Source organism: Desmodus rotundus, chromosome 13 (assembly GCF_022682495.2).
Source record: "Desmodus rotundus isolate HL8 chromosome 13, HLdesRot8A.1, whole genome shotgun sequence".
NCBI lineage: Eukaryota > Metazoa > Chordata > Mammalia > Chiroptera > Phyllostomidae > Desmodus > Desmodus rotundus.
Genome location: NC_071399.1, coordinates 88,353,602 through 88,425,293, shown reverse-complemented (window position 1 = coordinate 88,425,293; position 71,692 = coordinate 88,353,602). Strand labels below are relative to the sequence as shown.

Genomic DNA, 71,692 nt, shown 5'->3' with positions numbered 1-71,692 from the left:
GACAGCCCCCAGGAAAAGTGCAGATTGGGTAAGTGCAGGGTACTGGTGTTTCAGCACCCTGGAGATTCACAGCTGTGACTCAGCTGCAACCAGCTGGTTCAGCCCCACTCCCGTTCTTTACATCAGCGAAGACACAAACCAACCAACCTGCCTCACCCAGGAGAGTTAGCTGGGGTCGGTGCTCCGAAAACCAAAAGGCACCAGACAAGAATGAAAAGTTTATGGTTCTCAAAAGCTAAAACCGAAAGCCAGAATTTATATTTGTCCGTGCAGCCCTTTAGAACTCAAATGTCTCGCAGTATTGCTATTTGCAATGGTCTCCCCAGAGAAGGGCACTTCATTATGAGGTTAAGTGTGGATCTATGCCTCATCTAATATTTTCCAGCCAAACTTCAATTTAATGCCAAGCCTTTTTTAAGCTCCTTACAGGAGTAAGGTGCAACGTGAAATTTCTAAGGAAGTCCCTCAGGAAGTCACAATGTAGCAGAGGAGAAGCCGCAGGTCCCCAGCAGCCCAGGAAAGGAGGGGAGGCACTGGGGCAGCTGCGTGGGGCAGTGTGTGAGCGTGCGGGCAGGAGGGGTTCATTCTGACATGTGCGGGGCAGGGGATGTGCAGGGTGCATCGTTTTCTCCGGAGAGAACAGGGAACTGGGTCTTCGCAGGCTTTATTTCTTCCATGGCTTTCTTCCAGTTGCCCTTTGGACTGAGGATCAGGGAGGACAGGCGAGGAGGGCCCACCAAGAGGAGACCCTTTGCCTGTGTACTCGAGAGAGACTGTAAAGTAGGAGAGAAATTGTAACGCAGGCAAGGAGAACAAAACTGGGTGGGGGGCAGCGGTGTAAAGATGTTGAGAGGGAAAGGAGCTGGGGGAGAGAGGAGGCAGGGATCCCCTGAGGTTGGGCCGCTCTGAGAAGGCCTCTCTCCGGAAGTCAGGGCACCATGTAAGACAAGTGGGTGGAGCTCTGTTCGAAACCTGCTTGTTTAGAAATCGTGTAAAGTAACACATTGACCAAAATGGAGACTGGAGTGAATTATCATCCTTTTTTCTTTTTTTCCACACATTGGTAATTTTATTTTGCTAGAGGAACAATTCAGCAATATTTTTATATTTGTACTTGTTAAGCATTTTGGCTCATTTTCTGAATATTGGAGATTTTTAATGGCTTTGGGTTTCATTGTCTTTATCATTTTTTTTTCCATTTTATTTTTAGGCGTAATGACTCTTTTCATAGCCAGTAAGTGCAAAAAGCCTCCATGTGACCAAGTGAAGAGCAGCACAGTAGTCTGGGAACCCGGGGTGCTGGGCACACGGTGGGTTATTGCCGCGTCCTACAGAGGGGACTGCGAAGGGTGTCACTACGTGAAGATTCTGTCGCTGGGGGAGTTAAGTCTTCTAATTAATCCTTGCTTTTAAGATATGAAATGAGCAGTGCCCTGGAGCCTGGGGCGTTTGAGGAGAGCGGTGGCACTTGAGGATAAGCAGGCTGAGATGGAAGAAGATTTTGGTGCAAAGCCTGGTTTTGTTTTCCATGTTCTGAAGAGACGAAGGTTAGCAAGACAGGGAATGGGGGTTTTAGAGACCTGGGCTCTGTTTCCAGCGTTTTCACTGGTTCGATTTCCTTGCCCGCATGGATGGCGGAGTCCTTAGTATAAAAATAGGAGTCCCTCCGTGCTGCCGGTTCTAACCTCCCCACGAGACATCAGCAAATTCAAATTTTAAATTGATCGTGCCTTCCAGGTGTGCGTTCAAGTTTTCTGGGGTCTGAAGCTTACATGATTTGGGGGGCTTTCTTTAGAAAAAGGATAGAAAACACTGAAAGCACTAGGTACGAAGAACGAGGAAAGAAGTCACAACAAACTACAGACTGACCAATAGCACGAATATCTGACAAATTGGACACATCAAGTCTACGGCAACACATTGAATAATTCCCTCTGAAAGAAATCTAGAACCTGGCCAGGTGTGTCCGTGGGAGCAGGCGAATTTAGATGCCTCCTGTGTTGTCATCTTGGACTTGAACCCCTGAATTCTTCTTGTTTAGAATAGTTTTGGTTCTCTTAGTTTTCTTCATGCAAACAGTCTTATAATCTGAAAATAATTATCATTTTATCTTCTGCATTCCAATTACTATATCTCCAGTGTTTTTCTACTACTGGATCACATTGGCTAGTACCCCAGAACAAGGTCAAGTACATAGTTGAGGTAGTAGATCTAGTTATCTTGTTTCTGTCCTTTGTAAGAATGAATCTAGTATTTCCTCATTAAGCTGGCTCTTGGGCTGGGAGATAGTGAGTGAATTACTTTATCAACTCAAAGAAGTATGCATCTCTTTCTTTAATTAAGATTTTATATCAGGACAAAGCATTGATGAATCACACAGAGTGCGTGTGTATCAGGTTGAGTAAGCATTTGATTAAGATGTGTTTTAAAGTGACTATCTATTCACCAGTTTGGGCATGTCAACTCTTCCAAGTGTATAAAAGTTATGGTGCGTGTACTTCATGTAACGAGAGAACCAAAAGAATCCCTGGAGGTATTTCTTGCTGTGCCCCACCTGCCTCTCTCACCATTCCTATGGTGAGAAGTGCTCACGGTGCTCAGAGGATTATCACCACAGGAGAGGAAAGGGGGAAGAAATGGCAGGATAATGGGGTATTGGTTCCCTGTGTCCGCTGTAACAAATAACCACGCATTTAGTGGCCTGATAAAGGCACATACTTATTATCTTTACAGTTCTGTAATTCAGAAGTCTGAAAGGGATGTCCCCGGGCTAAACTGGAGATGCTGGCAGGGCTGCATTCCTTTCTGGGATCTCTAGGGGGAAAGCTGTTCTCTTGCCTCTCCAGCTTCTAGGTACTTCCCCACTTTTGACTTACGGCCCCTTCATCTTCAAAGCCAGCAAGGTAGCATATCTGTGACCCTCTTCTGTCATCAGATCTCTGTTTCTGCCTTTTTTGTTCCCTTGTCAGGACCTTTGTGACTACATCGGGCCCACCCCAATAAGTTAAGTTGATTTGCAACCTTTCCTTCACCTATGACCTCAATTCCATGATATACATGACATAATGTATTCAGAAGGTTGAGGATTAGGGCATTACTGGGGGCCAGTGTTCTGCCTACCACAGGTGTAGCATATTTAGGGAGAGTCTGTGGGGTCTGCATGGAGGGGATCGAACCTGAGGGCACCGTGCGAGGAGAAGTGGAGGCGGTCAGCACCAGGCGACGGTGAATCCCGGTGCGTTGTGGACACCGGGGAGCCAGCGGACGTGAGGCCTGCGCTGGTCCTGAGACCTGGATCCTCTCTGGACTTCCATACGCGGCCGCTCCTTTTCTAGTGGCTCAGGACACTGGTCAGGGCTTCTAAGCAGAGGACAGGGCCCTTAACAGCTAGGGTGGACAGAGGCGGTGGTGCTGAAGAAAAATTCCCAACATTGGTATCAGTGACCATCATTCTCGTGGCCCAGGTATCAGTGTTCAGTTAAATCCTAACTTTCCGGTAATTCGTCTAAGATCCAGGCAGGACACAACAGCACGTCCAACTGCTGCACAATGACTGAGGCTTGGAACTGCTGGTACAAGCTCCGAGGGTGATTTGAAGGCCAAATCAGGCTTGGAAAGGGATTTAGAGATCTCTGCGTATGGTCTGAGAGGGTTTGAGTTGGACGAAATTCAAACAGAAAACTTGAGGGCCTGGCAGGGGATCAGCAACCCCAGATGGAAGACCACGGAGGCCGGACGCTCTGGTTGGTTGGTGATCTGGCCGTGTGTAGTTAGGCCGCGTGAAGGGGCGAGCTGGCTTCTGTTGGCCCCCCAAGGCAGCCGTCTTTGTGGGGTCCTTGCAAATAGTGTACCACGGGGAAGTTGAGTTTGGAGGCCAAGTGCTGTCATGGCAAACTCTAAGGATGGTGTGCAGTCTTGGCTACACCTGAACTCGATTGCATTTCATATTACTTGAGGTGAATGGACGACTCGTGGGCGTGATCTTTCTCGCTACTGGAGATATTTATTGTAATTGTTTTTGTGCAAAAGAGTGTCTATAATAGTGCTTGGAACCTACACTATTTTTCTTCTAAATATCTCTGTCACTTCTGAGACAGCCTGGTGACAATGTGCTTCACATGATTTATCACAAGTTTTCTAGGCTTTTTTTTCTTTCTTCTCTTGCCTTTTGTTTCCCAGCTTTGGCGGTGGTGGAGGGGGCCCCTGCGCTGTACATGGAAAAAAACAATAATAGTAGTTGTCAAACCTGATTATCTTGGATCGTTCAATTTGCCTGTTCAATCTTCAAGAGTCAACACAATGCTGGAGGCTTTATTCATCGTTCATGTAAACTTTGGGGTAAATGTAATACCTTACTAAACAGAGAAGCAAGAAAACCCTCACTAACATTCCCTTTGGCTTGTCAGGCACAAAAGGGAACACATCATAGCTTCTTTGGGTAGTTTTAAGATTCTTATTTCTCAAAATGGCAAAAGGCCGTGGTTTTCATCAGGGTGTCAGAACCCTTGCTGTGTGGGTGTGGCTTCCGCTGCTGCGTCTGTCTGTCCCTTCTTTGCCCGGTGCCTCTGATGGGCAGGTCCGAGTGCCGAGGCCCTATGCTGGATACACAGCCTTTCTTAATTTTTTTTTTAAAAAAGGGCAAATAAAATACTACCAGCTAGTTACATGCGTGTTGTGCTTTAGCATTTACAAAGCACCATTATATATAATATCTCATAGAGGCCGTTCGAGTGGAGGAAATTCCTCGGTGTGCCTGGGGAGCATTCATACGCATCAATATGTGTGTGATGTGTGTGCCCACACCCCTGCAGCATTGGCGTGAAGACTTGTCACGTACGAAACACTGGTACAAATGCAGCCTCTCCAGGAGAGGAAACCCCTTAATGCTCCTGCGCCATCGGGCATAAATATATACTAAAGTGGGCTCAGTAGCTCCAGGGTTGCTTCCTCTGTTAAATTAGATCCTGTTAGGGGTGTCCAACCTGCGGTCCACAGGCCGTCTGCAGCCCAGGATGGCTGTGAATGCGGCCCAACACAAAACTGTAAATTTACTTAAAATGTTATGAGATTTTTTTTGTGTGATTACGTGTCGCAATGTATTTAATGGGTGGCCCAAGACAACTCTTCTTTTTCCAGTGTGGCCCAGAGATGCCAAAAGGTTGGACACCCCTGCTACTTAAAACTTGGACTTGGCGCTTCACTGAGGCCCGCTGACTTGGGCTGGGAAGGAGGCATTATTCTATTACAAGTAACTCATAAGCTCTTTTGAAGTTTTCTCTTGATGTGTTCATGATTTTGTTTGTTTGTTGTTTTTTAAAGTCATCAAGGTAGAATAAGTGAGCTGTAGAAGAAATGAGCTCAGGAGAGAAGTTACAGAGGCAAAAGAAGCGCCCCTGGAGCTCAGGGGAGAGGAGCCAGGAAGCTGTGCCTGGGGTGGGGCGGCAGGGGTCGGGGGAAGGCACGGCAGGCCCCACAGAGAGGGCCACTGTTTGTGATTTCTTGCAGCTGGGAAAATGGAACTTGAAGTGCTAGCTCTTTAGCAAGTTGTCATTGCCCTGCCTGGATTTCCTGCCCAAATTTCTCATCCTTTAAAATTTTTGTAAAGCTTCAGGGCAATGGCCATTGACCTCGATACCAGTGAGCGCTGGCTGAGTCAGACGCCTGGGGAGGAATGTGCTGGCCGCCATAGCACCTCTGATTCCCCCAGGCCCTGCTTCCGAATTCAGTTATATTTGGGGAATTCAGCTCTTTTGCGTTTCAGTTGTGTCTTCTGGCATTTTTCAAATGTCGTCATGGTGTGAGAGAGATTCAAGATGCCATCAGATGCCAGGAGGGACTGCTCACAGTGTCCCTCTCAGTTCTGCTTGTGGGTGCTGACCCTGCCTTAGACTCCCTCTTTCCGACTCCTCCTCCACATTCAGGGGCCAATCCAGCCTGACTGCTGTTGGGTTAGTGATGACAGTGATTACTCAATGAAGCGAGAATGATTTTAAATATATACCTTTCAGAGTCTTATATCACCTGTTCTACTCTTAAAAGAACTGGCTAATTTTAAGGAAATCGATGCCCAATCTCAAGAAACACCCTAACTATATACCTGTGGATAGTCTGAAAACAAGACATCCGCTGGTATTGATTTTGTTGTCTTCCTTTGAGTAAAAGAGTGAGGAGCTTTAGCCCAGCTCCTCGTAGAGAGCACACTGCGCATCAGTGGGAGCTCTGCCAGGAAGACAGGGCTTACGATGGCTAGTAACTGGCACTGGTCCCTGCTTTCGTTCTCTCCTTTCCCCAATCCAGTCTCCACGTAGCTGTGAAAGAGAAGCCAGTCTGTGCTGCTCAGTCTCTTAAAATCTTCTTCTGGCTCCCCAGGTCCCTGAAATCCCACCCCTTTAGCGTATTAGGATTTGTTTTGCCTGAAAACAATAGAATTCCCGGCTAAAGAAAAAATGTAAAGGTTCAGGTTTTGGTCTTCTGTCATAATCAGAAATCTGGAGGGAGGTGTTTAGCATCTCAGAGGCGTCAGCGCTCTGGCTTTGCTTCAGTTCTCTTGGCTCTTCCTCATAGTTATAACATGGCTGCCATGGCTCCGAGTTTCACATCCTCTCACCTATCCCAGGGCAGGAAGGGAAAAGGAGCTCTTCTTTTTCTCTTTAGCAGGAGGAAAATCTTTCCCGGAACCCCCAGCAGACTTCCCTCAGGTCACTCTGGCCAGACCAAATCACATGCCTTAGCACAAGTTGGCTGGGAAAGTTAGTCTGTTGTAGAAGAGCTGCTTATGATCTGCAAGGGGAGCAGGCGGGCAGGTAGGCGTGTGCCCCAAGAGCCTCGTATACTTCCCTCGAGCAAAAACCGTCCATGAGTGCAAATGGAAAAAAATTATTTCTTGTAACCATAAGGCCCACTCCAAACATTTCTTTTGAATTGTTATTGTTTGATTCATTGGTCAGAAGACAACTGACCAAAACAACATATAGTACAACTTCTGATAAATTATGAAATAAAGCAAAGTTGGTTTTTATTGGCAATATATTCCTTATTGCTATTAAAGCACATACAGCGGAAAATACTATTTTTTTGCTGGAACGGGGTAGGGTTTAGCTCCAGCTGTGTTCTGATTATTTGTTTGTAAATTTAGGTGTTGATTAACCTTGCTCCCAAAATAAGTTGATGGAAGTGAAAGGTTTTATAGCTGCAAGTTCGATCAGTTCTTTGGACCCGTCTGAGTTGTGTGGTCAACTCCACATGCTGATCTACACTAAAAATTAATGGGGGGCGGCACGGTGAGAGCCACGCCATTCTCTCGTAAAAGTGGGAGGAGGGCAGAAGGGAAAGGGGGTCTCCATCCCACCTCATCACGAGCATGCTCAGCAGACCACTTGTAGGAAGAAGGTGAGGAAAGCTGAGAGCTGCAAAGCTCATTCCCTCCCTGCTTGTGTGCTTCTTAGAAAGTCTTCGGAGACCCCCTCCCCCACAGTGATACCTGTATCCCAATTCAAAGACCATGGAAGGACGCCCGAAAACCTTCCGTTTGCTATAATGTTACAAATGGCATTAACACTTCACATGCCCCTTATTGCATGCTTTGTTTTTTCAAAATTGTGACTATGGCCGACGAAGAAAAAAAAGCTCCAAGTACTTAATGTTCTGAGTCCTGAAAGCTGCTGGCTCCCGGGCAGGCCAGCTCCCACTGGGCTTGCTGAGAACATGTAATACAGGAGGCTGAAGGAAGGGAGAGAGAGGCCCCCTTTGCGGGGCAGTATGGAATGGGGTTGCGGAAGGCGGGGAGGCTGGGGCAGGCGCGTGGGAGAGGATGACCTGTCCCCGGGGCTGATGTCTGCTCTTCCATGTGTTTGCTCACCAGGTCTGGTCTGTGTAAAAGGTGGAAACATTCCTGGCGGGAGCCACTGGTGCCTCCTTAAGGTCCCCACTCTAGGACATCTAGAAATGTTGTCTGCCCTGGCGCTCAGGCCCAGGAGGCTGAAGTAAAGGGGCCTGTAGGTTTGCCAGGCTGCCGAGTGGGGCAAAGGGCCCATCTGATGGTGTGAAGTCACCAACGAGGGACATCCAGGCCATGGGGTCATGGAATGGTGGGGGGAGCTGCCTGGGGATGTGTTCTGTGCCAGCAGGGCTTGGGGACTGTGAGTTAGATGGGTGATGATGACCAGTAAGTAGTGGAGAGTGACCTCATTGCTGCCACCTTGTAACTGCTAAGGTTATAAGTGTCCCTTGGTCCTCTTACCTTCCTCCCTGACCCACCACCCAAAGAGCAAGCCCAGGAAAGGGGAGAGGAGTATCGGCCACAGCCCACTCGGTGCTGTGCTGCTCTGGTGTGACTCTGTGACAACACTGTGGTGGCTTGGAATATACCTGGTGGGACGTTTTACACCCCATGGATCAGCAGAAGTTACAAATCAGTGCTTCCCCCTCCTTTCTAAGTCGAGATGGGTGTTCGGGTGTCTGACCCCGCCAGCACACCCTGACACCAAGTCCCCGGGGCTGGGAGCCCAGCGTGTGGGGTGGGGAACAGTGTGAGTCCAATAGGAAACTGAGCTCAAAGAATGGACACCGCTCAGGCTGAGTACCCAAAATGAGACCCGGTTAATGACAGACGGTGGCTGGAAAGCTGTGAAACGGCATGAAGACGTCCTCGGGGAGCCCACCCCCCACAGAGGAGTAGAGTTTGGCAAAGCATAATGGCATATTAGAAAAAGGATCCATTCCTATCTAAATTTCATGAACGGAATCTCCTCGATCGAACCGCACACCTCCACACGGCCAACAGATATTGAAAAGGGCCCGTTTCGATCAAGAGCCGCTGAACACACTGCAGGGTCGGGGTCCTGAAGCGCTGTTCCCCCATGACCCCGATGGCCTCGAGCCCTTTCCTCCCCTTGGATTTAGCTGCTGTGGCCTCTCGACCACAGAGCAGAGCTGACGGGGTTGGAGGCCCTTGTCTGGTCTCCAGCAGGAGCCCTCCGCCCTGCCTGGCCTGGAGAGGGGGCTCAGCTCCCTGTGCGGACCATGCTCGGCCCTCTGGGGTTGGGGTGGGCAGGTGGGGGAGGTTGGGTTCCTGCCCTGACCAAGCTGGTCCTGGTTCCAGAAGCAGATTCTGCAGAAGTGACAGGATCACCCTCCCGCCATTGCTTAGGCCATTTCGAAGGATGAGCAGCTGTGTAGAGAATTAGATTTCTTGCAGAACAGAATCCTTCAAAGAGACTAATTGTTTTGATAATAGGACTTCCCCAGGAAAAGGGAAAAAAGCCTCTCGTAAAGGCAAATGGATTCTCTGCTCAGAATGCGCATCTTTTGCCCAGCAGGTACCGAATTGCAGATGGTGTTTTCACATTCACAACTGGTTATTTAATGAGGAAGGAGAAAACTCTCTTTCTGCTCTCCCCACCATGAACACTGGCAATGCACTTCTCTGTTCTTTGAGATTCACTGAGGTGGGGAAACCTATTTTAAACAAAGTAAAAGATTCAAGATTTAGATGGAATTTAAATCAAGGGAAAAAAAACCCCACTACATTGTTCCCAGGCAAAAAATATTTTAAGAGTAAAGCCTTGTTCATAAACTACCAATACCAGGCGATTTCAGAAACATGGAGAAGGCTTCTTTCTGGCTTGGGCTGAGCTGGGCTGAAACAGCAGTGTAACCAAAGTGGGATATCCTTGCTCACGTGACAAAGTCTGAGGCGGGCAGTCCGGTGCTGGTGCAGCTACACCGCGATGCCGCTGTGCACCCTGGTGCCTTCACAAGGAGCATCTCTGCTTGGAGCAGAAGGGTGGCTGCTCTGCTCCAGGTACTGCCTCGGAGTTGCAGGCAGGAAGAAGGGCAACAGGCAAAGTAGAAAGTGATGGGTCACAGTCCAGGATTCCTGCTTCATGCTATTTGTCCAACAAGTCAGAAACACGCGTCCATCCACACAAACTTAAACACTGATTTTTATGGCAGGTTAGTTCATAATTGCTGACCTGAAACAACCGAGATGTCCCTCAGTAGGTGGGACACCCAGCTGAAAGCTCGGTGCTTAGGAAATCTGAGGCAAAGGCTGGGTTGGACCCAGAACACAAATGTGACCAGGTGGAGATCCCGGGGGGTGGTCCCGTGTGGTGGGGTCACAACCACGACCCTGCTGCCGGGTGTCCGGGGGCGCCCATCTCCACAGGTGCACCAGTTCACTGCATCCTGCAAGGACAAAGCTGACAGGGTATCAAGCACCCCTGGGAAGCCCGGGGCAGGGCTGGGGGCTCCGACACGAATGGAGGGGCACAGGGGTCACTACAGTTCTGCAGAGCCAGCTCAGGTGATGAGCACAGGCCTGCGCTGCCGCTGAGCTGGCTCTACAGCCAAGGAGAATGTGGAGCCCCTGGCATGGGCTGATTTACTGGCACTGGGCCCAGAAGGCTCATTTTGCAGGAAGTGGGACATAACTCTCAGAGGGGAAATAGGACGGCGAGCCTCCTGGTTGCGCACGTCAGTGCCCTCTGTCCTGCACCAGGCTGTGCGTTCAGTTGTCAGAGCGTCTGCAAGGGCAGACGACCGGGCAGTAAACCCGTTGTGCTTGTTCTCTCTTGTAGCCTCTTGCCTCAGTGGAGTGAGACTCGTCTTCCGTGATGAGCAGGGGGCCTGACGGGGTAATGGACAGCCTGGCTTTGGCTGAATAGCGGGGCAAAGCTCACTGCTGAGAGGAGTGCCCACTGAGGTGGGTTAGGGGGCATTTGCAAGGCTGAGACAGGTTGAGACAGCTGAAACCTTTATGAGTGGATGAACATTGTCCAAATAGCTGTGGAGGGGTGGCATGAACGGAAGTTACTCAGCATAGTGTCTGCTGCCAGCTGCGGGGTGGAAACAGAGCGACTCCGCCTGGTGACGGGGCAACAGAAGGCCGGAGGGGAAGAGGTACAGATGCTACAGAGGCAGCCTGGGCTCCAGGTGGGGCAGGCGTATCAGGCAGCCGGAGGAGAGGGTGAGGGGAGGAGGTGGGCTGGAGACAGGTGAGAGAAGGCGGAGCAGGTCGTCTGGGTTTGAGGGCTGTGGGGGAGGGGCGGTGGCTAGGGAAGGGCAGCTCTGAGTCAGAGAGCTGGGAGGAACAGCACTGAGTGGTAGGAGGCCCTTGGGTCTGGCTTTGCTGCTGGTACCTTGACACGGAAGAAGGAGAGAGGCTGGGGAGACCGAGGGTGGGATGCTGGAAAGAGGATGTCCAGTAGTCGGGTGGGATTCTGTCCAGACAGACGGCTGAGAGAGGTGGCGGTAGAACAGCTCATTGTGAAGAGCACTAGGAAGCCAAACCCCATCTGCGCTCCCTGCCCAGGAGTGCTGGGCCGAGCACAGGGCCACGCCGGAGCCTGAGGGCTGAATGAGACCTCCGCCTTGATCACCCACCTGCTCCAGGGCAGGCAGTATGGGAACTTTGGCACAGATTGTATAATTTAATTTTTGTAATGATCCTTGAATGTTGTCCACATTCTACACATGATAAAACAGAGGCTCAGAGACGTGAGATAACTCACCCTGGGTTCACACAGCGCATAATGGAGTCAGAATTGGAAGCCAGATCTGAGAGATGCCCAAACCTGCGACTCCACATGTAACTGTGGCGGAGGTTAGTTCCATCGCGTCCATCCGGGAGATTGTAAAATCTGCATGTGGGTGGTAAACAGCAGTGATGATTATAGGGAGAGGTTCCATGAGGGAGAGATTATGTGTCTCCCATTCAATCCCAGGCCCTCAGCCCACTGCCTAACACATAGTGGGACTCAGAATATGCTTGTTGAATGAACGATAATAAGCAAATCTACTCAGAACAATGATGAAAAAGGTGCAGGGACCCACATTCCTAACAATTATTCAGTGAAAAGTGGGAGGAGCTTCAAAGTGCCGGAGACTCTGAACTGGGGACTGTTAAAGAGCCGGAGTTGTCGCCTGCAGCTGCGGATGCAGAGGAAGCATCAGCAGGTGTGGCCTCTCCGTAGGAGCCTCTAGTTTCCCGGCAGGGGATGACTACCTTCCCACCTGTTTCCCACGTTCCAGACTGAGAGACCGGAGGAGGCCAGCCTGCAGGCTTTCTGACGAGGGCCAAACTTCCCTCCCCCAGCAGTGCTGCGGGACATGTCTAGGGAGGCTCATCCAAAGTGTGAGGCTGTGTCCACCCCTCCAGTTCTCATAGGTTCATCCTCCCATCAAGAAAGCTACCAACGCGGACTGAAGTAAGGAAAATCCTTTGGGAAAATCCCCTACTGCGAAAGTGATTTCAGAAATCTGTGCTAAGAAAAACTTGGTTTCCATGGAGGAAGGGCATTGAGACAACTTTGATAAGACGTCGCTAGACTCTCTACTCACAAAGGAAAAGGACTGAGCTTTGGCTTAGGAAATTCATCCATAGCAGTTACCTTTTCCCTTTGTGCTTGGCATATTTATAAACTTTTTTCTTAGGCCTGATTTTTTTATTTCTACTTGCATCGTCTCATGTCATTGCAATTTCAGCTGCCTCAATACCTTGCAGAAATAAATAGATGCAGAACAATAAATGGAAGACTTCCGTTTCATCCAGGTAAAGTCTTCTTCAATGGAAAGGGCAGCTGCTGACCCTCCAGGGCATGGTGGCCACCAGGTGGCGCCAAAGCTTTCCCATCGCCATCCCACAAGGTGAGCGGCTCCTGTCCAAAACGCACTGGGGACTGGGCAAAGCTGACCTAAGGGCTAGGTCTAGCCGGCGTCTTTCCGATGCCCAGCTTAGAAGATCAATGTTTCAACTGGGGTGGGAGGTTAGGGAGGGCCTCCCAGGGGTCTGGGGAAGGGGCCTCTTTAGCTTCACCAAGTGTTCTTTCCGGTGACTTCTTTCTGAAGTGAGTGTATTGCTCTTAATAGTGGCCACGTAACTGGACAATATTATCATGTTTTTAAAATAGAAAACTGACAGCTAAAAAGACCCAACTGTGCTGACATCCCCATTCATTTTTGCCTCCATTCTTCACTCAGATAAGTTATGTCATTGAAAGTCATTTGTATTTAGGCCTCTGGGCCCAAAGTCAGAAAAAAAGCCATCAGTAGAAGCTGTCAGTAATTATACGAAAATCTTTCCACTCAGGTTCTTGACTCCCCATGAATCCACTTATCACAATTGTGACAAAAGGCGTTTCCTTTCAGGATACATCTTTGATCAGGCTGATTCCTCTTGTTACTTTCTCAAGTCTCTGCAGTATCTCATCAACTGGATTAACAGAGGGTTAGAAAAGGATCCTCGCAAATCAGAAGGAGGCATCTAAGTCCCAGGCAGGCCCAGGGAGCAAGGGCCTCAGGCAGAGAGGCGGAAGGGGACTACTCAGCTACCCCCTCCCACCCCCGGCCCCTGAAATTCAGTCCTGGTATCTCCGCCAGGACCAGCTGTTGATACTGTCCTGTGGGCTTGGGAGGGAGAGACTCTCCAGTTAATTTGACTCTGAGAATCTCTTCCAGGCACTGGTTCAATTCCTGGTCAGGGCACATGCCTGGGTTTCGAGCCAGGTCCCCGGTTGGGGGCATGCGAGAGGTAATTGATCTGTGTATCTCTCACCCATCAATGTTTCTTTCCCTCTCTGTCTCCCTCCCTCCCCCTCTCTCTCAAAGCAAATAAATAAAATCTTAAAAAAGAAAAAAGAAAAAGAATCTCTTCCAGGAATTGCCAGTCTACTCAGGCACCTCTTAGCTGATGGATGGGAGAATTTGTTCATCTGCAGAAAGCCCGGTAGGGCGATAGGGAGATACCTGCATTTCTCCCGACCTACTTGTGGCTGAGGACATCAGCTGTGAACTCAGATGTCTTCCTGAACACAGTAAACATTTGTTCCCACCTGGCATGTCCTGGACAGTCCAGTCCAGTGGGCTCCTGCGTGGCTGTCCTCTGCCATTGGGCCCCTGGGCTGAAGAAGCATGCAGCGCCACAGCCCATTGGTGCAGCCACACACCAGCCCTCCCACCATCACAAAAGCCTCTTCAGCGGCCCCACTGTACCTCCATGGGTGACCCAGGGCTCCTCAGGTCAGCTAGGGACCGTCCTGAAAAACGTTTGATCTTTAAAGCAGATACTAGGTGGTGTTTAGGCGCCGTGGTGGAGCCGTAAGCAGTGATGTTGCGGGACCTTTAGTGGAAAAGAGGCAAATGAGGGACAGGCTGTGAGCCAGGCAAAGGCTCTTGCTAGCAGGGCCCTCTGGGGCCTGCCGGGGGCACCTGCAAGGCCAAGGAGAGCAGACTGGGTTCCGATAAATGATCAAAAATCAGGGCTCAAATCTAGATGGCCTGTGTCACGGAGCCTAATCCTGGAGAGAGAGAATTTGAGGCAACCTCCATGTTTTTAAATTGAGCAGATTTATTGAGCACCAACAGTATACCAGCATCCGTCTCAACACTGATGACCCGAGAGTCCAATCCACCCGTGGGTGTCAGGACCCTCCCTGGATGAGGGAGAGGCTGCTGTATGACCAGAAATGGAAGGAATGGCTTTGTCCTGTGGTTCCTTCTCTACACAGTGGCTGCCGCTTCCGACTGTGGCACCAGAGGGCAGGGCAGGGACCACCCCTCCACCCGCCCCGGGCTGTGGTCTGTGCTGGGCTTCCCTTCCCTTCTGTCTGTGTTATGGGGGCACCTTGCATTTTCTGCTTTTGCTGGGTGCTGCTGACATCCTTCGGGGTCAGCTGAGGGTGGGTCACTGAAAAAGGGTGGGACCAGAGAGCATCCAAGGTGAGCTCTAAGGCAATTCTAGGGGTCCGTGCCAGGACACTGAACTGAGTGTGCTGATTAAGGATAAAGATGGATGGGGCCATCCCTTGTCGGCTGGTCCATTCACTTCTGCCTCATTGATTTTTGCTGCTCCTGCGCTTGTCCCCCACTCCCTGTTCCTTGGAGGCTGAGTCAACACTTCCACGTTATTTCTCTCCTCCTCTCTAACATTAGCCTGTTGCTTTACATCATCAGTCACTGATTGTGAGTCACGTTTCTGGGTGGGAGGTGGGCAGCTAGTGGCCTTCTAGGAATCCTCTTGGCAGAAGGAAGCCCCTCCCTGTGGCTCTGAAGTCACTGGCATGACCTGAGGAGCCCACCACCGTCTTGGCCTCATGCACCAGGGCGGCAGGGGCCGCGGACCTGGATTCTCTGTGGCGGACTGTGGCTGGGCTCTTAAACCAACCTCCGTCTAGCAGAGCATTGGCGCGCTGCAACTCTTGAGCCAAATCAGGCCCTCCTCCTGCTCTTGTGAATGAAGTTTTATTGGAACTCAGCCACTCCCACTCCTTAGGTATTGTCCACGGCTGCTTTCACGAGATCGAGGCTTCGTTGAGTAGTTACCATGGAGACCATGCGGATGGCAAAGCTTAAGATATTTATTATCTAGCCCTTTCCAGAAAAAGTTTGCTCACTGGCCTAGAATTACAAGAGACCATGGTTTTATTTACGTAAACTGGAGTGGAATACTGTAATTCGGAATATCCAGGGTGTATGGCGCAAGATTTAAGGCTTTCATAGACAGGGATGGCTGAGACTGAGGCTTCGGTGGGAGTCTGAGGCTTGGAAACAGCTGCCTGGAGGGCCGTGTGGGGGGCGTTCCGAGGGTGGGCCTGGGCTGGGTGGGCACTTCCCGAGAGGTGCAGATGGGCTGTGAGTAACACGGGCGAGGAGCACCGGATCCTATGGGAAAGGAGCAAGGCAAATACATGCTTTTCCCCAGAGGTGACAGGCACCGGGACAGTGTGGTATGGCCTCCGCAGGCTGCCCCTGGCGTTGGTGCGGGTGGGACTGTAACCGCACCCTGCTGGAGTGGGAGAGAACTGAGGCTGCACCCCCAGCCCTCTGCAACGGAAGCAGACCACCGGCAGGGAGGCCCGAGGCCAGGGGGAGCTCCGGCCTCAGTGACGGCGCCTGCGCACGGTGCAAGGCCAGCACCCAGGAGGAGTGTGTGCAGGGAGCACTCCGTGCTCAGCATCCCGTTCGCAGGGGAAGGCGCATTTATTAACGTGTGCGGCCAAAATGCTGCTTAAAATGTTACCCGGTCTTGAAAAGTGAAAAAGCCAGGGTGGCAAGGCCCGTTTACTGGGGAAGACAGTGGCAAGTGTAGCTCCTGTCACTTACACACACGCACACACACAGCCCTTAGATGGCGGTTTTTAAAACTGAAGAACCCTAAGGCCCCCTCCCCACGCTGTCTAAATCCTCTATCACTCCGGAATTTCAGTGAACGGCTCCTCCTCAGCGAGCCCAGTAAATCCAGGTGGCGGAGGGATCCTCCGTGGCCCCGCACTCCTTACGGTGCGTGTGTGTGGAAAGGCGACTGCACATCCGGTTGCTGGGACTCAGAACGCTATTTAAATGCATCGAGTGCGACTCATGCTAAATGCTTATAAAGTACACGGGCCACTTCAGTGTAAATCCAGATTTGCAGATGTGGCAAGGCATCCAAGTGCGACTGGAGACTGACTCGTTTCCAGCTGCCTGACGCACTACCTGGAAAGGGGCGCGGGTCGCTGTGCGCTGGTGATGTGAATCTGTCTGGAAAATCCAGCATGCTGTACAATATGTTACTGTGCATTAATTTCTCCTACAGCCAGTATCTTCCCCACATTCAACATTTTGGCTTTAATTGTTCTTCCCTCCCGGCACGAAAAACTGCCAAATCAGCTCTGGCTGGCTAGGTTTTCTTTTCATTTCAAATAATTGTATGGAGCACTTGAGTTGCATAAACGCACTAAACCATCTCTCAAATGGTATTGAGTATTCTAAAAATATATTTTACGACTTAAGCTCGAGCATTTATTTGCATAAAAATGCCAGCATCTTCCCAGCCAGTCCCTAGAATGGGCGGCATGGTGGAGGGGCTAACGATCCCATGAAACAGACCATCAGGCTCCAGACAGACCTGGGGAGGCTGAGCTGTGTGTCTGAAAAAGAACCAGAGTAGAGGGTGTTCAGATATAGAATTCCTCTGGGTCACTGTCCCCCGGCCCAGCCAGTGCAGGGGGCGGAGCGACGTCTCTCCCAGTCCGCTGGGTGTTGGGAGCACCTCCAGGGAGCTCGGAGGACCACCCTGTGAGTGAGGTGGCGCCAGACGCTGGGGGAGCAGCAACCCCTGTCGCCAGGGAGTGGGAAGGCCCTTTGGTGAAGAGCGGGAGGGAAGCCCAGGGAGTCTCGGTGGTCACCCCACTGCCAGGGGGCAGCGGTCCTCCTCTGGCACCTGGGTGCTGGGAGCAGTGGCCGCCCCCTTCGTAGGGGAGGGGCGTTTCCCAGGTGCTGCAGAACCTACTGGGTGCAGAGTAGGCAGAGACCACCGACAGGTCCGAGGAGGACAGCTGCAGGCCCGTGTCCACATCCGTCTCCTGGGACCCCTCTAAGTCGTCAATGGAGAGGAGGTGGCCGTGTCTCCACTCCGGCGCCCAGTGCCCCGGGGCACCTGTGCCCGAGTGACACCGCGGGACACCCGAGCGGGCTGGGGAGGGGTCCTCTGTGGGCAAACAAAACAAGGACTTGCTCCTCTGAAACACGGACTTGCCGGGGGCGCTGCTGGCTGGTGGGGCCAATTCCTGCTGGGGCCGCGCAGGCAGAACCGGCTGGCTGGGCCCCGGGCGGGGGTTGTCCGGGAGGGTCTGCGGGCCGCCGCCAGGGGGGTGGCCCGGTGTGGAGGAGCTCGGCGAAGGCGCGCGGTGAGGCTCCTGCTCCGAGGAGTGGCGGGCTCCGCTGGGCGTAGGGCACTTCCTGTGCGCCCTCTGCGCCTGTAGGGGGAAGAGGGCACATCCCGCTAGTCACCCGGGAACCTGGAAACTTCAGCAACGTCGTGGCAATACATTTTACTCTCCAAGCTCTAAAGCAGAGACAGAGGCAGCAGAGCCTGGGGTGATGCCAAGGAGGACCTAGGGGGAGACGCAGTCCCTTGTCACAATGGTGAACGCCTCTCCAAGTCCACATGGGAGTGGCTCAACAGACGAACCACAGGAGTGAGGGCCCACTGAGAGGAGATAAGAATTACCCTTAAATGCAAAAAAACAAAACAAAACAAAAAACCAACAACAACAAAAAACCCTTGAAAGGTCTTTCCCTCCGACCACAGCCCACTGTTGGGGAACGTTCCTGCGGAGAGGATGGGAGCACTGCGGCCGGGAGGTGCGCGGACAGTCTCGGATCAGACTGATGGGGGACTCGACTCCAGCACCGTGTGATCACAGCACGCGCCCCCCACCCCCCTCCCCAGCACTGACCCACTGCTCGGGCTCGGGGTGGTAAATCTCCAATGAGTGAGGGGCCAACAGGAGATCAGCGTTTATTTACTTGCTCCTAGGAAGCCTCTCAGGGGCCGCACCCCTGAAAGCAAGCTGTGACTGCGGACTGACCCCTGGGATGCCCCAGCTGGCCACTGGACCAGGAGTTGCACCCTGAACGCCTCATCCCTGTCCTCCTCTCTCCCCATCCTCCCTGCAGCTCAGCAGGAGCCTCTTTCTGTTGTGTGAGGCTGGGGCCCTCTGCTGCGCCTGGGTCTGCGTCTCTCAGATTCTTCCTCTGGTCTGGCTGGAAGCCCAAGCCTGCAGGGCAACCTGACGTCGCAAAGTTTCAGTTCAGTAACAGATTTGGGGATAGTGGGTCTGGCTCTCTTTCGCATAGGATCACCGGTCTGATTTATGGATCCCGGGTATAAGAAAAGCGTTCTGACTCGGTTTACATTACGCAGGCTGAGACAATGTACCCCTCCCCCCATCCGCCTCCCTGCTCAGCAGAAATCCGATGTTCCCATAGCCACTTGGAACATTTTGTTCAATGTCATGTACCTGTATCGAGTACCTATTACGCAGAAAGGTGAGGAAACTGCGATGAGGAGGCCTCAGTCTGTGACCACATGAAACTTACGTTTCATTGAAAGGATAGAAGAAAAAGACGGAACTCAGACAAGAGAACGTGATGGCAGGCACAACGATAGGGCTACGGGGCTGAGACCACCTGCACCCAGAGGGAGCGGACAGGACACTCCAGTGGGGGGGGCTCTCTGGGAGCCTTCAAGATGGGCAGCTGTCCTCTGGCAGTGGCACGGCTGGAGAGAGCGGCCAACTCAGGGAATGAGGGGTGAGCGAGGGACTCAGGGGGCAGCAAGCAGTGTGGCTTCATTGGAGATCCAGGGTGTGCAAAGCAGGGATTGAAAGGGCAAGTTGGGAATGGAGTGTAGTGCTGGGGAAGTCCACATCCTTTCCCTCCTTCTGGCCGGGCCTATTCAGTCTTAGTTATGTTTCTTCTACATGACCATTCCTTTCTTTGACTTCTAAGGTCTTTATTTGCCTAATTCCAGATATCGCTCAATCCTGTAAACAGACTGGCTCATTCTTTCAGCCAACAGCTGGTCTTTTCCACAGAGCTTCTCAAACTGGTGTGTTTGAGCTTTGAATGCGTTATTGAAGGCATGCTGAGATAGTAATCTTTTGGACTAGCAGCCTCTTGTACCCCATAAATATTATCATTATAGTTTTCTGTGTGCTCTTTGATGTGAAAAAGGTCCAGGGGGCGAGACACAGATCATTTTAAATCAGAATTGGTCTTAGCCCCAAATTAACACTACCGCGTGTAAGTGCGGTAAAGGGGGCCACGGCGACCAGTGAGCGGCACTGGGTGGGGCATGCTGGGGCACAAGGCAGGGGCGGCTGATGGTACAGAGGAGCGAGGCAGCACCACGCAGGGGCAGAGAAGGCCTGCGTCGGGCCCTGCTGGTGCTCTCCAGCGCCACCCTGAGGCAGAAAGACAACTCGCACAGGCCAAGGATCGGCCCTCCTTTTGGTGCCAGTCCCCTGGTGGCTGCTTCCAGCCTCTCCTGTCTGCTTGTCTGACTTCACCAGAAACACTAACCAGATGCTGAGGATGAATGATGGTAGATGTTTCGGGAAACCCTTCCCCCAGGGGACCTTTCCAGAGGGAAACAACACCCTGTGCCCTCCTCCCAGGAAACCTCCCCGCTCCCCTGGCTTCTGGCTGTCCGGGCCTGCCCTCCAGAGCTTCTCCATGTGACAGCAGCAATGGACCTCGGAGTGGCTTCCTTTCTCCTTGAAGCAGTGCAGGCTAGCTGACTCACTGGAACCCAGTAGTTCCCTTCTTGCTATTTATGGAACTTTTCTAAGGAACAGAGAGCATTACATAAATAAATCTGCTTAAGGCAACCAGCCAGGGAGATCTGGTTATGCCCCTGCACCCCCTTCTAATAAGCCCTGAACTGCAGCGAGAGACCCATGGACTTCTCCTGCAACTTCAAGCACAGGCAGTTCGCAGCTGGGGAGGTTAAGAGTTCTGAGCTGAAGCATCTTTTTCAAGGAGCTGGGTGTCAACAGGCTCACTCCCTGGCACAGGGACAGTCTCTCCAGTGGAGGTGACTCTGCCCCTGTCCCAGCAGCCTTGGCGGGGTACCACAGGTCATTCACGGTGTCTCGTGGTCATTCATGGTCAGTCTCTCTCACCTCCTCTTTTTGAGGAAGGTCATTTCCTCTTGTTCTGTCCTTGGCAGAAACAAGCAGTGTGGCCTCGTCTGCTGCATGAAGCACCAGCAATGGGCCTTTTAACCTGGGGCCTACGATAAGGGGCGGCCTGGAAGAACCTGGGCAGCGGGCTCACGTGAGAAGTCAGATTTCTGTTTTAAAGATACAAACATCCCATTTTGCTTGTCCTTTCCCTGTCTTCTGAGTAGTTTTCCTAGACTTACAAAGACTACTACCTGCAGGCAAAGCCTACATTGTCTTTAAAAATATTCTAAATATTTTAATTAAAAAATATTTACTTACACTATAGTAGACATGTAACATTGTATTAATTTCAGGTATACAACATAATTTGATATTTGTATATAACTTGAAATGATCACCACAATAAGTCTAGTTAACCCCTCACCACACAGTTAAAATATTTTATGAGAATTTTTAATCTGCTTTTCAACTTTAATATGCACCACAGCATTATTAATTTTAGTCACCATGCTGTGCATTACACACCCAGGACTTACTATCTTATAATGGGAAGTTGGTACGTTTTGACCACCTTCACCCCCCACCCCTGGCAACCACCAATCCGTTCCCTGTGTCTATGAGTTAGGGTTTTGTTTTTTTTTTAATTCCACATGTAAGTGAGCAGATACCGTATTTGCCTTATTTCACTGAGCATCATGCCCTCAAGGTCCATCCATGGTGTCACAAATGGCAGGGTTTCCTTCTTTTTTAATGGATGAATAAAATACCACTGTACATATGTCCTACATTTTCCCTACCCATTCACCCATCAATGAACTCCTTGGTTGCTTCCCTGTCTTAGCAATTGTAAATAATGCTGAAATGAACATGAAAGGTGCAAGTATCTTTTTGAGTTAGTGTTTTTGTTTTCTTTGGATAAACACCCAGAAGTGGAATTTTTGGATAATACTGTAGTTCTATTTTTAATTTTTAAGGAAACTCCCATACTGTTTTCCACAGTGGTTGCACCAATTTACATTCCCACCAACAGTGCACATGGGTTAGTTTTCTCCACGTCCTTGACAGCACGCGCTACGTCCTGTTTTATAATAACTATTCCAACAGGTGTGAGGTGTCTCGCACTGTGGTATAGGTTTGCTTATCCCCAGTGATTAATGACTGAGCACGATTTCATATACCTGTTGGTCATGGGAATGTCTTCTGTGGAAAAATGTCTATTCCGATTCCTTGCTCATTTTTAAATCACTTTTTTGGCTATTGAGTTATATGAATTCTTTATATATTTGGGATATTAACCTCTTATTAGATATATGATTTGCAAGTATTTTCTCCCATCTGGTAGGTGGCTTTCTCGTTGTTGATGGTTACCTTTGACGTGCAGAAGGTTTTAGTTTGATGTGGCCCCACTTGTCCTTTCATTTGTTGCTTGCGCTTTTGGTGTCAAATCCAGAAACAACCATCACCAAAAACTGATCTCAAGGAACTTATCATCTGTGTTTTCTTGTAGAAATTTTATTGTTTCAGGTCTGACATTCAAGTCTATAATCCATTTTGAGTTAATTTATGTATGTGGTGTGAGATAGTGGTCCAGTTTAATTTTTTGTATGTGGCTGCCCATTTTCCCAAAACCTTTATTGAAGAGACTGTCTTTTCCCCATTGTACAGTGTTGCCTCCTTTGTTGAAATTAACTGACCATATATGCATGGGTTTATTTCTGGGCTTTCTATTCTGTTCTATTGATTGATGTGCCTGTTTTTATGCCAATACCATACTGTTTTGATTACTACAGCTTTGTACTATAGTTTGAAATCAGGAGGCATGGCGATTCCAACTTTGTTCTTTCTCAACATTGCTTTGGCTATTGGGGGCCTTTGATTGTTCTGTATGAATTTTAGAATTGTTTATTCTGTCTTTCTGAAAAATATCAGTGGGATTTTGATAGGCACTACACTAAATCTGTAGATTTCTTGGGATTGTGTGGACATTTTTACAATATGGACTATTCCAATCCATGAGAATGGAATACCTTTCCATTATTTGTGTCTTCAATTTCCTTAATCAATATCATGTATTTTTCAGTGTGCATACAAACATTTCAATTTGGTTAAATTTATTCCTTTGTATCTTTTATTCTTTTGATGAAATTATAAATGGATATCTTTCTTGTCTTTTTGATAGTTTTTTAGGGTGTAAAAACACAACAGATTTTTATATGTTGATTTTGTAATCTGCAACTTCACTGAATTAGTTCATTGTAACAATTTTTTAGTGTGGAGTAGAATTTTCATTATATATGATGTTACCTGCAAATAGTAATGCTATACTTCTTTTAAACTGGATGCCTTTTTTTTCTTTTTCCTGCCTAATGGCTCTGGCTGGGACTTGTAATACCATGCTGTGTAAGAGTGGTGAGAGTTGAAATCCTTGTCTTTTTTCCTGATCTTAGAGGAAGAGCTTTCAGTTTCTCACCTTTGAGTACGAGTTAGCTGTGGGCTTGTCCTGTGTGGGCTTTAGATGCTAACATATGCCCACTCTACATCCAGGATCTGAGAGGGTTTTTCTTTTTATTACAAATGCATGTTGAATCCTGTCAAAAGCTTGTTTTGCATCTATTGAGATGACTGTATAATTGTTATCCTTTTTTTGGTAATGTAGTAAATAATGTTGATTGACTTGTGAGTGCGGAACCATCCACATATCTCAGGAATAAAGCCCACTTGATCACGGTGTATTATTGAATTCTTACTGCTGTTATTTTGTTGAAGATTCGTACATCTCTGTCAGTCTGGACAATTGACTTGACATTTTCTTTTCTTGTGGTGTCCTTGTCTGGTTTTGGCAACAGGGTAATGCTGGTGGGTAAAGTGCGTATGGAAGTGCTCCCCCCCCTTCTATTTTTTGGTAGAGTTTGAGAAAGCTAGCATCAGTTCTCCTTAAATGTTTGGTAGAATTCACCAGTGAGGGCATCTGGTCCTGGACTTTTGTTTTTTGGGAGGCTTTTGATCACTCATTCAATTTCCTTCCTTGTAAATAGAATGTTCAGATTTTCTATTTCTTCATGATTCAGTCTTGGCAGGTCAGATGTTTCTAGGAACTTATCCATTTCTTCTACGTTTCCAGTTTGTTGACATGTTCTCTTATATCCATTGTATCTTTGTGATAGCCATTTTAACATCTCCTCCTTCATTTCTGGTTTTATTTGAATCCTCTCTTTTTCTTGCTAAGGTTACCTAAAGCTTTGCCAATTTTGTTCATATTTCAGAGAATCTGCTCTTACTTTCACTGATCTTTTTTATTGTCTTCTTTTGGGGTCTCCATGGCATTTATTTCTGCTCTAATCTTTCTACTAAATTTTGGTTCATTGGTTACTCTTTCTCTAGTTTCTCAGGGTGTAAAGTTAGGGTTAGGTTGTTTAACTGATATCTTTCTTGTTTCTTGAGGTGGGCACTTATTGCCATGAACTTCTCTCTTAGAACTGGCTTTGCTGTACCCTATAAATTCTGTTAGGCCATATTCCTATTTTTATTAGTCTCAAGGTATTTTTTTAAGTTTCTCTTTTGATTTCTTCTCTGACCCATGGACTGACTGTTCAGTAACATGTTTCATCTCCATATACTTGTGAATTTTTCAGTTTTCTTTTTGTAGCTGATTTCTGGTTTCATACTATTGCGGTTGGAAAAGATGCTAGAGCTGATGTCAATCTTCTTAAACTCATTAAGGCCTGTTTTGTGGCCCAATATGTGCTAATCATATCACACTGCATGCTCTCCGCACCTCAGGGGAAACTGCACCGTGCTGCCTGCCTCCCGCACTGCGCTCCTGACATCTGAGCCAACCCCTCCACAGGAGCCTCCTAGGCTAGAAAATGAATCAGTGGGCTGAAGTCCCGGCTGGGACTATGCAGCTATATCCTCATTGGAATCCTCACTGACCAATTAGGACACAGCTTTTTGGACAGTGCTTTTGTGAACATTTGGAGTCCTCATCTGCATGAGAGTAGACCAGTCAGGGACTTGGGACAGGCTCTCTTCTCCATGTAAGCCAGCTTCCCCTCTGTCTTGGAGGAGCATACTTTTCAGTTTCCATTGGAGACTGCTTGTCCCTGGCTGGAGCTGCGACATCATCTGAGCTCTACCACTGCAGTTGGAACTGTCTTTCTGCACCGGAGTGGAGCTATAACGCCAGGGCCCCCTGGCCCGGGCTGTCTTGCCCGAGCCACCTCACAGTCTATGTCCCATACCTGTGCTATGGCATAATGGACCTGCATCACTATTGAGCTGTCTCACAGCCGTGCTCTTCCGCAGCCAAGCTGTATCACAATCGAGCTGTTCTAAAGCCGGCCTGTTCCACAGCTGAGCTGTTTGCACTGAATGCAGTCTCCCCCTCCACCCCATCCCAAACTGGGGACTCCTGCTGCTGTTGAATAGATGAGGAGGACCTTTGGTCGACAGTGGCATGCTTAGATTCCATTCTATTTTTCTTTGTTTACATAGGTTTTTGCTTTGGGGGACCATGAGGCTTACAAAAATAACTCACACTTTTAACAGTCTATTTTAAGTTGTTGAAACGTTTGAACAGATTATAAAGCTCTACATGTTTACTTTCCCCCATGTCTTTTGGTTTTGAGGTCACAATGTACATCTTTTTACTTTGTGTTTCTAGTAACAAACTATCATAGCTATAATTATTTTTACTATTTTTATCTTTTAACTTCCACATTAGCATTATAAGTGATTAACCCCTCTCCTTTACAACATTAGGTTATTCTGAATTTTACTATATATTTACTTTACCAGTGAGACTTGGCTTTCACATAGGAGTCCTGCATTTCTCCTGAATGTTTACTGTCAGCATGATTTATGAAACACCCTGCCACTGACTGTAAAACACAGGGGTAGGCGGAACTCCTGTTTATATTAACGAAGGATCATCAGTGGTTAAGTATCACTGATTTAAGGATTTCCAAAAGAGAAATAGTTCAAAGAACATATTTTAGAAGCAGCTGACAAATAATTAATAACTTAAACAAATATGCCATTTTTGAAATTAGAATAAAAGGAATGAGGAAAGCCTATGTGAACAGTGGAACATATTAAAGAAACCCCAATATCCTCATTTAGGGAGTCTCAGAAGGAGAAAAGAAAGAGAGAAAGGGATAGAAATATAATTTAAAGCAAAAATGGCTGAAAATGTCCCATATCTGGGGAGAGATATGGCCATCCAGGTACAGGAAGCTCAAAAATCCCCAAACAGGTTCAACTCAAAGATCCTCACTGACATACATTGTAACCAGTCTCTCAAAAGTCAAAAACACAAAGAGAATCTTGAGGGCAGCAACAGAGAAAAGAGTCGTCACACACAAAAGAACCCGGATGGGGCTGTGAGCAGACTGCTCAGCAGAACCTCGCAGGCCAGCAGAGGGGGTGACACATTCCAAGTGCTCGGAGAAGAAAACCTCATCCAACAATACTTCACCCAGCCCAGCTGCCCTTCGGCGATGAAGGAGAGGTATGTACCCAAACAAAAGCTGAGCAGATTGATCACCACCAGACCTGCCCTACAAAAAATGCTAAAGGGAGTTCTTTAAGCTGAAACAAAAAGTTGCTTATGAAAATCTATTAAAGTATAAAATACATGGGTAAAGGTGAATATACAGTCAAATTTAAAATACCCTAATACTGCAGTGGTGGTGTGTAAATCACTTTAAAATCTTGCATGTAGGTCAAGAGACCTGCATGTGGAAAATAATAGCTATAATAATATGTTAATGAACATGATATAAAAAGATATAATTTGGGATATAACATATTGTGGGGAGAGAAGTGAATGGGTACAACTTTCTTATGCATTTAGTTATAACTATAACACATAAAAGCCTGTTGATAAGCACTGAACAAAAACCTATAATAGGTTCTCAAGTGACAAAGAAAAAAAATCAAAGCAAACTACTACAAAAAAATCAACTCCAAAGAAATTTAGAAAAAAGAAGAAACTAAAGAAGAAACAATTAGAAAGCAATGAAAAAAATGGTGATACTAAGTCCTCAGCTATTAATAATTATGTTAAATGTAAATAGACTAAATTCTTCAATTCAAAGAACATAGACCGGCTGAATGGATAAAGCATGTTAACTACAAAAGACTAACTTAATCATTAGGGACACTCACAGGCTGGTAATGTGAGTGGATGGTAAAAGATACTTACAGCAAGTAGAAAGCAAAGAGAGCAGGGGTACTTATATCAGACAAAACAGATGTTAAGTCAAACTGTAACTAGAGACAAAGAAGATCATCATATACTAATAGAGAGATCAATTCATTAGGAGAATATAATTGTAAACATATATGCACCCAACATTGGAGCACCTAAAATATTAAACAATTATTAACAGATCTGAAGGAAATAGGTGGCAATGCAATAATAATAGGGGGCTCAAATATGCTATTTTCAACAATGTGTAGATCACCCAGAAAGAAAATCAATAAGGAAGTAGGTTTCAATGACACTTCAGACCAAGCAACCCTAACAGACACATGCTGAGAATTCCATCCAATGGCAGCAGAATACACATTCTTCTCAGATGCAAACAAAACATTCTCCGGGACAGATCACACGATAGGTCGCAAAACATGTCTTAGCCAACTTAAGAAGACTGAAATTATACCAAGTGTCTATTCCAACCACAAGAGTATAAAAGTTGGAATCAGTAACAGGAGGAAAGCTAGAAAATTCACAAATATGTGAAGATTAAATAATATACTCATGAAAAATCAATGGGTCAAAGTAGAAGTCAAAAGGGATATCAAAAATATCTGGAAAGAAATGACAATAAAAGCACAGCATATAAAAATCTATGGGGTATAGTACAAGCAGTTCTGGCAATAAACATCTCAAATAACCAATCTCAATTTATATTTCAATGAACTAGAAAAAGGAAAAACTAAGCCCAAATTTAGAAGGAAGAAAATAACAAAGATCAGAGCAGAAATAAGTGAAATAGAGACCAGGAAAACAAAAGATCAATAAAACTAAGAGCTGTTTTTTTGAAAAGATAAACAAAATTGACAAACCTCTAGCCAGATTCATGGAGCGAGGACTCAAATAAAATCAGAAATGAAAGATTACGACTGATAGCACAGAGATACAAAGGAATATGAGACTATTATGAACAATTATATGCCAATAAACTGGTTAACATAGAAAAAAATGGATGAATTTTTAGAACCATAACCTACCAAGACCAAATCATGAAGAAATTAAATATCAAAACAGACCAGTAATGAATAAGGATATTAAATAAGTAATCACGCACTCCCTCCCCCGCAAAAGCCCAGATGATTTACTTTGGTGAACTCTACTAAACATTTAAAGAAGAATTAACACCACTCCTTTTCAAACTCTTCCCTCGATTGTGTAGGGAGCAGAAGGGATGTGTTCTCTCAAAGATCAACTATTAACCCCACATGCCTCCAGCTCTCTTATGTGGAGGTGGATGTGAATGGCGTTCTGGTTCTGCTGAGCTGGGCCGCCCGGCATGTCCTGAAGAGGGAAATGGCTGGTTTCCCAGCTGGTGCTTCTCTGAACTTCAAGTGTGAGGTCCTTAGCACCTTTTTTGTTTTTCAAAATGTACACCTACTGTTAATTCAGGGATAAGTGGGCATCGTCTCCACTCTCTGACATAAATAAACAAAAGTGGATTCTCAAAACTCAAGGGCAGTGCAGCTGCAAGGCAGAGCTAGCTTCCCCCACCAGAAAGGGAGCCACACCTACGATGAGGCAATGCCAAGGGGTCAGGTCTACTAAACATCTTCAAAACCCCCCGGTGGACTTGGCTGAGGTGCCATCACTGCCAGTCACCCCGGTGCTCCCCGGCTGCCCTCCGCTTCAGCCCCCACACCATCTTCGGGATCAGTGAGCGCATGCATTTGCCACAACAGACACTGGCCGGGTCCTCCAGACGAGGCTGTTATAAAATCCTGCCGTGAGGAGCAGAAACCAGAGCAGAATTTACTGTATAAAGCAGACCAGTGTTTTGCGATCCTGGCTGCACCCAAGAATCACCTGGGAAGCTTTAAAACAACAGCCCACTCCAGAGCAACTGAAACAGTTTCCGGGTCAGTCCCAGGCACTAGTGGAAAAGCTTCCCAGGCAATGTTCATGGGCAGGCAGAACAGGGAGAGCTGTTTCAGGCCAACTTCCCGATTTCCTCCTATGCCTAGGCTTCGTTTCTCTTGTGCCTGGGGCGTGGACCTATTTTTAGCACTACTAAAAATGATACTCTGAATAACTAGGTAGTATAACTTTTCCTGACTAGATAGCTTCAGATTGGTGCAGCCACTGTGGAAAGCAGTATGGAGTTACCCCCCAAAATTAAAAATGCAACTGCCTTATGACCCAGTGACCCCACTTCTGGGAATATACCCTAAGCATCCTGGGACACCAGTCAGAAAAAACACGCCTCCCTGCATTCACTGCAGTGTTATTCACAATAGCCAAGTTTTGGAAGCAGCCCAATTGTCCATCAGTAGATGCGTGGATAAAACAGCTATAGTATATTTATACAATGAAATACTACTTGGCTGTGAAAAAAAAAAGAAAATTTTACCTTTTGTGACAGCTTGATGGACCTGGAGAACATTATGCTAAGTGAAATAAGCCAGTCAGAGAAAGACAAATACCATCTGATTTCATTCATGTGTGGAATGTAATGAACACATTGAATTAGTAAGCAAAATAGAGACAGACTTACAGATAGAGGGCAGGCTGACAGCTCTGGAGGGGCTTTAGGGGGATTTGAGGGATTAAGCAAAAATGAAAAAAAGAGAAAGAACTCATTGACACAGACCACAGTGTGGTGATTGCGGGGTGGGGGAGGGGGGCTTAAGGGGTCTAAATGGCAGTGGGAAAAAATACAACAACAAAAATAAAATAAAATTTTGACCAAGAGAAAAAAAGAAAAAAAATATGATAAAAAACTCCTTACTCTCTGTGATGTAAACTCTTGCAACCGTCTAGATCCAAGAATCTGTGATTCTGAAAAAGCTGTGCAAACCGACTCAGACAATTGTGCCTGGTACAGTCTGCCCTGAGCAGACTAGTGGGAGAGGCAGGGCCAGCACAGGAGTGCTCTTTTCTCTGGGTCTGACTCTGACCCCCCCACTGTGTTAATTAGATTAGCATTCACTTCCCCCCCTTGCTCTGTACAGTTATTTTGGCCAAAGTACACTGAAGTTGCTCTCAATTAACCTTTGTCTGGAAAATGATATGGATAATGGAAATTCTGAAGAGTGAGTTTCCACCGCCACATTCCCCTCGCAACAATCTTTTACTTTTTTTCTTATCTGCAAATCTATTTTAATAATGAAACTTACTTTTTAGCCTTGAATTCTCATCAGTGTTAACCACTGCTACGGCCTACTTAAGGTTCCCCTTACGGTATCGTCTGCCTACTCATTTAAAACAGAGAACTATTGACTATATTTGTAACGCCTGTGCCAGGAACAAGGCTGCCTACATCAGAAGAGATCAACTCACTGCCCCGCAGAACAAAGACCCAGGCTGAACCGAATCTCCACCCAGCCCTCCTCGGGGCACATGGACGTCACTGTCACTGTAGACTCCAAAGACCAAAGACCGGTCTGATCTTCTCCAGGAATCTGCCTGGCTGGGGAGAAGTGCTAGCTGTTGAGGTTATTCTTGTCATCACAATGCCTCTACTTAGCAGAGAATTTAGGACAGCGCCTCAAAGTTTTGTGGGATAATAAGAAGTGTGCCAGGAATATGTCAAGAACTCACTATCGTTGCTCCTCATATCCTCAGGTGCTCTCTTGGCCAGAAATGTGTGTGGCCTTTCTTGGGTGGTTGAAAAGAAAGCAAAAATATTAAGTTAAAAAAAAATCTTGCCTTTAAAGTGCTTATTATTCAAGACACAGATGCAGCCCTGGCTGGTGTGGCTCAGTAGACTGAGCACTGGCCAGTGAACCAAAGGGTTGCTGGTTTGATTCCCAGTCAGGGCACATGCCTGGGTTGAGGGCTGAGTCCCTGGTAGGGGGCGCATGAGAGGCAACCATACATTGATGTTTCTCTCCCTTTTTTTCTCCCTCCCTTCCCCTCTGTCTAAAAATAAAATAAATAAAATCTAAAAAAAAAAAAAAAAAAGACACAGACGCAGAAACAGAAGGACCTAAAGTTGGGACAACTTGATAGATATGCAACGAGTGTGTCAATTAAATGAGCATCTCCACTGAAGATACGATTGGAGGTGATGTACACAGATACAGGAGCAGCCACTTCAGGCTTGCGTTTTCAGATGGGGCCACAGCCCGACCTGTAGTCCACTGGCCACTTGCCTGAAGAGTTACAAACCACCTCTGATCTGCTGCGGCACCAGGGCTGAAGGACCAAGATGGGCACAGGGTCACTGCCCCAGGTTGGGTTCACCCTGGAGGTGCAGGAGACCACTGAGGGCAGGGACCAGATCCCCACTTCCATGGGACCTGGGGGAGCCCTGGGTGAAGAGGCCGCTCCTGGAAAGTGGCCCCCTGGATTGCCTCACGGGGCCTGGACTCGCCCAGTCCCGTAGCCGGGTCCTTGGCCTGCCACTGTCTTCCGGACCAGGTCTGATTCACACTTGGACCAGTTCTGTCTGGATGGGGTTAAATGAACCTTCCATCGGTCACTCAGTTACAATTCTGGAATACCGATGTAGGTTTTCTGACCTGCTTTTGTGCACAGAGAAATAGCCAAAAGCTACTCTTAAAAAGTTAATATCCAATTAATTAAAGTTACCAATGTCAAGCCCATGTCTTTCTTAAATTTACTAGGTTTAACACTCAAATCTCATTACTAACTAACCTAGCAAAATGTTAGCAATTAACACATTTTTAAAAGGGCTCTTTCAAGCTTAATTAACTAATTTCCTTTAATATCTTAAACTATTGATTTTCTTTTTTAAGTTAATTCAGTGTTCTGATAAACAAAACCTTTCAAGTACTTAAATAAGTTTTGTAAGTATAATCAATCAAAAATGGCAAATACTGAATCCTCCTAAATGTTTCAATGTTAAAAATTTACTAAAGCTTACCCTTATATTCCTCAGCTTAAAATGGTGAATATCAGTCAATTCTAAACTACATTCTAAATTGGAAGCACATGTTGATCTCGTTTTAACAGACCAAACTCCTTAAAACACCATAAATTCAATTCAATTCTGTTCTGTTCTATTCTATTCTACTTTATTTTATTTTTATTTTATTTTTCCATTACCATTTATCCCCCCAGAGATGTTTGTGTTTTCAGACCTGGATTTTTTTTTTCCCAATCAAACAATGAACACTGGGTTTCTCGTTCTGCTTTGGCTTCCAGGAAGCTCAGCACTTCACCCCCGATTCCTTTCTCTCTACCCTTTTCTACATGCTTCCTGATCTCCTACTCAGGACAAGTATCCTGAAATATATATGTACTTAAAATGTTTTTAGAAGTAAGGCAGTATATAATGTAAAAATGCCAAATCAGGAAATAGTGAAGAAATAAAACTAAAACTAAATAGCATTATATAACATTCTCAGTATGACAACGTGAGAGAGGCTGTTGACTTGCTTCCTTCCCTAAGCAGATGAGAGGTATTTGCAGGCTCCCCAGAGTGTCTGTCTTAGCCAAGGTCCCTCCCACTTACAAGTCATTGAGTCCGAAGCCCATTTAGAAAAGCTTCCCTGGCCACAGGAGAGCCCCGCTATGAGACACCATGGCGATGCTGTTCATCACAGTCACTTCAGCCAGGGGCTACACAATACCCTCCTATTTAGCGGGGTAAGCTCCTTCTTCAGGGCTGCAGGGAGGTCCAGGGGCGGGGTGGGGGGCAAAGAGGCCAGGGACCATTCGGGTCCTTTCTGCTCCGAGTAGAACTAGCAAGTCCAGCCATTTCCTTCCTCTGCAGGAGAGTGGGCCCGGAGAGAGCAGTCTCTGCCTGACCTGCAGGCAGGTGGAGTCACCCTGGGTCTCCCGGGAGCTGGGGCACCATGGTGACACACGAGCCAACAGCCTTCAGAGGCAACTGGGCAGAGCGCCCTGTGTGACAGGCCTGGGGTTTGCCCAGGCTCTGCCTCCCACTGCTGCCTGCCCCTCTCCTCGGCTGAGGCCCTTCACACCTTTCCTTTCCCTTCAGGGTCTACTGTTTCCCCCTCCCAACCCTTGGTCCACACAGCAGAGGGAGGGGTGGCAGCCAGGGGTCACCCAGATAGTAGGGTGAGGGCCCCTGCCTCGGGCCTGAGACTTGCTGGTGACCACTGACCAGAGCAGGGGCCACAGAGGGGCCAGGAGCTCCCTTCCCTCCCCTCCCCTGTGCCTGGGGGATGGTTCTAGATGCTGAGGCCAGCTGGTGTCTGCACTGTGGGGCTGGTTTTTAAGAGCAGGTGTTTGCTGAGAGCCTGCTGTGAGGGGCAGTGACAGGTGTACTGCCACACGTTAACTGGGCTGTCACACCTGTGCCCGTCCAGGCCTCCTTGGGAAGCGTGCAATTTCTTTGAGGTGACAGAAGTCCAAACCAGTGGAGCCTAGACCTCTGGGAGGCCAAGCTGGATCTGAGTGAGAAGAAGGAGACAGAGTCCCTTTGCACAGTGTTCCGGAGGGTCCTGGGCCTCACTCTCTCAGCATGAGGCCAAAAATCAGGTGAAGAGTTCCTTAAAGTCAGAGTAACCTTGGACCTTCCATTTGGGAGGGGAAAGGCTGGTGGTGGGAAAGAGAAAACTAATCAAAAGGTCTGAAGCCCATTTAGCAAGTTTCCTTTTGTATATTTTTGGGATAAATGAGGAAGAAAAAGTGAAAAAAAAATTTTAAAGAAAATTGACATATACATCTTATATGACAAAAACACTGGGAAAAAAATGTGCCAACGTGCTCTGGTATGGTGGGAGTAGTAGAGTGATTTTTTTTAAAAAAATTCTAATTTCCAAATTTTGGGGGGTAGTTTGGTTTTATTTCTTCCTTATAAAAATATTAACATGGGAAGAAAATTCACTGGAAATTTCCTTAAAACGTGTCCAGTGACCCTTTCCCAAGCTTAATGAAACCAGAAGATCCAACGCCATCACCTCCTCCTTAAAACGTTTATGAGGAAGTCGTTTTTCAAGTGATCACTGAATTTTAACCACCTACTACCCCACCGTGGAAGGGTGGAAGGTAAGGCGGCACCAGAGTGAAGGAGAAAACAGCTCTCTTCTTACTGAATGGAATACTTTTCACAATTTTCGTAGATGGGTTTTCCTTTGTTGGGGGCGGTTGGGGGTGGGGGAGAAGAATACATTGGTCAAACTCCCTAAGTGTGAGGGATGCGTTCAGGAATCTTTCATAGCAAGCGCCCCAGGATATGAGCGCCCCTGTAATCTCCAGGAGCCACTAGTGTTTAAGGGAGCGCCAACACCGGTGGGTGAAGAGGCGGGGAGTGGGCGTGGGGTGGGGCTGGCAGTCGCTTGCCTGAAGCATGTGGTCACGATGTACAGTGAAAAGAACCCATGGAAAGTGCCCTCCGCCGTGGTTCGGGTGCCCTACGGACACCGTGACCCAGTCTGAGGCCGCGGGTGCCTTCTTTCTCTGACCTCGTGGCTCTGTAACAGGGGCTCACTCGGGGTTCTAGCAGAGCCAACCCACTTTTCCCCTTTCCCCCCAAACAGACAGACACAGACGGAGCCCCCGCCCGGGGTACCTGCAGAAGGATCCTGTTCCCGTCGTGGTCCTCCGTCTGCCAGCGCCCCTCACTGATGGGGCTGCAGGGGTTGGGCAGCAGGGGCACGAGCTCGCCCAGGTCCTTGACGCGGAACTCCAGCACGGCGGAGTCCGTGGGGGCCGGGCTCTGATCGCAGGGCAGCCTCTTGAGCGAGAACTGGATGTCCACCTCCAGGTTGGAGAAGATGGGGAAGATGCAGAAGTCCTTCTTCCGCTGGCTGGGGCTGCGCCTGAGGATCAGCTCGTAGAACTTGAGGCTGTCGGCGTAGTGGTCGTGGCGGCAGTAGACGGTGAAGCGCACGATCTCGCGGCCGTAGTGCACGGGCCGGACGGCCCACAGCGGCGTCCCGGGCGCCAGCGTGAAGAAGTCCTGGCTGCCCGGCAGGTAGGGCAGGAGCTTGCCGGGCACGCGCTCGGTGTGGTGGTGGCGCCAAGGCGGCCGCCGCAGCGCGCGGTGCAGCCGCAGGATGTGCTCTTCGCCGAAGTCCTCCTGCAGGAACAGAAGCACGGCCAGCGCGGGCTGCGTCCCCCGCGGGGCCCTCCTGCGCCTCCGGGCCGCCCTGCGTTCAGACACCCGGAACAGCTGCAGGTCGGGGTGGATCCAGGCCAAGACCTTGTCGATGGCCTCCTGCAGGGGCTGGGATTCCCCAGGATCTGCAATGATGTGGATGCTCACCAGGAAAGGGTCCTGCGCCTCCTCCACAGAAAGCTCACCTGGGGGCACAAAAAGAAAAACAAACAAAAAACCCCAAATAGTGACTCTTGTCATTCAGCTGTCCCGTGATGATATGCAAAACCTCGGCAGGACGAGAAGCTAAATTCTAACTGAACTGGCTCCATGATTGTTATGATTTTCTGATCCCAAGTTCATGCGCAAAAGCTACTGTCGCAGGACCCCAGCAGCCCGCGAGCTGAAGAACCATCGCAGCGAATGGTTCCCAAGCTGGGCCGGGTCAGGAAAACTTGGCTGCTGCACTTCACCAGGTAGAACATATTTTCTATCAGGCAGTACAAAGTCAAGTCTCCACTGATCGGGAAGGGGTAACAGGCTCAGTGGAGAAGATGCTGTAGCGGTAAGTGCACAGCTCTGATTCACAGATCAAGCCCTAGCTGACCAGGCCTCCTGCCCACAGTGTCCTGGTCACCTTGTCGCTGCAAACACAGGGAAGGACAGTCCAGGGACAAGCACAGAGTTCGCGTTTCCGAGCTTACTGGGGCTACAGTTAGGGGCGGGAGTCTCAAGGTGGCACCATTACTGCCTGTGTAGTGACAATTTCAGGCCTCTCCTCCGGCCATGTCCACCCAGAAGCCTGTGCAGCCTAAATGGGCCAGTGACCCTCCCTGTGTCCTCTGGCAGGGCATTTGGAGACGGTGACTGTTTAACAGGGCAACACTTTTCAATGGGGTGAACGGTCTGCTGGCCACACCAGCGTATTTATAATTCACAAATATTCAGCATATTTTATCAAATGACCTGATAAAAGTCTTGCTCTTTTAAAAGATGCGCTCTATTTGCATTTATATAGGCTTTGTGATTTATCCAAGGGCAGTCGAGAAATCTTTTTATTATTTATTCACTCATTTATTTATTTTATTTTCTTCTCCTGGATGAGTGAGAAGTGTGATGACGTTTTGCTGCGCTCTGCTAAACCCCACAAAAATTATATAAGTATAATGAATAATGATGCTTTGCTCAGATGCACATTTACTGAGCATCACCTTGGCAGCAAATACGCTGCCCCCTGCTAGGAATACACACAGTCGTACTCTTACTGGACCAAGGTCAAGGCCAATGTTTTATGAAATCACAGTAAAAAAATCTTTTGTAAGACACTGAAGTTATATTTCAACACCCTGCTTCAATACTATGAGATACTTTTCAAATCAGCTGTTTTATTGATAGAACTTGAATGGCATACTTTCTTTTCTTTCATTTATAACAATATTATTTCATTTATTATGTTTTTTCCCATTGCCATTTATCACCCCCTCCCCTCTGCAATCACCACACCGCTGTCCATGTCCATGAGTTCTGTCTCTTTTTTTTATTTTGCTCAATCCTTCCAGCCCCCACAATCCTCCCAACCCCCTCAGAGCTGTCAGCCTGCTCTCTATCGATGAGTCTGTCTCTATTTTGCTTGTTAGTTCAGTTTGTTCATTAGATTCTGCATATGAATGAAATGATATGTGACTTGTCTTTCTCTGACTGGCTTATTCCACCCAGCATAATGTTCTCCAGGGCCATCAAGGCTGTCTCAAAGCGTAAACTTTTCTTTGTTACTGCCAAGTAGCGTTCCATTGTATAAATGCACCATAGCTGTTTTACCCACTCATTTACTAATGGGCACTTGGGCTGCTTCCAAATCCTGGCTGTTGTAAGTAGCGCTGCTGTGAACATAGGGGTGCAAATATTCTTTTGAATTAATGTCTTAGGTTTTCTCAGATAAATTCATAGAAGTGGAATTGCTGAATCACAGGCAGTTCCATTTCTAATTTTTTGGGGTATCTCCACACTGCTTTCCACAGTGGCTGCACCAGTCTGCATTCCCACCAACACTGCACAAGGGTTCCCCTTTCTCCACATCCTCGCCAGCACTTGTTGTTTGTTGATTTATTGATGACGGCCATTCTGACAGGTGTGCAGTGATATCTCACTGTGGTTATGATTTTCATTTCTCTGATGATTAGTGACATTGAGCATCTTTTCATATGTCTGTTGGCCACTTGTACGTCCTCTGGAGAAGTGTCTATTCAGGTCCTTTGCCCATTTCTTAATTAGATTATTTGCTTATTTGGGTGCTGCATTTTAAAATTTCCTTATAAATCTTGGATATTAACCCTTCTAAGTTGCAGCAGCAAATATATTCTCCCACTCAGTGGGTTGTCTTATTGTTTTGCTGATGGTTTTCTTTGCCATGCAAAAACTTCTTAGTTTGATATAGTCCCATTTGCTCGTTTTTTCTTTTGTTTTCCTTGTCTGAGGAGATATATCAGAAAATATGTTGCTATGGGAAATGTCCGAGATTTTACTGCCTATATTACTTCTAGGATTTTTATGGTTTCAAGTCTAACATTTAAGACTGAGGTTAGTTTGGGTGCCAACCTCAGACACCCAAGACACATGGTACGAGCCACCCAGCGAAGCTTAGTCTACATCGGCTGACCCAAAGCATGTGGCTGTTTTAAGCCACTGTTTGAGGGTGGTTGTTACATCGCAATAGTATAGATGTAGGCAGAGTCTTTGGGTGTACAGAAGAAGCATGGATTTGGGAGCTACTCAGGAGGCATGCCTGATTGCCACATGGCCTGGGGGTGGGAGCAGGAAAAGCAGGAGGCGTATACCTTGATATTTCTAGCTTGAGCAACTGGTCTGATGTTGATGCTTACCTGAGCTAATGAATTTTGGAAGAAGGGCAAGTCTGTGGGGAAAGATGAGAAGTTCCACTTTGCCCATGTTGGCTAGAGGTGTCTGAATGACTTCTAGGAGAAAAGTCCCATTGGCCATGGGACCTGCGCATTGCTTAGGTGATGGGCTGACTTTAAAGACGGGCCAGTTACCTTTGGACCATATTCCCGCCTTTGTGCAGCTGTCTCATAAACATATGCCCGCGTATTCATCTGAATCAGGGAAAATTCATCCTGATGGCTCAAAAGACAACCTGAATTCATGGATTATTCTGTTCCTTTTCTTTGCTTGCTCTTTCTGCTCACCTGGCCACGTTCTGTTTCGCTGAACATTATTTGCATCGCTAGCAGCAGAAGTGCAGGAGAAACGAAAGTGGTGAAATGCCAACCACGGAAATTTCCCATCAGCCAGGAACTCCAGTAGTGAGAGGAGAAGATACCACAATCATCTAAAATGCACATTTCGCTTTTCCGCAGTGCCCTGGTCTCCCAGCAGTGGAGACGTGTGACTTTGCGGAACGTGAATGGATGCTCACGAGAGAGGAAAAGGGGCAGAAAGGCCTTGAACAATTTCAGGACAAAATTTACTCGAGAAAATTACAGACGGTTTCTGTGAGGTGGGGAGGGGGGAAGAACACGTGTTGCAGAGACAGTGTCTGGGAGAGGAGACTGTCTGAGCCGGCAGGTGATCCTGTTTGGATCCTGCCCCAAGCTCAGGTGCGCGTGTGGCCACGTACCTGCAGGGACACTGCTCGCTGACACTTGTGTGGCGTTCACTGTGGGCGGGTTGGTGCTTTCTTGCTGTTTTATGTATATGAACTCATTTGACCATCATGGCTACCCTGGGGCGGGGGGGGGTGCTATTATCATCGCCATTTGAGAGAGCAGGAAATTGAGGCACGAAGGGGTGAAGCAACCTGCCCCTGTCAGCTAGCACACCAGACTTGGTGTGCAGAGTCACACCACTGAGTGTGCTCACGCTCTCTGCTGTATTGGTGTCACAGCAGAATGAGCAGTGGTCACTCTCCAGCCATCTCTGACCACATCGCTACTATCCCACCTCTCTCTACGCCTCTCCTGCCTCCTTCTAACTGGCCAGCTTCTTGGCTGCCAGCCAATAGCTTCATGTCTTGGGCACCCATTTACATGTCCTTCTCCTGGCCCTGGGTCCCTGAGGAAGAGTAACCCGGAAACCACATCCCTGATGGCCAATGCCCAGGTCTTTACACCTGAGTACCACCTGCAGAGACAGTGAAACAGGCCAGCACGCAGGTGGGTGTAGCAGTGAAAAGAAGGTGTTAGCCTGCTACAGAGAAAGCCTGCGGGCAGTGGGCGCGGCCTGGGTGCACGCAGCCTCTGAGTCTCCGACACAGCACTCCAGGGTGCTCAGCACCGGCCACTTCTGTCAGCTGCACAAAGGTTTCCCAGAGAGCAGTAACAAAGGCCACACTGAGCCTGCGCGGCTGAGTGAATGTTCACAGCTTTGCTAAAGGGCAAGATGCCCAGCCTCGGAGCAGGGGGTGGGCTGACAGGCTTGAGCACCGGCTCGGCACCAGCTCGCCTGGGCAGCTCTGGGGGCAGCCAGCTGGCCTGTCTCCAGAGCTCCCTCCCTGTGCACTGCAAGAATCAGGGAGATGTCAGTGGCCCAACTCCTACCCTGAAAACAGGAGGGAGGGCGAGCATTGGCGTTAGTTGCCCTAGCTGCGGCCAGCATGTGCCTGCCGAACGTGAGCCTAAAATAAACAGGCTCGAAGGGCTGCAGAAGGCACCGCCATACTGTCATTGGGGTGCTAGGGTTACACACACCCCAGAGGAAAAAATCTGCCTCCGTGGAGCTGGACAGAAAACCAAGTATTTGAGGAGGAGAGAAAATGTGAATAATTAATTGTCAGGAAAAGCCTCTGGGCCTCCCTGGAGAAGCAGAGACGCTGTGGCAGGGGACAGGCTCAGCCTTTATGGTATCTGTTACACGTCTTCCCAAAGGCCCGCGCGCAGCACCTGTTCCGGGAGGGCGAGACAGAGAGCGAACACGAGCCGCCACGGACAGACCTCCTCGGGGCTGGTGCGGGACGGGAGCTGTCTCCACGCCACTGAAAACGCTCTCCGATCAGTTTGTGCTTCCCAAGAGCACTCTTCCCAAGGAAGAGTCTTTCCCATGTGATTGAGGGAGAACTAGAGTTTTCCTTTCATAACACAAAACAAAAACAGCTGTAAGGACTGCACACGGTCAGACCTTGTCTGGGGGAGAAATGGTACTATCAACCTATTTGTTATATTTTTTTCTAATGTTTCATCTCTCTTACGTATCCCTTTTTTTGCCTCAAGTTTAACAGAAAATAATTTAGACAATAATAACAATGTATTAAGCTCTGATTATCTGCCAGACACTGTCCTAAAAGCTTTACAGAAAGCATCTCATCTAATCTTTAAAACAACACTGTGATAAAGGTGCTCTCCCCATTCTGCAGGTGAAATGTTAACTGACTGGTCAAAGGCCGTTCGGGGTCTCCCTTCCTGCCAGCGAACTTTCTCACTTCTCAAGTCTGCCCTCCTTGGAGCCATTCTGTTGGTTTCCTGATGGGAACCTCAGGCTGCTTGCTTGGGCTGTGACCCTGTGACGTAGCTCTTTCGGGCCATGTGGGTGGGAGCTTCTGCTGGGAGTGGACCAATCATCACTCCTGGGCAGTTCCCCATAATCCCTGACCCATGCAGACATCCTAAACTTGAGACCAGTGGAATGGACGAAGGTCCTTCTGCCCGTTGCCATCCTGATGCTGGACCACCTCAACGCTGCCCACACTGCACCCCTCAGGGTCACTCTCTGCACCCGGGGGCTCCACGCCAGCCTGCCTACAACACCACCTTCAACTGTCTGGTGCCCACCAGACTGGCCTTCCTTCAGGAACTGGCAAACTGGTACGCCCCCAAAAGCGCCTCCTTCCCAGCAGCTGGTATATCTAATTGAGGGTCCAAATCTCTCATTCCAAAGGAAAGGCCTCACCAAGGCTCAGGATTTAACAAGCTTCGATACCTCTCTCTAGAATTCATTCAGTTGCCATCGTTTCTTTGATCAAGGAATGTTTATTGTGAACCTATTGTGTGCTGCGCACGGGAGGACACAGGGATGAATGACAGAATCTCTGACATCCTAAAACTTACAGTGGAGTGGGGAGGGAGACAACAAACAAACAGATATATAAATTGAAGTCAGGTAGCCAAACTGCACTGAACAAACCCATGTTCAGTGTGGGCGTGATAAGAGGTTTCCGAGGCAACAGCTATAATCATTTACCACCAACTGAATAAATTCCCAAGTAGCAGTCAGAGCCACTGGCACTGCAGGGGGTGAGGACAGCTGCTTGAGAGGGAGTTTTGAGAAGGGAGAGCTGCAGGGCCCAGACGGGGAAGGCAACAACAGAGCGGTCTCAAACAGAGAGAGCTGCTTTGTTCTTTGACCACCTCCTACCGGCACTGTTCTGGAGATACAGATCCTCAAGAAATGTTGTGCTATCCTAAAAATACCACGTTAAAGCTCCCAACATCTTCTAAGAGTAGTTCTTCAAGTCGGATTACAATCTTGAAAGTAAATAGTCAGTCGTACGTGGTACACAATTCCATGATCCCCGAGGCCGAAGGAAAACAGGACGCCCAGCCAGGGGACGCCTGGCTACATATGTGCCTCCCCAGCCCCTTTTCTGTTTTTTCCTAGGGGAGGGGGACTAAAAAGCAGCAACTTGCCCTTACCTCCCCGTCTCTACTGCCACCGGCTTACGGGCAGCTCACAGTATAGAAGTTCTAGGTTGAGTGTGAACAGCCCTTGCTTGGAGATTAAGGCCTCGGGCTAAAGGTCAGGGTGCACACCCTCCAGACTCTATTCAGGGACAGAGGAAAAATGCACAGCTCCTCAGTCTGGACTCCTCCCCTTCTCTCCTTCGTCTCTCCTTCCTTCCTTCTCTCTGTTTGGAGGATTTTCTAAGACATGCATGGCTTAGCATCCCAGAGCTTCTGGAAAAGTTCATGGAGACCACCCAGCCCCATTCTATAGAGAAAAAGGACACCCAGGGAAGCTGCCTGGTGTGTGTGAGAGCATCTGCTCACTCAGGGCGGAGCCGGGACTGGGAGGCAGGACTGGGACCTAGGACACCAAACCCCGCACCACTAGTACTTTGTATCAGCAATGGCCTCGCTTCTCGTCCCATCAGGGGCTGGTGGCACGCAGAAGCAGCCCCTGCATTCAGAGGGAAAAGACGATGACAGAGAGACTGGTGTTCTCGGAGGAGGCTTTGCTGACCATTTTGGTAAGGATGACAATCAACTGTAGACTCACAGACACTAACCCTTGACCTCCCCAAGGAAGCCTATATGTCCCTGTGAACTCAGGAACGAATGGGCAAAAGAACATCTCCTGAATGTTCAAGAAGAACCACTCACACACACAGAAAATTCCATCTCTTCACAGTGAATGGTTACAGCCCATGTTTGCGTCCCAATCTGGAACCAGGAATCATTCAGAAACCAGCCACGGCAGGGAGGCAGCCAGACTGAGGACAATGGAATGACAATGAGATGCAGGAGCGCCTCCCAGGATGGACAAGTACCACCTGGGCAGTCACCCTCTGGCCCCTGCTGGTCACGTAGAGGGCACAGCTGTGAGGGGAGAGTGGCCCTGGCCCTGAATCATTCAGGATGGACACCAAACATATTGGCTTTGTCCCTACTCAGTCCTCGGAGTGAGATTACATTGTTTGTGGAGAAATGCTGTGTTTTGAATCTACTTGCAAGACACTTTTTATTATTACAGTGCTGTGCAACTAATGTTTTAAAGGATAGATTTAAGACTCTAGACTTAAAAAAAATTCTTTTTCTTATCAGAAAGGGTCCACTCTGTTATCTTTCAATGACTGCTTATGTATGGGTGTGGCCAGGATTTATGTTCCTGGCTGGGAGGAAATACAGGCCAAACAACAACATACCAGACAATGGACAACGACAGCCAGGGACCCACCTGTATCCACTCATCCCTTCTTCCTGCCCAGAACAAGGATATGATGGCTATGCTAGAGGCAGCCTTTTTGTGACCCAGAGGCAACCCTGGGGATGGAAGCTGACAGTCAAGGACGGTGCAGCAGAATGACTGAAGGAGTTTTTATACCACACCTGTACTGCCTCCCCTGGACTTTTTTTTTAAATGGTAGAGAAAAATGAACCCCTACTTGTTCAAGTCTTTATTTTTTCTCTATTACTTGTAGCCAAATACATTTCCTAACTGAAATATGAAACATATCCTCACTTGCCAAGAGGGCCCAGCACTGAAGAGTGAGGCAGAAATCACCACATATTTAAAGAGAAAAGGAAGAGCAATAAAAGGCTATTGATCCCAGTTGCACGAAGAGAAATTCCAATTCAGAGACTGCAATTAAAATAATGGAGAGGAAAATACCCCAAACCATACATGTTTCCCTGACAAAAGAGGTGTTTTGTTGTGACTCAGAGGACTGATATGAGAGCTACCGCTTGAGCAAAGGCTTCTGGTAAGTGTTTTATACAAATTGTTCTTTAAAAAAATACAGCCCCTGGGCAAAACTGAGTGGAACAAAAATGGCAGCACAGAGAGCGAGAGTTCAAGAGAGCATTTGCTGATTTTAGGAATGCAGACGCTTCAGGGAGCGCGTGCAAAACACTGGCGCATTATTCTCATTACTACTAATGGTTTAATAACTAAGGGGCAATACTGAGTCTGCAGTTGGCTGAAGTAATCGGCAATTGCTCCTTGTAGTTATGCTCATAACTAAATATGATTTGACACTGAATTGCAATTTCAGATATACAGCTTTTCTGCGCAGTCTCTTATTGCAAAGAAAAGCTAAGCCAGAACATCAGCAAACAGAATAACCCAATTAAGTGTCTTTCCAACTGGGAACTATTTAGAATTAAGAGTTTAACAGGATAGTGAGATAGTAAATACTGAATGGTTTTATCCTGGTTTAAAAAATCAGGGCTTTATCATAAGACTTTTTTTGTTATTTTAAAATAAGTGTTTAATCAGGTGAATGACTGGTCATTTACATACAGTGATCTTAATTGCTGTAAATCATTCCTAGATAGAAGGCCTAATTTCCCATGAATAGATCCACACCTGTAATGTAATATTTAATACAGAGGCACCTTTTTCTATGCTCGGAGTGTGTTCATGAACATACTCCCAATCATTTTTAACCATATATAATCATTACCTGTGATACCTGAGGAAATTTGCCCAAGGATGAGTTGGGGCCTCTCCATGGATCCAATCAATTTGCTCTGAGCTCTTAGCCCTCAGGCAGCAGGTATCTGATAAATGTTTGTTGAATGAATGGGTTACCCCTGATTCTTTAGAGAAGGTGTTTTAGAACCTTTGTGCTCAGAGAGCCTCAGCGGGTTCCTCCAGGCTGGATTTCCACAGGGAAAGCAGGGGCGTAGCTAGTTCTGCCATCAGAGTGCATCCAAGCCTCCAGGAAGAGCCTCCCAGAGTTGGGGGACTGTCTTACATTCTTTGGCGAGGATACCTTCGGGGAGCCTTACTATTAAAGCACCGGTCATGTAGATGGCCTTCTCTATGTGCACAGATGGGACCGGCCCCTGGGGGACTGTGGAGACAGTGGGGAAGGACATTTAAACCATACTTACTGCTCGTGGAGGACATGTGGCTGTAGTCAGACCTGAAACACAAAACCTTTGCATTAGTAGGATTAAACATTTTTTTCTTTATCCAAACAGTTTCTCCAGACTAGAATTTTAAAGTCAGTGGTGAGTAACATTTAACTGGTAAAGAAATGCCATGAATTAAAAACTACAGTGTTAAGCATTTATTGTGAAAAATAAAGTTATGTCTGAATTTGACAGCAGAACTTTAAAGGCACTTTGCAATCAGGAGTCCTCTGGGTTCCGATCAAGATGGCGGAGTAGGTAGATGTGCACTCACCTCCTCCCATGACCACATTGAAATTACAACCGAATTATAGAACAATCAGTTTAGATAACCACCTGAAAAAGAGCTGAACAAAACCCCTAAAACTAAGGACATAAAGAAGTCACACAAAGATGGGAAGGAGGGATAACGACGCAAAAGGGGCTGGCCCCGCCACACCCTCATGTTGTGGCTGAGAATCTGAAGGGATATCTCAGCTGCAGAGATCCCCCCCAAGGAGCGAGGGGTCTCAGCTCCACACCAGGTCCCCAGCCTGGAACAACCCTGCCAGGAGAGTAGCTCCCGTAACATCTGGCTGTAGAAATCAGCAGGGATTCCATCCCTACAGGTGAGTAGGAAGGCTGCTGGAGACCGAGGCATCCTGGGCCAACAAACAAACTCACTCATTTGCAGGGCACTCACATTAGGTTCCCGTGAAGGGACAGCAGCTTGGGGAGTCCCAGAGAAATACAGGAAGAAACTGAGTTCTGTGGCGTCAGGGTGAGGGCTGGAGGGATGACTGAGACTGTCCCTGAGTTGAGCCTTCTCTGCACACAGCCTAATCTGAATCTACATTAGCCAGGTGACCTCCGCTAGCTCCACCCTGATGACTCCCTGAGACGTGGCCCTGTCCAACTTGCACATGGCCCCAGGCTCTCTCAGTGCCAACCAGCCTGGGCTTGCACTGCAATCTTTCTTAGAAAACTCTCAAGGAATTCCATCAAGCTCCAAGTGTGCCAGGAACATTCAGGGAAAAACTGAGTTGTGCGGCTTCAGGGCAAGGGTTGGTGGGATGACGTCCACTGTTCCTGTGTGGAGCCCATATCCCACATGACCAAGTCTGAACGCATATCAGCCTGGTAAACTCCACTAGCTCCACACTGATGACTCCTTGAGACCCCACACCAACCACAGGGGTCTACAGGCCATGCATGGGAGGCATCAGACCTTGGTGTACCATGAGTCTTTTGTTGAGGAGCTTAGCCCAGTGCTTCAACCAAAGCTAAATCTGTATTAGCCTGGTGAATGCCTCTCTTTCCATCCTGCTGACTCCCCGAGACCCTGCCTCATCCAACTTGCGTGCTGCCTGGAGCTCTTTCAGCAGCTGGGCCTTACAGGCATCTGGAAAGTGGAGGCAGGTCTTGGGGTGCATTGGGTCTTTTTATCACCTGCCCCTGGCCCAGAACTGGTGGCAGCTAGCCTCAGATCTGGTGGCCCTGCCACAGACACCCAGGCCTACCACAGGCAGTGACCAATTGTGGATCCCATCATAGCTCATAACAGGTGGCCCTGACACATCACAGGCAGTATCTGACATTGACCTGCACCAGAGTCCCTCCCAAGAAGCCCCACAACCAACACACAGGTGGCCAGCTGCAGATAACAAGAGCACCACCCAATTAGCTTCCGAAGCAACACACCCACAGGGAGGTCTCGGCAGGCACCAGACCCCATTGCGGCAAATCCCGTTCCATGGAGTCAGCTTCTGCACAGCAGCTCATATGCTGTGGTCACGGCCAGTCCTCATAGCCAGCCAGCCAGCCTGAGGGCCAAACCCACCCACTAATGCATCGACAGCAATCAAGTCTCAACTGCAAGAGGAGGGAACCCACAACCCACGTAAGCAACACTCCAAGAGCACCTGTCTCAGGTGATGGGGAAGACGGTATCATTGGTCCCCACAGGACACCTACTACATAAGGTCACCCTGCCAAGATGGGGAGACGTAGCAGAGCTCCCTAATACACAGAAACAATCACAGAGAAGCAGCCAAAATGAGGAAACAAAGAAACAGGTCCCAAGTGAAAGAACTGGGCAAAACTTCAGGAAAAGAACTAAACAAAATGGAGGCAAGCAATCTACCAGACACAGAGTTCAAACCACTGATTATAAGGTGCTTAAAAAACGTAGGGGAAGAATTCATGAACTCAGAACTTCAAAAAAGATGTAGTAAGCCCACAAAATGAAACAGAAACTAGAAAAAATGAATAGTCAGCAATGAAGAATACACTAGAAGAAATCAACAGCACATTAGATGAAACAGGCTCAAATCAGTGATTTGGAAGAAAAGGTAGCAGAAAACACCCAATTGTAACAGCAAAAAAAAAAAAAAGAATTTTTAAAAATGAGAATAGTTTAAGGGGCCTCTGTGACAACATCAAGAGTAAAGCAAACGAGTGGATCCAAAAACTATGGTATATTTACACAATGGAATTCTATGCAGCAGAGAGAAAGAAGGAGCTTATACCCTTTGCAACAGCATGGATGGAACTGGAGAGCATTATGTTAAGTGAAATAAGCCAGACGGTGAGGGACAAATACCATATGATCTCACCTTTAACTGGAACATAATAAATTGAAAGAAAAAAAAAAGGAAACAAAATATAACCAGAGACATTGAAGTTAAGAACAATCTAACAATGGGCAGGGGGGAGTGGGGAGGGGACAGTGAGGAGAGGGGATTACAGGAACTACTATAAAGGACACATGGACAAAATCAAGGGGTAGGGTGGAGGTGGGGGAGGGAGGGGGGTTTGGCTGGGGTGGGGTGGAGGGATGGGGAGAAAAGGCACACAACTGTAACTGAATAACAAAAAATTAAAATTAAAAAAATATTTTAAAAAAGTAACAACATTCACATCATAGGGGTATCAAAAGGGGAAAAGAGAGCAAGTAATTGAGAACCTATTTCTTAAAAAATGTGAGTGAAAGTTTCCTTAACCTGGCCAAAAAAAGACACAGAAGTCCCGAAGTGCAGAGAATTCCAAAGAAGATGAACACAAAGAGGTCCATACAAAGATGCATCATTATGAAAATGCCTAAGGTTAAAAACAATGAGAGAATCTTAAAAACATCAAGATAAAGACAATTAATGTATTTTTTCAGACTATAAGACGCACACCCCAAATTTGGGAGGAAAATGGGGGTGTGTCTTATAGTTCAAATGTAGCTTACATTTACATTGGTGAAATATTATGTTATTTATGTTATTAAATATTTTACCACATTTTTTGCCTCAAAATGTTTTTCCCCTATTTTCCTCCTCTAAAACCTAGGTGCGTCTTATGCTCTGAAAAATACGGTATTTACCTAGAAGAAATCTCCCATAGACTGTTGCTGATTTCTCCACAGAAACATTTCAGGCCAGAAGGGATTGGCATGAAATATTCAAAGTGATGAAAAGCAAGGATCTACAACCAACACTATTCTGCAAGGCTATCATTTAAAACTGTAGGAGAGAAAAAGAGCTTCCCAGACAAGAAAAAGCTACAGGAATTCATTGCCATCAAACCAGTACTACAAGAAATGTTAAAGGGACTCCTTTAAGAAGAAGAAGAAGAAAAAGAAAAAGCATAATTATACAGAATAAATATAATATAGAATATAACACATATCAGAAAAAATAGACTTTAAAACAAAGGCTATAATAAGAGACAAGAACATTACACAATGATGATGGGATCACTTCAACAAGAGGATATAACCCGTGCAAATATTTATGCACCCAGTATAGGAGCTCCTAAATGTATGAAGTGAACATTAACAAACATAAAGAGAGAGACTGACAGTAACGGAATCACAGTAGAAGACTTTAACAGCCCATTGACATCAATGGATAGGTCTTCCAGACATAAAATCAAAAAGGAAACAGTGGCCTTAAATGACACACTAGGCCAGATAGATATAATTAATATTTTCAGAGCATTTCACCTTAAAGCCACAGAATATACATTCTTTTCAAGGGTACGTGGAACATTTTCTGGGATAGACCACATGGTAGTTCACAAAACAATTCTCAATAAATATAAGAAGACTGACATAATATCAAGCATCTTCTCTGACCACAATGTCATAAAACTAGAAATCAATTATAAGAAAAAAAACTGAAAAACACACAAACACATGGAGACTAAATGACATGTTACTGAACAAAAAATGGGTTAACAATGAGATCAAGGAAGAAAACAAAAGCTATCTTGAAACAAATGAAAATGGAAACAAAATGACCCAAAATTTATGAGAAGCAGCTAAAGCAGTCCTAAGAGGGAAATTCATAGCATTACAGGCCTACCTCAAGAACCCCCCCCCCCCAAAAAGTCTCAAATAAACAATTTAACCTCACACCTAAAGGAACCAGAAAAAAGTAACAGCAAACAAAGCTCAAAGGGAGTCAAAGGAAGAAAATAATAAAGTTCAGGGCAGAAATTAACAAAATACAGTCTAAAAAAACAGCAGAAAAGAACAATAAAGCCAAGAGCTATTTTTTTAAAAAGATAAACAAGATTGATAAACCTTTAACCAGATTCATCAAGATACAAAGAGAGAATATCCAAATAAATACATTCATAAATTTAAGAGAAGAAATAACAACTGAAACAGAGAAATACAAAGGATTAAAAGAAAATACTACAAACAATTATATACCAACAAATTGGACAATCTGGAAGAAATGGATGAATTCCTAGAAACATGCATTTTTCCAAGACCGAATCAAGAAAAATCAGAAAATCTGAACAGATCAATTACTCCAATGATATCAAATCATGATTCAAAAAAACTCCAACAAACAAAAGTCCTAGACTGGATGGCTTCACAGATTAATTTTACCAAACTTTCAAAGAAGAATTAACACCTCTTATTTTCACACTATTCAAAAGAAAATTGAGAGGAGGGAAAGCTCCCAAGATCATTATAGGAGGCCAGCATTATTCATTCCAAAACCAGATGAAGATGTTACAAAGAAAGAAAATTATAGACCAATATACCTGATAAACACAGATGCAAACACCCACAACAAAATATTAGCAAGCCAAATTCAGCAATACATTAAAAAGGTCATACAACGCAATCAAGTGGGATTTATTCCTGAGATGCAAGGTTGGTTCAATATCAGCAAATCAATTACCACGAATAACCATGTAAACAAAATGAAGGATAAAAATCACATGATCATATCAATAAATGCAGACAAAGCATTTGACAAAATCCAGCACCCATTTATGATAAAAACTCTTAGCACAGTGGGAATAGAGGGAACATACCTCAACATAATAAAGCCTATCTATGCAAATCCACAGCTTACATCATTCTCAACAGGGAAAAGCTAAAATCATTTTCTTTAAGATCAGGAAGAAGGTAAGGATGCCCACCTTCAACACTTTTATTCAACATAGTATTCGAAGTCCTAGCCATAGCAATCAGACTAAAATGAGAAATAAAAGTCATCCAAATTGGGAAGGAAGAAGAACTGTAATTATTTGCAGATGACATGGTATATATATAGAGAACCCTAAAAATTCTACCAAAAATAGTAGAATAAATGAATTCAGTAAAATAGCAGGATACAAAGTGAATATCCAGAAATTAGTTGCATATTTATACACTAACAATGAAGTCTCAGAAAGGAAACTAAGAAACCAATCCCATTCACAATTGCATCCCCCCCTAAATTCCTAGAAATAAATTTAACCAAGGAGGTAAAAGACCTGTAGTCAGAAAATTATGTCACTGAAAAATAGAAATTGATGAAGATACAAGTAAATGGAAGCATATACCATGTTCATGGGTAGGAAGAATTAACATGGTTAATATATCTATATTACCCAAAACAATTTATAGATTCAGTGCAATCCCTATTAAAATACCAATGGCATTTTTCACAGAACTAGAACATATAATTCTAAACTTTACATGGAAACACAAAAGACCTCAATTATCCACAGCAATCAAAACAGCATGATAGTGGCATAAAAACAAAGACATATATCAGTGGAACAGAATAGCGTGTCCAGAAATAAACCCACACCTATATGGCAATTAATATACAACAAAGGGCAATTAATATATAACAAGAGGCAATAACATACATGGGGGCAAAGACAATCTATTCAATAAATGGTGTTGGGAGAACTGGACAGATATACGCAAAAAAAAATGACATTAGACCACCTTCTTACCCTATATACGGGAATAAACTCAAAATTGATTAAAGATTTAAATGTAAGAGTCAAAACCATGAAACGCCTACAAGAAAGCTCTCTGACATTTCTCTTACCAATATTTTTTCTGATATATCCTTGGGTAAGGGAAACAAAATAAATGAGACTAAGTCAAACTAAAAAGTTTTTGCATAGTAAAGAAAACCATCAACAAAACAAAAAAGTGGCTTATTGAAAATAGGATATTCACCTATGATACATCCAATAAGGGGTTAATATTCCAAAATTTATAAGGAACTCATACAATGCAACGCTGAAAAAAATACAATTAAAAAATGGGCAAAGGACCTGAACAGACATGTCTCCATAGACGACGTACAGAGGGCCAATAGACATACGAAAAGATGCTCAACTAATCATCAGAGCAAGGCAAATTAAAATCACAATGAGATATCACCTCACACCTGTCAGAATGGCCGTCATCAACCAATCAACAAACAACAAGTGCTGGTGAGGCTGTGGAGAAAGGGAACCCTCGTGTACTGTTGGTGGGAATGCAGATTGGTGCAGCCGCTGGGGAAAGCAGTGTGGCGGTTTCTCAAAACATTAAAACTAGAACTGCCTTTAACCCAGCAATTCCACTTCTGGATATATAGTCCAAGAAATCAAAAACACTAAGAGAAAAGATATATGCACCCCTATGTCCACGGCAGTGCTATCTGCAACAGCCAAGATGTGGAAGCAGCCCAAGTGCTCGTCAACAGGTGAGTGGAGAAAGAAAATGTCACACACACACACAATGGAATATTACTTGGCTATAAAAAAGTATGAAATCTTACCATGTGCAACAACGCGGATGGACCTACAGGGTATTATGTTAACAGAAGTAAGTCTGACTGATAAAGACAAATACTATATGATTTTACTTATATGTGGAATCTAAAGAACAAAATAAATGAACAAATAAAATGGAAACAGACTCATAGACACAGAGGACAAGCTGAGGGTTGCCAGATCAGAGGTGGGTGAGGGGGGCTGGGTGAAAAAGGTGAAGGATTCAGAAGTACAAACTGGCTGTTTCAAGAGAGTCACAGGGATGTAAAGTACAATATAGGGACTATAGTCAGTAATATTGTAATACTTATGTGTGGTGCCAGGTGGGTACTAGACTTACCAGGGGATCACTTTGTAAATTATATAAATGTCTAACCGCTATGCTGTACACCTGAAACTAATATAATATTGAATGTCAGCTGTAGTCAAGGAAGGAAGGAAGGGAGGAAGGGAGGAAGGGAGGAAGGGAGGAAGGGAGGAAGGGAGGAAGGGAAGAAGGGAGGAAGGGAGGAAGGAAGGAAGGAAGGAAGGAAGGAAGGAAGGAAGGAAGGAAGGAAGGAATCATGGGCCCTTCATATAGGCTGCGTGACTCTCCCAGACTGGAAGTACAATGGGTCCTGGACCATCTAAATTTGCTGGCAACTTTTTGAATGGACACTTACGTTCCTGGGGAGGAGTCTCAAAGTTTTCAACAGATTCCCAAAGGGGTCATGACTCCCCCCGAAGTTTAAACCACTTCAAACGATCACCCTTCAAATGTGATCACCGCATCATGAATCGATGTTTCTATGAACAGGAGTGGCGGGCCCTTGGGGGGCATGAGCTGGGACCCTGGCTGTGAGGGCTTCCGCTTTCAAGGTCTGGGCGGCCTCAGGAAACGCAAAGGCACATGATGTCTGACTGATTCAGTCCCATCTAAGCGCCAGTCCTGCTGGACAGCAGGGTAACAGGATGTGGGCCGTGATTGGGAAAGGGAAAAGGCAGGGTTAGGGCCAGGGTGCTACCGGTCGTCAGTTTCTGTGCTCAGAAATCAGCTGCTGGCAGTCAGCCTCCCTGCGCATGGGCACCTGGCCAAGGATCTGCTAAGCTGCTGCCCTACTTGTGCGGCTGCTAAGCCTCCCCTCCTTGGCAACATTTTTGGTATGGAAGCCATTCGTTTTCTCCCCCCACCCCCCAGTGTCTCAAAGTTGTTCCCAGTTGGAAATTAATCTCTCAGGCACATAGGGATTTAAACTGCTAAGGTGGTAGTTTGGGGACATAGTTATGCAAACCAGTGGTTAATTATGTTTAATTTTCTCTTTTTATTCACTAGTCTCATAGTGCCTTTCTTGAATCATCCAGTTTTTGCTCTGCTGAGTTTCTTAGCGTATTAGAAAAGCACATTTCTTTTCAAAAACATAAAACCCATGCCTCTTACTAGTTAAAATCACCGACATCTCTCACACAAAATAATGAACTGACTTATCGGTAGGGGAAGAAAATTGAAGAAAAACGGCACGTGGTTTTTCTCTTTTCCAGGGAAATACTTCAGCAGCCATAGAATCACTGGGTTCTAAACTGGAAGGAGAACAGGCGGTAACACTTGCCTATCCCTTCCCGTACTACCCACTGCAGTCTCCTAGGTCTGACACAATGTTTCATACTACTGATAGGGAAACTGAAATGACGCTATTTGTAAGGAGCCCAGGAGGTGAGGGACAATAAGGGCTCACGTTCTGCGTGCAGGGTGGTGGTGAAGAAGAAATTAGAAGGCAGAGGAATTGGCGGGGCACGGCAACGTGCTGGCGAAGGGAAATGAGAGGAAGGAGAGTTGAGGACCAAGACCGTTCCGAAGCCCAGGATCTGTAACTCCAGCGTTGGCGCGCTGCATGCTTTCTGGAATCAGGCGGGATGTAAATAAGCTTTGGGACAATGCTCTATAAATGCAGGGACGCACAACACACATCCAGTGTCGTGGAGGCAACATCAACACAATTCCTTGACCATACGATCATCTTAAGGTGGCCAGACTTTGAAGAAATTTCATGACAACTCCAATACGGTGTTCCACAAGAATATGCGATAGGGCTATTGACCTTACTGTTAAAAAGTTGTTAGTATTTCCAGCTAGGATTTTCCAAATACTCCTGAGGCAGATGGGTTTCACATATGCATACATTTGGAAGATCTGTATACAGATGGAAACGTATTTATAATGGGATTTACATTTGAAACACATTTCAACAGTAGTATTTTAAAGAGCAGCAGTAGTATTTTAGGACAGGTGCTAGCGTAACTAACGCTCCTGCCAGCAATCGCTCCTATTTCTTGTGACCAAAGGTACTGCCCGGTTAGGCCGGTCACGGTCCCCCTGCTCCAGTTCCCTTCCCATGGCAGCAGCCAAACTCTGCCCAGTACAAAGCCGATGGCTCTCTCTGGATGGAGTTCAAGCTTGATACTATACAGCATTAACCCCCCTTTCCATCACCGATGGTCCCTGCCCTGCTCTGCAGTCTTCTCCATCGCCCCATTCGCCATCCCTGCCCACCATCAAAGCAGAAATCAGCAGAGAGTCACCTCAGTGCTCACATCGCTTTCCAGCCTCTGCTCCTGTTTATGCAATTTGTGTACAGTTGCTGCAATGGTGGAGATGCAGTTTTAAACTTCTCTTGTCACGAGACCAGGGATGTCAAACTCATTTTCAGCGGGGGCCACATCAGCCTTGCAGTCGCCTTCAAAGGGCCTAATGTAATTTCAACTCCTTAGCAGTTAAGGAGTAGTTACGTTTATACAGTCCTAAAATTATTTCAGCCTTTTGAAGGCAACCTCAAGGCTGATGTGGCCCCTGGTGAAAATGCGTGTGACATCCCTGCGACTAGACACTATCATAACAGGTTGCTGCCTGGTCCCTGTCATTAAAATTTTAGAGAAAGTGATTTACTGTAATTTATTCAAACATTTCCCTTTTGCTGGCTCTATGATTGTTCCTGATTGTTCACTTTTGCAAAGCGCACGGTGATGAGATATGTATCAATACAGCTTGACACTTCCTTTCTTTTCCTTAGAAAAGTTATCATGAGGGGGAGAGGGACTGAGACAAGGTATGCGCCCTTTTATAGCTCTCAAAATACAGCCCAAATAACCCCAAATGCTTATTTACTGGAAGCACTGCCAGTAACAAACAAACTGTAGAGCTTAGAACAACTTTGTGCATTAAGTAGGTCCAAACAAGTCCAGCCTCGGGTGGGGTACGTCCTCTGCAGCTTTTGTTAGCAGAGGAGGGAACAGCAATAAGGTACCTGTCTTGGGGACCTGTTTATGGTCTCATATCCTAAGAATTTACCCTGCTGGCTCTGCCAGAATAAAGCACGAAAGGTGAATCATGAATTTTAGGATGAAAATATTACAGACATACAATACAGATGTGCAGAATAATACACGGATTATATATTTCCTCACACCTGACACATGCAGTGGCCAGATTTCCAAATACTACATTTATCCAGTATCTGTGCCAATGATGAATGGAAGGTTAAATGCAGGCCCTTAACTGTATCTTAATTATAATTATACATATAAGGATCATACAATCTATAAAAAGACCTGCACTTAAGAGAGTTTACTACTGGCAGCAACCATATGTATATAACGAATACCTTCCTAAATTCTGTATTCCAGGAACATCTTGGCATAAGAATTGATTTGGGCATTTTCCGTTAAATTGATCTTGGCATTTGTGTAAAATGTCAGCTCCATGCATCACGGGCTTCATCTGTTAACTCAGCCCACTGAACCAGGTGCCACGGTGACTTAGGGTTAACTAGCTGTGTGTGAACACAAGGGCAATGAAGTCCCCAACACAGCAGCTTGACTTCTATCCAAGACTTCTCCCTTCACCTTCTTTAAACCTGTCCCGTTTTAAAATGTCTTCCCCCTATTCATAACCTGTTCATAAACTTTAAACTTGTGAATTGTTTGTTACCTCTTAACTCACGGTGACGTGGGGGTAGGAGGTCATACAAAGATAAAGGGCACAGTATGATATGTGGGTGAAAAAGGAGCCACGAGCCAAACCTGACAAGCTCAGCAGGGGCCCATGTGGTGGCCTTACAAACCCAGAGACCAAAGGTAACCACACAGGATGGGCTGAACATAAAAATTCCTAACTCGCAGCAAGTCACCGAAGGTAGTCACATCCTAGGCCTGCAGCTTCCTTGACAAAGGTCGATCTTTACCTCTGAAATTGCCTGTTGTCTCTGTGCGTCTAAGATAACATACCTTTAAAAGGTCAGAGTAATTTTCTTTCCCAGACCCCTGGAAGGCACAGCCGCCAGGGCGAGGCCACACTGTCATCTCGTTCCCCGCATACCATCTCCATGTGCTGTAAATGTTCCCTGTCCTGCACCCGCCAATGAGGAGAAGCACATGTTTCTCCATTTTACTTCTTTTCCAATCCCAGACATTCCCCGCTTTGCTTGTCCAGCCCCTTAATCTACCACCAGTGGATTTCATGTAACCTCCTTCCATCGCCTCCTTGGACTCTAATGTATAAAATAAGATGCAAAACTGCATTCTTCTGAGCATTTTTCAATCCGTTGAGAGTTTGCTTCCTGGCAATTGTCAATTGTCAATCAGTTGGCTCAAATAAACTCTTACAAGGCTTCTCTTAGACTGGACGTTCTTTTGTTGACAGACCCTATCTTTTCAGAAGCTCAGGCACAGCTAACTGCAGTGGGAGTCCATTCACGCCAGATCAAACTTTTGAATGAAAGTAACCGAACAAGTATAGTCACATTTGAAAGAGTGGCTTACAGGCCAAATATAAATATAGAGCATTGTCTTACTTAGTCTATGCCTTTCGTTTGGGTTTACAACATTGCCTGTCCCTCTATTAAGAGATTCTGTTTTTTAAAGATTTTTTTTACTGCCTCCGGTAGGTGACTTGCCAGTTTTTCCAGATCAGAATGTCGGCAGGGGGAGGTGCTGGGCCAAAGAGGACTGTCATTCTAGCCTGGGGAAAGAAGGGTTTCATTGGAAGGTGGACCCACCCGGAGCACATGGAAATTTGGGAAGTTAGTTAGGCATTCTGAGAAAACACCTGGTCCATCCCACACCCGAAACTATATAAACCCAGCAGAAGTAAGGGATGCTCTCTGGCCCGCCAGGCAAATGCACTGGCCAATGATGGTGCCAGCCCCACACACAGATTCCAGGAAACAGCCTGAAGCCAGACAGCAGCCAGGAACAAGCTAAGCTACCTGGATGACTGCTCAGCAGCTGCCCGCAGGTCCCAAGGACGGTACTTTAAATGGGAACAGGAACTCTTACTCAAGACAGTTGGATTTTTGTCTGGGTTTTGCAGAGGAGATGGGCTTTGAGACAAGAGCCTGCCATTCTCCCAGACCACACAATATTCGAATAAAAACCCTTTTCCTTTCTCACCAGCCTCTGCCTCTAGAGTTTGCCTTTTGGTGGTGGCAGGCAGCCAAACCCACTTTGGTTCAGTCATAGGCTTACTGAACTACTTTGCTTGGTTATGCTGAGTCAAATATTATAAGGAAGTTCCTGGTTTCCTCTATGACCAATGTACTAATACCTGCCCTGTCCGTCCAATCAGAACTTCTCCATAATGACCAATCAGGAAGCGTAATGTTGACCAATAAGGTCTGCACAATTCAGATCAATCTTAAGTGCACAAATCTGGATACCTCATTACACACACACACACACACACACACAAGGACATAATTGGGAATAGGCAGTAACTTCTGCTATGAAAGGCAGCTCCCTTCTGTCTCAGAGGAAGACAGTTTAAGTTGCTACTGGAATCTGTTTCTGCCAGGGGCAGCTCCTTTTGCTCAAGTAAATGCTTGTTATTCATTACAGTCTAAAGCTAATTGTGGTTTACACTAGAATACTCCCTCTCCCCCAAGCCTTGGTGACCCCAAACACCTGCCGTCTCTCTCTGCCTGCCTGTGCCTAGTGCTTCTGCACTGCTGCAGGGAAATAAAAGCAAGGTGACTGGGGCACCATACATGTGTAGCCACTCATCTTAACTGAGTGCTCACTCAATACTGCCCAACGACTATGCCAAGTCTCCATTCTCCTGGGGAAGGAGGGCTGCATTTTAGCAAATGGAAACCCATATTCCCTGCTCTCCTGCTCACTGCAAGAGGGGAGAGGTTCCCCCTCTTCTCCAAAGCCAATCCATCCACAGAGGTGGACTGAAGTCTACCTGCCTCCACCTTTTCAGACAGCTGACATTAGAGACCAGGAGGATATCTTTATCCTTTCCCTTTTATGGAATCCTTTCTGTGCATCCTTATTGCCCAATGATTGCCGATGTTTAGGAAATCCTCCCCTTACTCCACTCTCCAAATCGTGCAGACCCAATGGGTCAACATTACACATCCTGATTGGTCATTATGGAGAAGTTCTGATTGGATGGACAGGGCAGGTGTTAGTGCATTGGTCATAGAGGAAACCAGGAACTTCCTTATTATATTTGACTCAAGACAGCTTAACCAAGCAGAGTAGTTCAGTAAGCCCACCTCCACGACTCCACTGCCAAATACTACCTTCCCTTCCCTTCCTCATCTCCATTGAAAAAGACCACATTTCACATTCCTCATCTTGGTTTCTCAGCAGCACAGTTGGTCTCTGCTTCCTTTCTTCCCCTGGCTCCTAGGATACCACATTGTTCCTTTTTTAAAAAATTCTATGCATACGTTTTCTCAGGCTTCTTTAATGTCTTAACCTCCTTTACGTGACACTGACATGTTCATGTTCAAGGCTGGCCTCAAATAGTACCTGCTTCATAGAGCTGCTGAGGGATTAAATGAGTTCACAAAACAGGTGAAGGCTCAGAGCAGTACCTGGCACACAGTAAATGCTAGGCTGCCCCTAGTTACCTTACTCTACACTCATGCCTTCAGTTGCTGTGTTTAGGCTGACTGTTCCCTAATGCACTGTCATCACACTGACCTTCGCCCTGAGCTCTGTCACCACCCCTACTTGGACATCTCCCAATACCTCAAACGCAGCATGCTGAAAACAAAACTTCTCCCACCCTGCCCAAACCTGGTTTAAAGGGGATCGATCACAGGCTACTTTGAGAATCTGATGAAAAATCAGTCTCTTCTCATAAAAACTCACAAATGACATCATTTTGCAAACAACTGGGAGCACTTCACGGACCCCCAATTCCACATCCCTGCCTTAGCGATGTTATCACTTGAGCTGAGTCTTAAAGGAAGAGTAGAGTTTCGCCTGGTGGACAGGCATGCAAGGCGGAGAAGGGCGTGGCTGGCAAAGAGGTCAGCCTGACGAAGGCAAGCCATGAGAAACGCTTGCTGCTGTGGCTCAGTGCAGGGTGCATGGGGTAGACCTGCCAAGAAACAAGGCGAGAGGGGGAGGAACGCCATAACATCAGGGCTTATACACCATGCTGAGATCCTTGCCTTTTACAGACGACAGAGCCACTACAAGTTTGAATGGGAGAGACACGTGATCAGATTTGTGCTTTAAAAATAATGATAGCCAGCATGTATTGAGTGCTTTCTCCGGCTTTTTATACACAGTCTCAACAGGCGAGCTACATGAAAGCTAGAGAGGGTGAGAGAGGGCAAGCAAGCTGTGGAAAAGCGGGGAAACTTGAAGGGCTCTTTGGTAACTAAACTAAACTTCAAGGGATCTGGGAATATGTGGCAGATACCTGACCAACAAGCATGCACAGAAACCATCTTATTTAAGTGCAGGCCACTTCACCTGTATCTTTAACTTAAGGCTCTACTGAGGCTATAAGAATTCTTTAAACAATTCTGTCTGGTCACAACTGCACACTTTTGTGGCAGGCAGGGAACAGAAGCTCCGGTAACAGTATGTTCAGCAAGTCCCTCCCAGGAGTCCCCGTAACTGGATGCTGCTCTTTGGGACCCCGGGGTGATGGCAAGTGCGTGGAGGGGCTCACAGATTCCTCTCCACCCACTTCTCCTAGAGAAAGCCCTTGGGAAAAAAATATTTGTTTTAGGTGAGCTTTGCCAATGGGGGGGGGGCGGGGAAAAGACTGACTATTCAGTGCTTTATTTAACTCGGCTGAAAATGAGCTGGTTGGTTTTGTTGCTTCTTCTATACATGGTCCACCTAACTAAAGGCAGGAGGGGGGAAAAGGGGGAAAAGACAAGGATCTTCAATTAAAGTTGATAAATGCCACATGTACAAAGTGTGGGGAACAGCAAGGGGGCTCAGAAGTTTTGGAATCAGGTGCCCCTCTGGAATGCCACTGGGTCCTGGAGGGAACCACAGCCACTCACACGTTTGGGTAACACGGAAAGGCCACTTCAGGGTAAAAGCTTTGGGCACAATGTCCAGATCTGGGCTAGCACCCGCAGTGGCGCTACCAGGAAGGGTGGGGTGGGACTGGGGGAAGGGGCTGAGCAGGGAGCCCTTCTTGGGGTCAGGTCAGAACCCTGGGTCCACGCTGCGGCTGGGCTCTCCTCCTGCCCTCACCCTGTTTGCCAGCCCCTGAGATTAGTTTAAACTTCCCCACCCTTCCAGGAGCAAAGCTTTCTGTCCGGGCAGCTCCAGCCTGCCCCCAGGGTTACTCCGGATAGGAAAAGACGCCCACCCCTTCCTCCTGGGTCAGTACCCGCATCCTGGACACATCCTGGACGTGGCGCTGACTCTGCACTGGGAAATTCTTGAGAGATAGCGCCTGGGTGGGAGCCTTCACAATGAATTCCACCTCCCAAAAGACAATCGGGTAACTGGTTTCGTTGGGAGAGGGCTGGTTAGTCTCAAGGGTTTGGGGTGACTGAGTCGTTGACGTGAAAAGGGCATTTCTTTAAAATGCCTTCCTTCCACCTGTAGGGCCACGGCAAACGGTTCCGGGTGAGGCAGGTACACGGAGAGGTGAGGAAGTTCGGCGGAGAGGAGGGAAAGTCTCAGCAAGCCCAGTAGAGCCTTAAAATGAAAAATGCCAACTTAGGCGACTTCTGAAAGACTTGCAGGTGCCGGGTGCCCTACCCTCTTTTTGTCGTCCCGGATCCCCCATCCGGACCCCCGGGGGCTCCGGAGCCACAGGCAGAAAGTCCTCGTGGGAGGTCGAAACAGGTGCAAGAGCATCTCTCGTCTGCCTGACAAGGATCTCAGGGGGACACTGGACTTGCCCGGCGCGCCACATCATTTTAGGAATAACTGGGGGCAGGAGGGGGCTGTGGGGGGGCTGTGTGTGTGTTGGGGGGGACTCTGAACCTTGAGTCTTTCCACTCCCCCGCGCTCCAGAGTGGGCCCGTCCGGCCTGGGCAGCCATGGACCACGCGACTCTGCCCTCAGAGCCTGCCTGGGAGGGGCGGGCTCACCGCAGCCCCTCCGGCTTCCTCCGGGGTCCAGCGGGACCGGCCGCCCTGGCCGCCCCATTCAGCCGGCTCCGGCTCTGGCTCCGCTGCGGGGTCCAGGAACGTCCGGGCCGGGGAGGAACCCCCGGGCAACTCGGAGAGCGCCTCCCACCCACACCCAGTCCGGCTTACCCCCCGGTCTCGGCGCCCGAGTCCACACAGTCATCCTCCTCCTCGCCGCCCGCCTTGCGGTCCATGGCGCGCTCCTGGGACGCGCTCCCTCTGGGCCGCCCAGCCCTGGGCAGCCGGAGCTGGCTGGCGTCCCCGCCAGCGTCTCCAGGTCTCGGCTCGGGCAAACAACTCCCGCGCCGCCCGCGGTCCGTGCGCCGCGCCCTCTCCTGGCTGCGAGTGGCCTGGCACCGACGGCCGCTTCCACCCCGCCCCTTGCTGCTGGGCGTGTGAGCACGGGCGCGCGAGGGTGTGTGCGTGCGCCAGAGAGTGTGTGCACGGGGTGTGAGCGTGTGTGCGTTGTGTGTGCCTGTGCAAGAGGGTGTGGGTGTGCGCAAGAGGGTGTGTGCACGGTGTGGGAGCATGCGTGCGTAGATGTGCACATGTGCGCGAGCAGTGTGAGCTCGTGTGTTGCGCGCCTGTGTGTGGTGTGTGTGCATGAGCGGGAGAGGTGTGTGAGGTTGTGTGCGCAGTGTTTGTGGTGTGATGTGGGTGAGCGGGAGAAGTATGTATTTGTAGGTGCACACGTCTGTGTACGTCTTGGGCTCTTGTACCTGTCTGTGCTGTGTAACCTTGTGTGGTGTGTGTGCGCGTACGGGAACGCCCCTCTCCCCGGGGCCCACAGCCTGTCAATCGGAGTCCCAGGGATTGCCCCGAGGTTCCCAGCCCGGAGGTTTCCGGAGCCCCGCTGTTCCCGAGCCCTGCCAGGCAAGCAGCGTGGAGAAATAGCTACCAGCCTGTGAAAGCAAGGAGGGATCTGTGTCACTTCTGGGATGTTAGCACACCCAGGTGTTTTTTAATAGTTTCCTCAGAACTGCCAACACTGAATTCATTGTCAGCTTTCTTAGCCCGGACCTGTGTGGCTTCCCACCATCCAATTTACCAGTTTATAATCTGTGTCATGCATTCTTCTGCTATTTTTTTTAACACAGTGTCTTTAAAAATAATTTAAAGACCATTGGCTATACCTTCAGTCAGGAGTTGTAGCAGTGGGGGGATGATGGGTGTTTGTCCAGCACCATGGTCAAGGCCTCAGGGTGAGTTAGTGGTCCCTGGTGGAGGGGCGCACTGCGCTTAGGTGAGGCCTGGGGGAGGGCAGCTTGCGGGCAGGAAGGGTCAGACCGATTTGGATTTAATTCTGACAGCCCGGTCCAAGCCACTGGAAGGCACTCATTTCTACTTTCTTCTGTTTCAAGGCAAGTTATTTAACCCCTTTGAGTCTTAAGTTACTCATGTGTAAGAGGGGGCGATTTATATGTGCTCTGCAGCCTGCCGTGAATGTAATGAGTTTATGTACGTAAAATACTTAGCATCAGTCCTGACATAGCCAAGCACTGAGCACAGGCAATCACCATGAAATCCCAACCTCGACTTGCAAAGCCCTGTCACTCTGGGTGACAAGTGATACGGTGAAGAGGAATATATTTTCTTTCCTCTCTCCCTCTCTTTTCCCTTTATTTCTTCCTTCCCACTTACCTACCTAAATATCATTCCCTTCTGACTCTTAAATTATGCAAAAGAGAAGCCAATTAGCAAAAGAATAGACATGCAGCTTCATCTACAAGAAAAAATAAAAACCCACATGTGTAAATATGCTGACCCCAAATCTTAACTGAATTTCCCTACCAAGCATAGAATTCCTTTACACAGAAGAGAAATGGGTATATTCTACTCAATTTGTGTTCGTTAGCTGAAAGGATTGTGCCAGTTCTTCAAGGGAGATTCCCCGCACTGCAATGTACTGATTTGTAAAAGAAAACTCACAGATGAGGCAAAAGAAACTTTGTGAGTTAATGACTACTTTAAATGTATCAATTCATTCAATAACTACTTAACCAGAGAGGAGGGTCAGTCCTGAATATACAAGTGAGAGAATGAGTGGAGGAGCCAGGTGGCCCTTCATGGAGATGGAGTTTGTGTCATTTGCCTGGAAGGCTGAGGGAGGGGGAGGGGCCCGCCCCACCCCCAGGAAGACTGATTTAAGAAAACGGTCAGAGAAAAAAGAGTAAAATCCACATGACCCTTAGAAGGAAGACTGGAAAACGAGAGTCTACCTAAATTATTGCAGTCTCTTTTAAACATCCTGATGAAGGTCAGACCAGGCAGAAAGCCTGGGCCACATCTCAAAATGATGCATCTGTTTGGGCCCCCGGACCACGAGAACACAGGTGATGTTTATCACTGGCGCCATGTCTGGGGGCAACTGAGCAATGCGTTCATGATCCAGGAGACAAGTTCGAAGGGGATCAGTGTCCCTCCAAGCAGGCATGTCATGGACCAGTCACTGGGCCTTCGGGACCTCACTGTTTGTGTTACTGTTTTCGGAAATAGAGCTGTCAGCAGGGAACCAGCCCAGGGACGTTGTAGTGACCACCGCAGGGTCTCTTGTCGATTCCTGGCGTGGTTCCCAGGCTCTACTGCCAGCTATTTAGTGTCTGTGACATTAACCGTGGGGGGTGCAATGCCCCCCTCCCGCACCCCTGAAAGGTGGGAGCAGAGGGGTGTCACTCGCTGCCCAGGGGGCCCGGCCTACTGTCCTGAAGATGTTTCCTCAGAGTCTGAGAACGGCTTATGAGGGACACTGGGCCGTGGTGGGAAGGCAAGAGCCCAGGAACCGTGAAACCAGACTTCTGGACCTGACTCCGTCGTGTCCTAGAGGGAAGCGGTAGACCATCAACTGCATTCAAAGCTCTTACTACCTGTCCTATTGGGGTGGGAGCTTTACACACATGATCTCTTTAAATCCTCAAAAAAACAAAAACAAAAACAAATCAAAAAACCCTTGAGGTTCCCACCATCCTTAAAATGGAGTTGTTGATAGAAATCTCACGAGCACTTGAAGATCTCCAGAAACTTTGAAGCACGGGAATATCAGACGTTAGTGATGGTTTAAATCACTTTTTCTCGAACAGGTCTGAACAACACTCTCATGTTCGATTTCAGCCACAAAGCTTTTTTCAGTCTTTGTTGATGTCATCACACGTGTTGGTATTAGAAAACAAGGCCATCCATTCACTTGTTTATGGAGCGCTCAGTGTGCCAGGCAGTGGCTGGGTGCCAGGGACGCACTGGGGAGCAGGTCAGAGGCGGTGGCTGGCCAAAGGGCGCTTTTGAGGTCAGCTTGTCATGTTCCAGGCCCCATGGGCAGGACTGACCTTCCTCAGAGGGCTCTTCAAGTCCCAGCAGCCCTGGACAGGTACACAGTGCCATCAGCCACTAGGGGGAGCCTAGAAGAGCAAAGCCCTTTCCTGGATAAAAAAAAAATCTCAAGATAATCTGATGGTGAATACAGAGCATCAATCTTGATGATGAAAAAGATTAGTAATCAAGAAAGCCAAAGCAACTGGGAGGGGACTAAGGGTTTTGAACAACCAAAGATAAGCAGCGTTAAGATAAGACCTACAAGGGTTAGAGATTGAGAAACAAATAAAAATAAAAATCTCCTAGGTGTGGGGTTTTCCTGGGTTTGAGTTTAAAGTTAGAGGGAAGGCAGGCCACTTCTGCTGCCCGAATTTAAACCTTCTGGACCATTTGCTGAAAGGCCAGCCTGCTCTAAAACAGTTCTTTAAAGGAAGTGCTCGTTTAGGGTATCCAGCAGTAATTAGAACTCCAAGATATGTTGGCTTGTGAGGTTTTGTTCATTTATTTTTATTTAATACTTTGTTTTAAAAAAACATGTTTCCCAGAAAAGAAAAAAAAACTAAACAGGTTAAAGAGAGATGTGATCAAAAAATGAGAGAGAGAGAGAGAAACACAAAAACCCCTTTCTTCCAAGCCTCCAGAAGAGTTTGTCTGATGTGAAAAATAAATATTATGATCATGACAAGAAAAATTATAAACTATTGACAAATCTACTTACACAAAGAAAGCCACTAGCCTTATATGCAAGCAGAAGGGGACCAGATGGCAAGGGGAACATGAAACTAAAGATAAACTGTTGAGTTGGAAAATAATCTCATTAAAATATAAATGACTGGGCTTCGATAAGGGAGAGCAGAGATAGTGGTCTGGCGCTGGAGCCTGTCCAAGAACTCTCAGCCGCAGTTTTTGACTGAGCTCTGGAGACTAAGAACAGACATCTGACATCGTGCCCACGGTCAGCTACCTCTCCAGCTGCCAGGGGGCGGGGGAAAGATGAGAAGAGGTGGGAAAGACCTCTGGAAAAGTGCTGCGGAAATTTAAGAATACAGTGAAACCCCACACCCAGGACACACTGCCCTCTAGGCCGCTGGAGGATACCTGTGCCGTCTGGGAATCGTGGTCGGGTCACCTACCTCTCGTCCTATCATTCGTCTAGACTTGGAAAGGCCTGGCCTTCTGTCCCCTGCTCATTCTCACGCTTTCCTTCCTAGTGACCAGCCTTCCACAGCTAACTGTCTGTACGAGTCTGCTCGGGCTGCCGTAACCACATCACAGACCAGGTGGCTCACACCCTAGCCATTCAATTCCTCACAGTTCGGGAGGCTGGAAGTCCAAGATCGAGGCGTTGGCAGGTGTAGTTGCTCCTGAGGCCGCTCTCCTCGTCTTTCCTCTGTGTGCACACATCCCTGTGTCTCTGTGTGTTTCCAGATGTCCTCTTTTTATGGGGACACCAATAACATTAGATTAGAGCCCACCCTAATGCCTCGTTTTAACGTAATTGCCTCCTGCAAGAACTTACCTTCAAAGACAGCCACATTCTGAGGTACTGGGGGTCAGGGATTCAATATATGAATTTGAGGCACACAACTGAGCCCACAACACTGCCTTGGGAGAAGTCTCACGTAGGAGGAAGGATGGAGTGCATCACGGGTGAGACTGAATTTTGACACTGGCCAGGCTGCCTGAGTTCACACCCTTCTCTCACTAGGTAGGTAATCTGGGGCAAGTTGCTCGGCCTCTCTGAGAGTCAGTCCCCTGGGCTGCTCACCGGCCTGCTAAGTAAGAGCTTTGTGAGGACTAGGAAGCTGTTACCCAGCATGCGGAGGCAGAGGCTTGCACGAGAGAAGCGTTGGATGTTGTCATGTTTCTCGGCAGTCAGCTTCCAAATCTGCATCTCTCTGCCTGAGCTCCCGCGGGTCTGCATCTCCTGTCCAGGTGCTCTTGGCCCTCTGCGTACCAGTGCCATGCACTCCGCCCTCCTCAGAATGACCTGGGTGTCCTGCTGGATCTGGTCCAAGTAAGACAGAGACCCTGCCCGCCCTTGAATGCTGGCAGTCATTAGTGGAAGCTTCCCACAAGGGAACCCCAGAGCTCAATACATTGGCCTTAATGTTACGGCAGATGTGTTTGCCATTCGGTTGAGGAACATTTAGGAGACGCTGTTAGAGCCAGTGTGAGTGTGGCAACGGTAGATCCTGAGTAGGGCGGGTGGGGAGGGGCGTAAGAGGAGGAATGGGTGGGGATTGACTGAACAGAGTGGAAAACAAAAGTTGAGGCATAACAACGTGTGAATGGAGTTCACCCAGCAGACGGAAGGGGGAAGGCAGAAGCCCTTCTCCTTTGAGGTCTATGCCATTCAGCATTCCTTTTCCCTTTCCACCCCTCCCCCTGCTCCTGTCATGTGACAGGCATCCTCCTTCCTCACCGACCAACGAGGACCTTGGCCTTTGCTCACATTCATCCTCATCCAATTCGTGCCTTCATTTTGCAGCTACTCCCGACTGCAGTATCAAAACTCCAAGATGCAAATCTATGATTACACATTCCAGCCCTTTCCTCTCGGGCTCCTGTCTCCCCAGCCTTTCTTAACCTCAGAAACACTTCCATTTACGTGTCTCAGGGATGAACCGCCCCTGAAGAGTCTCAGGATAGACCCACAGCCTCGAGAGCTTTTGCCCTTCCGCACAGCTGCTCCGGCTTTTCCGTCTTCCGTCCAGTCACAGGACGGGCCGCACCGGCCCCCACCCCCACTCTCTCCCCAGCCTCAGTGCCCTCCCCACCCTCTCCCCACTCTCCCTGATGGATCCTGTCCGTCCACTGCTTGTCCATCAGCTGCTCTGTGTCAGGAACAGCACTAGGCACGCGGAACACACAGATCAAAAGGACACCATCCTGGCCCCGACGTTGCTGCCAGCTCTATTCGAGAGTTAAAGAAGTGACCCGACAGTTTGAAAGCACCGTGATCGTCTTTCTCAAACCCCAAGTCAGGCGGAGGCGGTCCTTCTTTGTCCAGTATTCCCTGCACCCTTTACGTAACACCTATGGGGGTACTCACCCTGTTTGCTGGCTGGTTTTTTGTTTGTTTTCTGTTTTGTTTTGTTTTTTACCAGAACTTCATCTGAGAGCCCATTTTCTGTGTGGTGGGTTCACCAGTATTGTGGGCCACTGGCTGAGAAGCACGGCAGGTGGGCTGGCTGGGGCTGCTAAGCAAAGCCTCCCGCTCAGACCACCGCTGTGCGGGTCACCCAGCACACGTGGTCCTGACTCTACGCCCTGGCTGTCCTCAGGGGCAACGACAGGAACGGTGTCTCTGGCTCCCTGGCCTGGCGACCATGCTACTTGCCCTGGAAATGGGCTTGTGTGTTTACTCCATAGTCTGGGGACCTGAGCTTGTCAACAAGCACAATGAGCACCTTCAAAATGAAACGTAAGGCAGGAGTCCCCTCTAGCCGATCACTTGCCCCTTCCCTCCGCTCTCTCTTCAACCTCTCCTGGGCCCTCTCCCATTAGCATTTAAACACACTCATCTCTCTCGTGTTGAAAAAGAGAAAAAAACTTGTAAGCCCACATCCTCTCTCATCAGCTTCTAGCCCTCCCCACGGCAGATTTCCCGAAAGCACTGTCCATATTTTTTTTTGTTTTTGTTTTTAAGATTTTATTTATTTAATTTTAGACAGATAGGAAGGGAGGGAGAAAGAGAAGGAGAGAAACATCAGTGTGTGGTTGCCTCTCACACATCCCCAACTAGGGACCTGGCCCACAACCCAGGCATGTGCCCTGACTGGGAATTGAACCAGTGACACTTGGTTCACAGGCCAATGCTCAGTCCACTGAGCCACACCAGCCAGGGCACACTGTCCATATTTAAACTCTCTGTTTCCTTTCCATCCCAGGTAGGCTTCAGTTTCCTTGGGCACCGTTGGCTCTTCCCTGCTTCTGGGAACAGTGTCTTCGCGTGGTTGCCATGGTGGGATGCTCCGCATTTTCTTCCCGCCACTCTGGTGTCTACATTGTCTCCCATGCAGCTTCCTCTATGACCTGTATCGACTCAAGTCCTTCAAGTCCGTTCCGAAGCTCTCTCCTTCCTCTTCTTTGCACCCTCTTGACTGGCCCACGATTCAGCCGATGCACAATGGCTCCCAAAAAGAGTCCAGCTCTGACACCTGCTCTGCGCCTCTGGCCCGTCAATCTTGCTGTGTCCTCGGCAGCTTTGCTGGGATGTCTCGAAGGCACTTCCAGTGGAAGTTACACCAGCTGAGCTCAGGATTGCCACTCAGTCTGCCGTGATTCTCTCCGTGAGGGAGACCATCATTTGTCTCAGCATCAAGCCAGAGATTAGATGTCGTCCTCAAAAACTCTCCGCCTTAGCCATTCATCAGTTCAGCGATGGGTCCTGTCATTTCTGCTGGATAGGGGGGCCCCGAAGTACTTCTCTCGCTTCCTACTCCGCTGTCATTGGCTTGATCTGCTCTTTCCTCTTCTCTGGGCTAGCTGGTCACATGAGGTCACTTGAGTCTTTCGAATGGCTCCCCACACCCACTCCTGCCTTCCTCTGCCGTCACCACACCATAGCAGGAGTGCCCTCCCCGCAAGGCCAGTCTGCCCATGCCGCCCCCTCAGCAGCCAACGCGATTGCAGTAGCTTTTGTTGCTCTTAGGATGGAGACCAGAATTACACCAAGTCGTGTGCCACCGCAGTCCCGGCCTGTCCCTCCGCGCCGTCTGCACTCCAATCGCACTTCTTCTGTCCCTCCAGCGGCCAGCTGTGCTCTCTCTCAGGCGCAGACCTGGGCTCTGCGGCTTCTCTCTCTGGAATGCACTTCCTGGCTCATCGTCACCTGCCTGACTGCTCCTTGGTTGTCACGTCGCCTCTCAGTCATCACTGCCTCCTTGACTAGATGTACCCCTTCTTTATGCATCCGGAGGGCCTTAACAAAGTGGTCATTTTATACTCGTGTGGTTCTGTGATCATTCCCTCCTTTCCCCTCTGAGTGATAAGCATCACGAAGACCAGAGCATGTGGTTCACCATTGTACCCGACTAACACAGTGCTGGACACGTGGTGTTACTGCAGCAGGGGCTTCTGGGCCCGAGTTAACACCGAGTCTAGCACGCAGTGGGTCTTCTTCAAATATTTCCAAAAGGGCGACTGAGCACGCGGGCTGTAAGTGATCGGATGCCTTTTCTAATCCCTTGGAGGGAACTAGAAAAAGCCTCAAAGATGTTCACTTTTTCAAAAAAGACTTACGGTTTAATGAACGCATTCTTTACGGGCAAGACAGTATATGTAACGGAGCAGACACAGTTCAAATAATTGTCTCACGCCACTGGGGAGTTTACTGACTGGAAGGAGCATGGAAAAGGGTGCACCGAGTGACCACGGCAAACCCCCGCAGCCCCTCAGGGGCTGACCCGAGTGACCCCTGCACTCTCCCAGGCACCAGTAACTCAGGGCGGAAAACAATGTATCGTGCACTGGCTGGGCTTTAACGCTCTCGCTTTTCCAGAGCAGTTTCCAGAGTTCAGTGTACGGCATCTGCATCACCTCTAGGGAATTAGATCATTTTCTTCCCAGTCTGTCTTTGACCAGCAGCTTCGCAGTGTGACGGTTGTCACTGCTGCCACCCCGGGGCTCTCCCAGGGTAGAGGTTGTTAAGCACTGAGGTTTTTTTGTTGTTGGAGGCTGTAGAATCTTCTCTTCTGCAGGGGACAGCAGCTGCCTTTTAAACACAGCGATTCCTTAGTTCCTCGGGGTTAGGTTCAATGTTTTCCTGCTGAAGGGCGGTGGATTGATTCCAGGAGTTCCACGCATCTCCCCCTGTGTGATGATGCCGTGATCCTATTAATGCCTGACAGAAGGACGAGCCTAAATGTGCAATGCCACATCACCCCTGAGTTTTCTCCTGGGGATGGAATTAAATAGAAAATGGAATACGTAGTGGTGGGAATCTGGCTGTTCGCTTTGGAATAGTAACTAAGCTGCACAGCTTGGTCACCTAGGAAACAAGCAGAGCCTGATCGGAGGATGTCGGAGGGCTTATGCGACTGACTCAAAATGTATCTGCATTTGGTTACATGGTGGGAGCACGTGTGACATTTCATCTGTGAGTCTGGGCGCACTGACAAGCGCTGTGCTCAGCAAAGGAAGAGACCAGGGGTGCGTACACCGGCAAGATCGGAAAGATCGGAAAGATCGAGGTGCCAACGCTGGTTCTATGTTACAAAGGGTGGACGGTGGGTCAGTGAGCTGTCAGAGCTTCAGGCTGTTTTGCATGTGATACTAAGTATCAAAATGATTCGAGGACAAAATAAAGACTGCAGAACATCTGCACATTTGGCACATTGATGCCAAACAGTAAGATATTTGAAAACATTCAAACGTCTGGCATTACAATAACAGACTTTTTGGATAAGGAATTGTGTGTTTTTTTCAATTCTTATTATGGTGCTGCCTAAGTCATTTGTGAAAAGTTTATGATGTGTAACTAGGATTCACACTGCATTTCAAAATACAACCTTTGGCTATCCAAAGAGCTGTTTTGTTTTTTTAATAAACATTTTCCAATTCTATCATGGAATTTTTCCCAAGAGAAAGATGACAGACACTTGAACTTGACCTGCAGGCAGCCACGCCCTTCCCTCGTCAGCACCCCTGCTGGGTTCCTCCCACGTCCTCTGCTGCTTCTCAGATTGTTTGCCAGATCTTATGGGTCTATCTGACTTCTTGTGATGGAGTCTCCTCCTTCCGCCAGTTCTGTCCCTCACCCTCAGCCCCACCCCGACTGTTCTCTGCTCATTTCCTTGGAGATTCCAGGCCTGCTCATGGCTGCAAGTACTATGGTTATGCTGGTGACTCTCAATGTGCGTCTGTGGACATTTCCTCCCGGCTGAGCTTCAACACGAGGCCAGTTCCCTACACGGCAGTTCACTGGGACTTCCTCAGACATGTGTCAAATTCCAAAAGTCCAAAACAGCAGTGATGATCTTCCTCCCCAAACACGCTGCGTCTCCTCCGTGTCTCTTAGTAAATGGTCCTGCTGACTACCAGCAACCAAGGAGCCATCTTCGATCTCTCTATCTGTCCCACTTTTCACAGCCAGTCACCTAGCTATCCCCTTGTCTCCACCTCCAACATCACCCCTTCCTCAGTCAAGGCCAACATCATTGCTGACCTGCATGACTGTGCTAACCTCCTGACCCCCCGGTATCCACTCCTGCCTTCTGACAATCTATTCTCTACCCCAGGCAGAGAAATCTTATTGAAATGCAAACCAGGTTATGTTATTACTGTGCTTAAAGCCTTCTGTGATCCCCTAGTACCTCTAAGAGCAGTAGGAAGAATGGGCTTGCAGGGCAAGACTGCACTGTGTCTCTTAGAGATGGGGAGCTGGGAAGTCTGTGGGACGTTCCGTTAGGGCTCCTGGGGCAGAGGCACATAGAGGTGGCAGAAGGAGATGTAACCAGAGTAGCTGCTGCCTTAACTAAGAGCCAGTGGAGATGCTATGAAGAGAAACGAGGTGTTCCCTCAGGGCTCACAGAAGGGTAATCAGACCAGGTGTGGTCACAACATTCTAGAGACTTAGAGGAAGGAAGGACGTCTGGTGTGCTGAAGCGGACAGTGTTCTGAGGGCAGTTTTGATCATTGATGTGCAATCCTGTCAATTCATTAATTTAGAGAGAGAATTATAACTACCGATTTCCCCCAAAGAATGTGTT

General features: G+C 47.7%; 1 protein-coding gene across 1 annotated transcript; it reads right to left on the bottom strand.

The window, feature by feature from the left end:
• Positions 1-14,337: 14,337 nt before the first annotated feature.
• FAM124A (family with sequence similarity 124 member A) lies at positions 14,338-60,869 on the bottom strand. The gene is made up of 4 exons (XM_053916777.1): positions 60,801-60,869; positions 44,242-44,273; positions 34,151-34,884; positions 14,338-17,735 (listed from the first exon to the last, which is right to left on the bottom strand). The coding sequence occupies exons 1-4, from the start codon at positions 60,863-60,865 to the stop codon at positions 16,935-16,937; spliced, it is 1,632 nt and encodes a 543-aa protein (XP_053772752.1). The 5' UTR covers positions 60,866-60,869; the 3' UTR covers positions 14,338-16,934.
• Between the last annotated feature and the right edge of the window lie 10,823 nt (positions 60,870-71,692).

Bases quoted from the DNA above. Each gene is read 5' to 3' on its own strand.
- FAM124A (XM_053916777.1), bottom strand. From the start codon at position 60,865: ATGGACCGCAAGGCGGGCGGCGAGGAGGAGGATGACTGTGTGGACTCG. The intron at 44,274-60,800 runs GTAAGCCGGACT...TTTGTGTTTCAG, and splicing joins TCGGGCGCCGAGACCGGGGG to GTCTGACTACAGCCACATGT. The intron at 17,736-34,150 runs GTACCCCGGGCG...TTCCCCCTACAG, and splicing joins GGAACAGGATCCTTCTGCAG to GCGCAGAGGGCGCACAGGAA.